We start from the raw sequence: 72089 nt of genomic DNA on the forward strand, positions 1-72089 counted from the left end.
CTCAAGTGTATAGGGTCGATTCACTCAATTCTCCTCTAATCATGCTTTTCAAGATTTGTTTTTCATCTAACAATCAACAATTATTCAATGCATGCATACATTTATCATGAGGACTTATTCATAGGTTGTAATGGGGCTAGGGTCAAGGTAGGGATGCATATGGTCAAGTGAGCTTGAAATTTTTATCTTTGATTAGCCTAAGCTCTCACTAAACAAATATAACAACCTATGCAATTCTAATACACAACCCCATGATTCCCACTTTTTCACATACTCATGCATTCTCTTTAATTCACATTCTATATGCATTGATTTTTATTGAACTTTACTTTGGGACATTTTTGTCCCCTTTTTATTGTATTCTTTTTCTATATATTTTTCTTTTTTTTTCTATTTTTTTCTTTATATATATATATATATATATATTTTTTTTTTCTACATTTTTTTTTGAAAAATATATACAAACATATCAATGCATATGGTTTTACATATAGTGCATGAATATGTACCCAATTCCCAATATTTTCAACAAAAATAAAAATTACACTTTTACCTCAACCAATGCTCCAAGTTTCCCATTACCCAAATGATATACACCCTCACTAGCCTAAGCTAATCAAAGATCCAAATTAAGGACATTTATTGTTTTTCGCTTAAGGGTAGTGATGTGCTACAATTAAGACCAAAAGGGATTAAATAGGCTCAAAATTGGCTAACAATGGTTGATGAAAGGTAGGCTATTTGGGTAAGTGAGCTAAATGAAATGATGGCCTCAATCATATAAATGCATGTATACATGGAATAATGGACATAAAGAATTAAACAAATCAAAGATTACAATCATAGAAAGAGAACAATGCACACAAGAATGGAAATAAGTGGTTATAAGATGTAACCACGCAATTGGGCTCAAAACTCACATGCTTGTGTTCTTAGCTCAAAAACCATGTTCCAAAATAAATTCTTCAAGCAAGTTCAACAAATTTTTTTTTCAAATTGGTAGGGTGCCCTAAAAACAGTTTCTTGGAAAAGAAATCATCACCCTAACCAAATAGTCCTAACATAAAAAGAAGTGGTAAAATATGTACAATTTCTAACTAGCATACAACCTATCATGCAATGCAACAACTAACTAACAAGGACAAAAATTAAGAATTGGTGTTGAAAAAGGAAGTTGTTACCCATGGAGATCGGTCGGACGACCTCCCCACACTTAAAAATTTGTACCGTCCTCGGTGCATGCAAAGAAGAGTAAGGTGGACGGGTTGCTACAATTGATGAGCTCCTTCAAAAGGTTGTGCGGATGAACTTGTTTGTTGTCCCATTTAGAAGCCTTTCCATTCCTTTCCTTCTTGGTGGCCAACCTAAAAGGAAAGAGAAAGAAGGATAATTAAGCCTACATCAAAGACATCAAAGCAAGTAGAACATAGGCGGGGGCTAATGCCACATAAGAGTAAGGTTCTCACTACATGTTATCTACGCATGTAAGTGAGAAAGCAATATAGGCAAAGGGCATATCAACTAATACTTGATGCAAGAACAAGTTAAAGCATGAAGAGCATATTGAGCATCAAGCTTAATCAATAATTGACACAAACAAGATTAGTGGTAAGCGTGAGAGCATTTGGTCCCATCCTAACTCAATGATGATGAAGTATAAAGACAAGAGATCATGAGTCAGGAAGGACTAAAGCACTAATCTTGTGTGTAGAGCAAATATTACAATTAATGTCAAACAAGTCACAAAGCACCAAGATTAACCAAGAAATCCTCAACAATTGAATATAAGAATCCAACACCATTATTAAAACAAGAACTTAGAAAAGAAAATAAGAACAATTTATAAAAAAACAAAATTAAAATGCAATGGGTGATAATATGCAAATGCAACATATAGAAGAAAATGAAAATAAAAAAAATAAAAAGTGGAATTTTGAAAAGAAAAGAAGAAGTGAAAGAAAGTAAGAAAGGAAGAAAGAAGAAGAAAGAAGAAGGTAGAAAGAAAGAGGAAGAAAACAAAGTAGAAAACAGGGGAAGCAGCGCGCGGAACCGACGCGTACGCGCACAGCACGCGTGCGCGTGGGTGGGCAAGCGGGACAAGTGACGCGTACGTGCATAGCACGCATACGCGTGGATGTGAAGATGGCGACCGGCGCGGACGCGTCATGTACGCTTGCGCGTGGGTGGCGGCACAGAATAGGCATAACTTTGCCACGACTCTCTGGTTTTTGTACCAGGAGTGTGATATGCACCACCGGCGCGCGCGCACAGCGCGCTTGCGCGCGGATGCCCAGTTTTTTTTTTTTTTGAACAAGGCACTCTCATAATCTACAAGCATTCTAAAAAAATCAAAATTAAATTCAACAACAAATCTTTGTGGTTTTTGAAAAATTTTCAAATACACTAAAAACAAAACTTATACTACAAGTAAAATGCAATTCAACAATAACTAGACTAATCAAAGCATGAATTCAACAAACAACCTATCAATAAAAGCAAAATGCATAAGAGTATAGAAAATAAGAAGAACTACCTACAATGGCAACTCCAATCACTTATTAACCAAATCTAAAAGAGAGTGGAAAGAGTTTACCATGGTGGGGTGTTTTCCACCTAGCACTTTTAGTTTAAGTCCTTAAGTTGGACATTTGGGAAGCTCCTTGTTATGGTGGCTTGTGCTTGAATTCATCTTGGAACCTCCACCAATGCTTGGTTTTCCATTGTGCTCCAAAATTTCTAATGAATTGCAATAAGTCTTGATGGAATCCTTCACAAGTTAAGGCTTCCCAAAATTGATTCTCATATATACCTGGATCCCAAATCTTGTTTCTACACCCATCTTCAAGTTGATCAAGACAATTCCGTTTGGGTGGCAAGTGATCCAAATTCTCAAGTAAACACCAAAGCACCTTCCTAGACCCCTTTAGTTGAGAATTATACCAACCGTTGCACTTAGACTTTAAGCTTCCAACCATAAGGAACCTTGATTGGCATTTCTATCCACTACTCAATTTCCTTTGTTGTTAACCCCACAAAGAGCTCTAAGTTGCCCATCATTTTCAATCAAACCATATTCAAGTGGGAAAGTAAAGATTAGAGATAATAATTTTACCCACTTGAATATTGTGTTGGATGGTGACTTAGGAAGGGATGTCTCCAATGGTCTTGTAAGTTCTATTCCCTTGTGCTCTTCTTTGAATACCTCCACCTCTTGGCAAGCTTCTTCCATGTTCACCTCTTGACAAGACTCTTCATGTTCAATTACTTCCTCACCAACCTCTTCTAGCTCTTCTCCATTCTTCATATCACAACTTAGAGGTATTGTGGAACTTGTCTCAACATCCACCTCAATTTCAAGAGGAGAAGATTCCTCAAATACCAAAGGATCATGTGTTGGTGTGGGATCATCTTTAAGAGAAAGATTTGTCACTTGCGCACCTTTTTCCAATTCTTCATCATTCATTATATGCTTAGGAGGTTGCGCACCCTCCTCAACACCAAATTCAAGCTCATTGGAAGAAGGTTCAACAACTTCCACAAAATCATCAATAATGTCACTTAGTGTGGAAGTGCCCTCAAGTTTGAAATCCACCTCATGTTCAACTTCCTCTAACTCTTCAACCACTTCTTCTTCTTCAACAATCTCTTCCTCCTCCACTTGTTGCAAGACATACCCCATCTCCTTGTCCTCATGTTGAGATTCTAAAATCTCCTTCATGCTCCTTTCATCGGTTGAATTCTCACATTCATCCGTGGAGATGCTTTGCTTGTTGCATGAGTCCCATGAGTCCAAGTTGGCTTTAATTTTTGCAAGGTTATCCTCAATAGCTTCATGATTCTTTTGGGCTTCCTCTTGCTCCTTTTGACGGATTATTGCTTAAAGCCGATCCATTGCTTCATTGAGATGATCCATTGACTCTTGGATGGATGGATATGGGTGATCTTCCATGGAGGGTTGTAGTGGAGAGGGAAATTCATTATGTGGTTGAAAGTTATCATACATGGGAGGTGATTCATCTATGTGATAGTATGGAGGTGGTGGTTCTTGAGGGTATTGGTGGTGGAATTGGGGTGGTTCTTCATATGGTTCATATAGTTCACAAGGTGGTTGGTAAGGTGGATATGGGTTGGGGTCATATGGAGGTGGATGGTAGTATGGGGCTTGTGAGTATGGTTATTGAGGGCTATGTTGAGGAGGGGGTTCATATGCATGTGATGGTTGTGGTTGACAATCACAATAAGGGTCATCACATACATTAGATTGGTATGCATTAGGATTAGGACTATACCCATAAGAATCCAGAGGAGGTTGTTGCCATGAAGGTTGTTCATATGCTTGGGGCTCCTCACACCTTTGATCTCCAAATCCTTGATGCACATCCTCATTGAAGCTTCCATTTCCTACAACATAGTTTGAACCACACTCATAGCCAAAGTGATGAGAATTCATGGTGAAAGAGAAAATAAAAACAAAAGCTAACAAGAAATAAAGAAAACTAAGTCCTAAAACTAGCAAAAACCAACAAGCAAACCAAAAATCAAGTTATTCACAATATATACAATAGCCAACAATATAACACCATTGCAACTCCCCGGCAACGGCGCCATTAATTTGATAGCGAAAATTGTTGTGGGTAAGGAATTCCACAAAATATTTACATTGCAAGTATAGCTCCAAACCAACAAACAACTCTCGCATCAAATTAAATTTTTGGTTGTCACAAAGAACAAACCCCAATTAAGAAATAACCGGAGTATTTTAGACTCCGGGTCGTCTCACAAGGAGTTGCAATGAAGTGCTCAATTATTGGCTATGAAGATGCAAGGGGGTTTTGATTTTGTGTTTGGGCAAGAAAATAAATGGCAAGAAAAGTAAATGAACAATTAACTAATAAAATAAAGGAAAATAACTCTTGGCTAGACATAGGTAATTGAGATCACCATCCTTGTCTACAAATCATACATTGACAATTATGAGAGGCCAACCTATTAAGTCTACTTCCAAAGCCTTAAGTACGTAATATCTACTCCTAGGCTTGAAGTACGTCAAATAGGTTTGATCACATCAACCCATAAGTCCCAACCTACCTACTAATTAGATTAGTAGTGGGTTGGCGTCAATGAGTATCAAATTGATTACCAAGAGTTCTCAAATCACTAATTCAATGAGACCCAATGACTCAAGGACACTCAATTCCCTTAGCCTAGGCCAAGAGCAAAGAGAACTACTCAAAAACTAGTGTAAACATTTCATCAAACACTTAGAGTGCAAGAAAAGTAAACATCACAAAATGCTAGAATTAATGAAATCCATAACTATCATAAGCAAGAAATCCATAATAGCAAGCAAGATCAACATAAAAGAAGCATAGAAACATGAAATTGCATTAAAAGGAAATCAGATCCAACAATGTTCATCAACATAAAAGAGAGTAAAATAAGAAATTAACAAGAGAAACTAAGAATATTAAGATAATAGAACACTAAAACATAAAGAGAATTGAAATCAAAACAAGAATTGAGAGATGAAATTGAGAGTGATTAAACCTAAACTACCCTAAATTCTAGAGAGAAGGGAGAGCTTCTCTCTCAAGAATTCTACCCTAAAACATGATGAAAACTACACTATGACTACTTGGTTCATTCCCCCTTCAATCCTTGGGTTCAATAGCATTAGAAATGGGTTGGATTGGACCCAAAATGAGCTAGAAATTGCTGGGGGCGATTTCATTAAAGTGGACCCACGTGCTCCATCAGCGCGCATGCGTACATGGCGCGTGCGTGCCCCTGAAAACGAAACAACATATGGTAAATTTTATATCATTTCGAAGCCCCGTATGTTATCTTTCCAACGCAACTAGAACTACCTCATTTGAACCTCTGTAACTCAAGTTATAGTCATTTGAGTGCGAAGAGGTCAGGCTTGACAGCTTTACGGTTCCTTCATTTCTTCATGAGTTCTCCCACTTTGCATGCTTTTCTCCTCACTCCTTCCATCCAATACTTTCCTTATGAACATGAAATCACTCAACAAATACATCAAGGCATCGAATGGAATTAAAGTGAATTAAAATCACCAATTTTAGGGCCTAAAAAGCATGTTCTCACTTTTAAGCACAAATCAAGGGAGAATTGCAAAACCATACTATTTCATTGAATAAATGTGAAAAAAGGTGATAAAATCCCCCAAAATAAACACAAGATAAACCACAAAATCGGGGTTTATCACCCGGCAACGGCGCCATTTTGACGTTAGGATTTTTGTTAGTAAAGAATTTTATAAAAATAGTTGCGTTGTAGATATAGTTTCTAAACCAACAGAAATCCCTTCATACAAACGTTTTGGTTGTCACAAGTAACAAACCCCTAAATAAATTGATAACCGAAGTATTTAAACCTCGGGTCGTCTTCTCAAGGAACTGCAGGGAAGTATGTTCTTATTATTGGTTATGAAGATTGTAAATCGGGGTTGTGAAGATGAGGAACAAGTAATTTAAATTGCAATTGAAATAGGTAAAAGACTGTAAAATAAATAAATAACTGTAAAAATATACTTTTGGCAAGGTGTGAGAAATTAGAAGTCCTATCCTAGTTACCCTTATCAATGATGATGAAAATTGAATCTTGATTCCACTTAGTTAACCTTTGCTAGAGCAAGGGAATGTCAAGTGACTAATTAGTTAGATCCTCAAATCCTAGTTAATCCCTAAGGAAATATTGGGATTATTGAAGTTCAATTCAATTAGCAAAGATAACAATTATCAGTCATGTTGAATTTGATAATTCCTGAGTTACTGATTTCTTAACCAAGACCAAAAGGGAAAAGTAAATCTACTGGAATAAAAATGTCTTCAGATTGGAAGCAACAGTAATATAAATAAAAGAGAGCAATAATAAACTGAAATACCTCGAATAACATTAATCAAAAGAATAATCTGTAACATAGAAGAATTCATAAATTAAATTGAGAAAATAAATAAAAGGAATATTGAACCTGAGATGAAGAAGAAATAATCCTAAATCCTAAAACTAAATCCTAAGAGAGAGGAGAGAACCTCTCTCTCTAAAGACTACATCTACTCCTAAATGTGTGAATATGAAAAGCATGATTATGAATGGAGGCATTCCCCCACATTATAGCCTCTAATCTGTGTGTTCTGAGCTGAAAACTGGGTTAAAAGCAGCCCAGAAATCGCTCCCTGCAAATTCTGTTATGTTCAGGTCACGGGCAAGTGACGCGGAGGCGTCGTCCACGCGTCCGCGCGGATTGAAGTTCGCAGATGCGACGCGGACGCGTCATTCACGTGTTCGCGTCGCCTAACTTCGGAGCAGCTATGAAAAATTATATATCAATTTGAAGCCCCAGGCGTTAGCTTTCCAACGCAACTGGAACCGCGTCGTTTGGACCTCTGTAGCTAAAGTTATAGCCGTTTGAGTGCAAAGAGGTCAGGCTGGACAGCTTAGCAGTTTCTCCAACTTCTTGTATTCCTTCCACTTTTGCATGCTTCCTTTCTATCCTCTGAGCCATTCCTGATCTGTAATCTCTAAAATCACTTAACACACATATCAAGGCATCTAATGGTGATAAAAGAGGATTAATATTAGCAATATAAAGGCCAAAGAAGCATGTTTTCAACCATAGCACAAAATCAGGAAGGAAAACATAAAGCATGCGATTAGTATGAATAAATAGGTAAAGAGTTGATAAAAACCACTCAATTAAGCATAAGATAAACCATAAAATAGTGGTTTATCAACCTCCCCACACTTAAATATTAGCATGTCCTCATGCTAAGCTCAAGAGAAGCTATAAAAGAAGTGAAGAGGAATGGTAGAATGTATGAAATGTAACCTATCTTATATGAATGCAACTACATGCAAAATGTTTCTACCTACTTGGTTAAAAGCAAACATGTTCTCCAAGAAAAATACAAACTAATTTCCACTAATTCAAATTATACAATAAAAGACAAGTAAACTTGTAAGAAGATAGCTCAAGAAAGCAGGGAACATAGAATTAAGCATTGAACCATTACTGGTAATGTATATCACTCTAATCTCTCAAGTGTCTAGGATTAATCACTCTATTCTTCTCTAATCATGCCTTCTAAACCTTGTTTTTCATCTAACCAATTAACAAATATTTAGCATACTAATGCAAACATCATGAGGTCTTTTCAAGGTTGTAATGGGGCTAAGGTAAGGGTGAGGATATATGTATGGCCAAGTGAGCTATAATATGAATCTTTAATTAGCCTAAGCTCTCACCTAATATACATATACTCTATATACTTTTAAATTCATGCCTAGCTACCCATAATTCTCACTTTTATATGATTCCCATACTCATGTACCAAAATTTTGATATTTCTTTACTTTTATCACATGTGTATTGATCTTTTTATTAACTTAGCATTGGGGTAATTTTGTCCCCTTATTTATTTACTTTTTTATTGAATATTTTTGGATTTTTATCTCTTTTTTTTTTGTAGAGAAATAAACATAACTTATCAATGCACATGGATTTTTATTATTTTTCTATTTTGGTTTTTTATGAGTAGGTTCCCAAATTCCCAATATTTAAATAAATTAGAAACATGATACATTCCCTTATTAACCCATGTTCCCACACTTAGTTGATGCACAATCTCTATCTTAAGCTAACCAAAGATTCAATTGGGGTTTTTAATTTGTTTTTCTGCTTAGGACTAGTGATGTGGTAAAATATAGAATAAATGGGATTAAAAAGGCTCAAGGTGGCAAACAAAGGTGATTGAAAGGGTAGGCTTATTTGGGATAAGTGAGTAAAAATCAAATAATGGCCTCAATCATATGCAAGCATGTAAATACACTAAATATTGGACATATAGAATGGAACAAAGCAAAGGTTGCAATCATAGTTAAAAAAACACACAAGAATAAAAATTTATGGTTAAATAATGCAACCATGTAAATAAGCTCAAAATCTCACAGGTTGTGTGTTCTTTGGCTCAAAAACCATATTCCAAATACAACTTCAAACAAGTTTTAACATAAAAATTTTTTCAATTTAATTTAGTGAAAATTTTCAAAGATAGGGTCTTAAAAGAATTTTATTACTTTAACCAAGTAGTAACTAGATGCATAAAATCAAACAAATATGCAAATGCAACAACTAATTTAACAAAAAAAATTAAACATTGGTGCTAAAATATGAAGTGACTAACCCATGGAAGTCGGTATCGACCTCCCCACACTTAAAGATTGTACTGTCCTCGGTGCATGCTAAGATGTGCAGGTGGACAGGCTATTCCAACTGGCGCTTTTCTCCGAAGATTTTGCAGATGGACTTGTCTGTCTTCCCATGTAAACGTCTTCCGGTTCTCTTCCTGGTGGCCATCCTGAAAGAAAAAGAGAAGAAAGGTAACCCAATAATAAAGATATGAAAATAAATGAAGTATGGTTGGGTTAATGCCAAATGATAAGGGTCTCATTTACATGGAAGCTTCAACATGTACGTGGGAAAACAATATAAGCACATGGCATACTAGTGGTGCAAAATTTGTAACAAAAGAGAGGAAAATATGGGTAATGCAAGATAGTATAAGTTCATATCAATGCAAGAGAAGTACAAGTATCATAAAAGATTAGCATTGATTTAAATAATGTTACCCAATCAGAATAAAACAAGTCATAAGCACTAAGATAATACCAGAAAAGATATAACAGTTGAATAAGAACATTTCAACACCAATGGTAAAATAATAAATTTAGAAAATAAAATAAAAATATACAAAATTAAAATGCAATGAATGAAAGTATGCAAATAAATAAAATAAAATAAAAGATAAGAAGAATGGGAAGGAAAAGAAATAAAGTAAGAAAGAAAGAAGAAAGAGGAAAAGATAGAAGAAATTAGGATTGGGGAAGAAAAGATAAGATAATTGGCTGATTTGGATAAGCTGTGCGGCGCAAGCGACGCGGAAGCATGGGGGACGCGGTCACGCGACTTGCACTTAAATTAATCGACGCGGTCGCGTCGGTCACGCGGACGCGTGACGCATTTTGTGCTACTGGCGCGAGGGCAGCCTCGCGCTCGCACAACTCTCTGTTCAAAATGCATTATTGGCAAATATCAGAGTGACGCGGTCGCGTGGTCGACGCAATCGCGTGAGTGGTCATGACAGGGATGTGACGCGGACGCGTGAGCCATGCGTCCGCGTGGTAAGGCTGGGCGTTCAGCACCAGTCCAGCACCACTCCAACATAACTTTCGGCTATGCACCCTTTTCACGTCGATTTTCATGTCACGCGGCCGCGTGGGTGACGCGGTCGCGTGCGAGGCGAAAGTTCCCACATGACGCGGACGCGTCGGCGACGCGGTCGCGTGGGTCAAATTATGCTAAAGGCGCGCCTCCAGCTATGCTCTCGCATGACTCTCTGTTCAATTCCTTTCTTCCCAACGCACTAGTGACGCGGACGTGTCAGTGACGTTGCCGCATCGCGTGCGTGTTATATATATATATATATATATATATATATATATATATATATATATATATATATGCAATTATGCAATTATGCAATATGCAATGCTAATGTAGATGCTATGAATAATTCCAGGTTCAATAAAATTAAAACAAAATAAAAACAAACAACATGAAATAAAATTGAAAAAGAAACAATCATACCAAGGTGGGTTGTCTCCCACCTAGCACTTTTAGTTAAAGTCCTTAAGTTGGACATTTGATGAGCTTCCTGTTATGGTGGCTTATGCTTGAACTCATCCAGGAATCTCCACCAATGTTTGTGATTCCAATATCCTCCGGGATCCCAAACTAGGCATGTAAAGCCCTTAAGAAGCTTCAAACAGATTCTTAGGCTCCCGGAGTGACAAATGTCAGAGCAGATTCCAGGATCCCAAATCTTGCTTTTACACCCATTTTGGTCGGAATCTGTATTTTTCCAGCCGGGTGATAAGTAATTTGAATTCTCACTGCAGCTACCAAACAACTTCCTAGACCCATTCAATTGAGCTTCACACCAACCTTTGTGTTTAAACTTAAAGCTTCCAACCATAATGAACCTTGCAGGACAATTCTTACCACTGACCATTTTTCTCTTACTCTTAATGCCACAAAGAGCTCTAAGTTGACCATCCGTCTCCAGTAGCCCATATTCAAGTAGAATTAGAAAGCTAAGGGATATGAATTTTACCCACTTGAATGTTGTGAAGGATGATGGCAACTTAGGGGGAGGGGTCTCCAATAACTTTGGCAAAGTGATTTCAAGCTCCACTCCCTTGTGCTTTTTGACAACTTCCACCTCTTTGCAAACTTCTTCAATATCAACCTCTTCTTCTTGGTAGCTTTCTTCCAATTCAATCTCTTCTTCATTGTTTACCAAGGGTATGGGAGGTTGTGCTTCTTCTTCTTTAATCTCCATGTCTAGTCCAACGGGAGAGGATTCAAATGTAGATAAGACTTCATCAATGATTGAATCCATCTCTTGATCATCTCCTTCAAAGTTTTCAACCATGATATGCCTTGGAGGTTGTACACCCTCCTCAACATCAATTTCAAACGTCTTTGAAGGAGGCTCTATAACTTGAGTTTCCCATGGAGGTTCCGCATCTCCTAAGTCTTCAACCACTTCTTCCTCCTCAATGGCAGGCGTAGCTTCTTCCAATTGTTTCAATATAAAATCGTGCTACTCACTGTCCACCAGAGTTTCTAATATCTCCTTCATGCTACGTTCTTTATTAGATTGCCCACATGAGGCCATGGGGGTTCCTTGAGTGTCTGAACGTCGGGAAGGTAATCGATTTATCGCTTGATCCAATTGGCGAAGGGTTGCTTGAAGTTTTGCACATGTTTCCGTGAGACGATCCCTTGATTCTTGTTGCGCTCGGCTATCATAAGTAGGATCATAGTGCTCTTGGATTGATGGATATGGAGATGGCAAATATTGAGGTGGTGGTTCTTGGGAGTAATTGGGTTGGAATTGGGGTGGTTCTATATATGGTTCATATGACTCATAAGGTGGTTGGTGTGGTGGATACGGGTTAGAATCATGTGATGATGTCTGGTAGTAGGGGGCTTGTGAGTATGGTGGTCCAAAGCTGTGTTGAGGAGGTGGTTCATAATCATATGGTGGGCCTTGTTGGTAACTACAAAGGGGTCCACTATAGTCATCATTTTGGTATGCATCACAGAATGGTTTTTGGTTATAGTGCATTGGAGGGGGTTGTTGCCAAGAGGGTTGATTAAATCCTTGTGGCTCCTCCCATCTTTGATTCTTCCGACCTTGATGCATGTTCCTGTTATAACTTTCACTCCTTTCAACAATATTAGAACCAAATTCAAAGCGAGAGGGGTGAGGATTTATAGTAGCTAATGGAAATAAAAAGAGAAAAACAAAGACAAATAAACAAGTAAAAAATAATATTTACAATAACCAATAATAAGGCACACGATTGCAGTTCCCTGGCAACGGCGCCATTTTGACGTTAGTATTTTTGTTAGTAAAGAATTTTATAAAAATAGTCGCGTTGTAGATATAGTTTCTAAACCAACAGAAATCCCTTCGTACAAAGGTTTTGGTTGTCACAAGTAACAAACTCCTAAATAAATTGATAACCGAAGTATTTAAACCTCGGGTTGTCTTCTCAAGGAACTGTAGGGAAGTATGTTCTTATTATTGGTTATGAAGATTGTAAATCGGGGTTGTGAAGATGAGGAACAAGTAACTTAAATTGCAATTAAAATAGGTAAAAGACTGTAAAATAAATAAATAACTGTAAAAACATACTTTTGGCAAGGTGTGAGAAATTGGAAGTCCTATCCTAGTTACCCTTATCAATGATGATGAAAATTGAATCTTGATTCCACTTAGTTAACCTTTGCTAGAGCAAGGGAAGGTCAAGTGACTAATTAGTTAGATCCTCAAATCCTAGTTAATCCCTAAGGAAAGATTGGGATTATTGAAGATAACGATTATCAGTCATGTTGAGTTTGATAATTCCTGAGTTACTGATTTCTTAACCAAGACCAAAAGGGAAAAGTAAATCTACTGGAATAAAAATGTCTTCAGATTGAAAGCAACAGTAATATAAATAAAAGAGAGCAATAATAAACTGAAATACCTCAAATAACATTAATCAAAAGAATAATCTGTAACATAGAAGAATTCATAAATTAAATTGAGAAAATAAATAAAAGGAATATTGAACCTGAGATGAAGAAGAAATAATCCTAAATCCTAAAACTAAATCCTAAAAGAGAGGAGAGAACCTCTCTCTCTAAAAACTACATCTACTCCTAAATTTGTGAATATGAAAAGCATGATTATGAATGGATGCATTCCCCCACTTTATAGCCTCTAATCTGTGTGTTCTAGGCTGAAAACTGGGTCAAAAGCAGCCCAGAAATCGCTCCCTGCGATTTCTGTTACGTTCAGGTCGCGGCCAAGTGACACGGAGGCGTCGTCCACGCATCCGCGCGGATTGAAGTTTGCAAATGCGACGCGGGCGCGTCATTCACGCGTTCGCATCACCTAACTTCGAGGCAGCTATGGTAAATTATATATCAATTCGAAGCCCCGGACGTTAGCATTCAAACACAACTGGAACCGCATCATTTGGACCTTTGTAGCTAAAGTTATAGCCGTTTGAGTGCGAAGAGGTCAGGCTGGACAGCTTAGCAGTTTCTCCAACTTCTTGTATTCCTTCCACTTTTGCATGCTTCCTTTCTATCCTCTGAGCCATTCCTGCCCTGTAATCTCTGAAATCACTTAACACACATATCAAGGCATCTAATGGTGATAAGAGAGGATTAATATTAGCAATATAAAGGCCAAAGAAGCATGTTTTTAATCATATTACAAAATCAGGAAGGAAACATAAAGCATGCGATTAGTATGAATAAATGGGTAAAGAGTTGATAAAAACCACTCAATTAAGCATAAGATAAACCATAAAATAGTGGTTTATCAAGCGGCTACCCATAACTTCTATGATCGCCCCTTTTATGATCGTCCTAATCAAGGATACTATTCACAAGGGGGCAATTTCAATCAAGGGTACCCTCAACAAGGAGGCAATTACAACCAAGGGAGTAACAACTTTAATAAAGGTTGGAGAGACAATTCCAATGAAGGTTGGCGGGACAATTATCAACAAGGAGGTAGAGACAATGGAGGAAACCAAAGATGGAGCAATAATAATTCACAAAATCGATATTCACAAAACCAACCACATTAACAACCAAACCAAGAAAGAAACTACCAACCCTACCTACCACCTCATAGGCAACCACCTCAACCTAACCAATTACAAGCACCTCAAATCACCTATCATTCCCCTTCCTCCAATCAAGATGAGACACTCCGATCCATACTCCAAGGGAAAAAAGAAATCCAAAACACACTTACCTTAAGCCTTACCAGGCTTAGTTCTACCCTCCAAGCCCTCATTGCTCGCATGGAGCCACCTTCCACCTCCACTCCTCAAGCTCCAAATTCTAGTGCCATACCTTCTCAACCTCTACCCAACGCCAAGGGTGGCATTAATGCCATTACCTTGAGGTCCGGAACTCAATTGAAAGAGAGAGGTCCAAAGGCACCTAACCTAATGATAGTTGCTCAAGAGGAGGATGGAGTTGAGATAGAAGAAATTGAAGAGGAGGATGAAGCACATGAGGTAGTTAAAGATGAAGTCCCTCAACCAAGGAGTGAAGCCTCTAGAGATGAGCAAGTCTTGGAGGAAGTGACTCAACCAATTCCATTTCTTACATTAGCAAGAAAGACTAAGAAGCGTGTAGAACTTGACCCCAAAATGGTGGAGATGTTCAAGAAAGTCGAGGTAACTATCCCTCTCTTTGATGCTATCCATCAAGTGCCTAAATATGCAAAGTTTCTTAAGGATTTGTGTTTGAGCAAAGATAGAATCCATGAGCTAGAAACTATTCCATTGGGGAGTTCTATTTCGGCTTTGATGGGAGCAATACCAAAAAAGTGTGGTGATCCGAGCCCTTGCTTAGTCTCTTGTACCATAGATGGAGTTTAATTCATTGATTGTATGTGCGATCTTGGTGCATGCGTTAGCATTATGCCTCTTTCCATTTATCATATATTGAAGCTCCCACTGTTGAAGCAGTCGGCGGCTAGGTTTGTTTTGGCGAACAAGAGCATAATAACTGTGACGGGTCTTTGGTGCACGAAATCACAATCACACTTTTGCAATTCCGGACAACTAACCAGCAAGTGCACTGGGTCGTCCAAGTAATACCTTACGTGAGTAAGGGTCGATCCCACGGAGATTGTCAGCTTGAAGCAAGCTATGGTTATCTTGTAACTCCTAGTCAGGATATCAATAATTCTTAGATTTAATTGTAAAAAGTAGAAGAACATGAAATAAATACTTGTTATGCAGTAATGGAGAATAGGTTGAGGTTTTGGAGATGCTCTGTCCTCTGAATCTCTGTTTTCCTACTGTCTTCTTCACACACGCAAGGTTCCTTCCATGGCAAGCTGTAGGTTGGTGGATCACCGTTATTAATGGCTACCATCCGTCCTCTCAGTGAAAATGGTCTAAATGCGCTCTCACCGCACGGCTAATCATCTGTCGGTTCTCACTCATGTTGGAATAGGATCCATTGATCCTTTTGCGTCTGTCACTACGCCCAGCATTCGTGAGTTTGAAGCTCGTCACAGTCATCCCTTCCCAAATCCTACTCGGAATACCACAAACAAGGTTTAGACTTTCCGGATCTCAGGAATGGCCGCCAATAATTCTAGCTTATACCACGAAGACTCTGATCTGAACCAGGAGGCTAAGAGATAAGCACTCAGTCTAAGGTAGAACGGAGGTGGTTGTCAGGCACAAGTTCATAGGTTGAGAATGGTGATGAGTGTCACGGATCATCACATTCATCAAGTTGAAGTGCGAGTGAATATCTTAGAATGGAAGCAAGCATGATTGAATGGAAAACAGTAGTAATTGTATTAATTCATCAAAACACAGCAGAGCTCCTCACCCCCAACCATGGGGTTTAGAGACTCATGCCGTAGAAGATATAATATGAAACGTGTAGAGTGTCATGAGGTACAAGATGAATCACTAAAAGTAGTTTTTATAATAAACTAGTGACCTAGGGTTACAGAAAATGAGTAAGCTAGAATAGTTAGTCTAGAAATCCACTTATGGGTCTCACTTGGTGTGTGCTTGGGCTGAGAATTGAAGTTTTCACGTGTAGAGACTTTTCTTGGAGTTAAACGCCAGCTTTTGTGTTAGTTTGGGCGTTTAACTCCAGCTTTCATGCCAGTTCTGAAGTTTTGACGCCAGAATTTCTATGCTGACTTGGAACGCCGGTTTGGGCCATAAAATCTCGGGTAAAGTATAGACTATTATATTGCTGGAAAGCCCAAGATGTCTACTTTCCAACGCAATTGAGAGCGCACCAATTGGGCGTCTGTAGCTCTAGAAAATCAACTTTGAGTGCAGGGAGGTCAGAATCCAACAGCATCTGCAGTCCTTTTTCAGCCTCTGAATCAGATTTTTGCTCAGGTCCTTCAATTTCAGTCAGAAAATACCTGAAATAACAGAAAAACACACAAACTCATAGTAAAGTCTAGGAATGTGATTTTTTAATAAAAAATAACTAAAATATACTAAAAACATACTAAAAACAATGCCAAAAAGCGTATAAATTATCCGCTCATCACAATACCAAACTTAAATTGTTGCTTGTCCCCAAGCAACTAAAAACAAAGTAGGATAAAAAGAACAGAATATACAATAAATTCCAAAAACATCTATGAAGATCAGTCTTAATTAGATGAGCGGGGCTATTAGCTTTTCACTTCTGAACAGTTTTGGCATCTCACTTTATCCTTTGAAGTTCAGAATGATTGGCATCTATAGGAACTCAGAATTCAGATAGTGTTATTGATTTTCCTAGTTCAGTATGTTGATTCTTGAACACAGCTACTTTATGAGTCTTGGCCGTGACCCTAAGCATTTTATTTTCCAGTATTACCACCAGATACATAAATGCCACAGACACATAATTGGGTGAACCTTTTCAGATTGTGACTCAGCTTTGCTAGAGTCCCCAATTAGAGGTGTCCAGAGCTCTTAAGCACACTCTTTTTGTTTTGGACCACGACTTTAACCGCTCAGTCTCAAGCTTCTCACTTGACACCTTCACGCCACAAGCACATGGTTAGGGACAGCTTGGTTTAGCCGCTTAGGCCAGGATTTTATTCCTGTAGGCCCTCCTATCCACTGATGCTCAAAACCTTAGATCCTTTTTATTTTACCCTTGCCTTTTGGTTTAAAGGGCTATTGGCTTTTTCTGCTTGCTTTTTCTTTTTCTTTCTCTTTTTTTTTCTTCTCTCTTTTTTTTTCTGCAAGCTTTGTATTCACTGCTTTTTCTTGCTTCAAGAATCATTTTTATGATTTTTCAGATTATCAATAACATTTCTCTTTTTCCATTATTCTTTCAAGAGCCAACAATTTTAACATTCATAAACAACAAATTCAAAAATATGCACTGTTCAAGCATTCATTCAAAAAGACAAAAAGCATTGCCACCACATAAAAATAATTAAACTATTTTAAAATTCAAAATTCACGTACTTCTTTTTCTTTTTCAGAAAACATTTTTCATTTTAAGAAAGGTGATGGATTCATAGGACATTCATAGCTTTAAGTCATAGACACTAAGACACTAATGATCATGTGATAAAGACACAAACATAGATAAAACATAAAGCATAATGTTCAAAAAATAGAAAAATAGGAGCAAGGAGATTAAAGAACGGGTCCACCTTAGTGATGGTGGCTTGTTCTTCCTCTTGAAGATCTTATGAAGTGCTTTAGCTCCTCTATGTCTCTTCCTTGCCTTTGTTGCTTCTCTCTCATGGCCTTTTGGTCCTCTCTAATTTCATGGAGGATAGTGGAATGCTCTTGTTGAGGTCCATGAGTGGGCTCTCTTATTTGCTCCATTCTTTTCTTAGTGATGGGCTTTTGAGGTGAATCTCTCCATTTCTCATGACTCGGAGGTGGAAGCTTTTGCCTTCCTTTTCCTCTTTCTAGAGGTTTCTCTGGCCTTAGGTGCCATAAATGGTTATAGAAACACAAAAAGCAAAAAGTAATGCTTTTTCCACACCAAACTTAGAAGGTTTGCTCGTCCTCGAGCAAAAGAAGAAAGAAGGGAGGAGAAGAAGAAGAGAATGGAGGAGATGGAGAGGTGTGAGTGGTTAAGAGGTGATGGGGAAGAGTATTTGGGGAAGGGTGTTATTGGAATGTGTGAAGAGGAGAGAGATTGAGTTGAGGTAGGTGGAGATCCTATGAGGTCCATAGATCCTGAGGTGCCAAGGATTTCTCATCCCTGCACCATTCTGGCGTGTAAACGCCCCTTTGAGTGCCAATCCTGGTGTTAAATGCCAGGTTGCTGCCCATTTCTGGCGTTTAACGCCAGCTTGGTGCCCTTTTCTGGCATTAAATGCCAGTCTGGTGCCCATATCTGGCGTTAAACGCCCAGAATGGTGCCAGACTGGGCGTTTAACGTCCATTCTGCTACCCTTACTGGCGTTTATACGCCAGTAAGCTCATCCTCCAAGGTGTGCTGTTTTTAATGCTGTTTTTGAATTTGCTTTGATTTTTGTAGTTGTTTTTGTGACTCCACATGATCATCAACCTAAAGAAGACATAAAATAACAATGGAAAATGGAAAATTAACATAGATAAATAAAAATTGGATTGCCTCCCAATAAGCGCTTCTTTATTGTCTTTAGTTGGACCTTGACTGAGCTTTATTTAAGCTTCAGTTTTGAGCATTCCTGCTCAAAATTGCTTTCAAGATAATGTTTGATTCTCTGTCCATTAACAATGAACTTTTTGTCAGAGTCAGTATCTTGAAGCTCAACATATCCATATGGTGACACACTTATAATCACATATGGTCCCCTCCACCGGAATTTTAATTTCCCCGGGAATAATCTGAGCCTAGAATTAAATAGTAGAACCTTCTGTCCTGGTTCAAAGACTCTAGATGACAGTTTCTTTTCATGCCACCTTTTTGCTTTTTTCTTATAAATTTTTGCATTTTCAAAAGCATTGAGTCTGAATTCCTCTAGCTCATTCAGTTGGAGCAATCTTTTCTCTCCAGCTAACTTAACATCCAGGTTTGAGAATCTGGTTGCCCAGTAGGCCTTATGTTCCAGTTCCACGGGCAGATGACAGGCCTTGCCATACACAAGCTGGTATGGAGAGGTTCCTATAGGAGTCTTGAATGCTGTTCTGTATGCCCACAGAGCATCATCCAAGCTTTTTGCCCAATCCTTTCTACGGGCAATTACAGTCCGTTCCAGGATTCTTTTTAGTTCTCTATTAGAGACTTTAGCCTACCCATTTGTCTGTGGGTGATATGGAGTTGCTACTTTGTGACTAATTCCATATCGAACAATAGCAGAGTATAGCTGTTTATTGCAGAAATGAGTGCCCCGTCACTGATTAATACTCTGGGGACGCCAAATCTGCTGAAGATGTGTTTCTGGAGGAATTTCAGCACGGTCTTAGTATCGTTAGTGGGTGTGGCAATTGCTTCTACCCATTTAGATACATAGTCTACTACAACCAAAATGTAAGTGTTTGAGTATGATGGTGGGAAAGGACCCATGAAGTCAATACCCCATACATCAAACAACTCAATCTCTAAGATCCCTTGTTGAGGCATGGCATAACCATGGGGCAAGTTGCCAGCTCTTTGGCAACTGTCACAGTTACGCACAAACTCTCGGGCATCTCTATAGAGAGTAGGCCAGTAGAAGCCACATTGGAGGACCTTAGTGGCTGTTCGCTCACCTCCGAAATGTCCTCCATATTGTGATCCATGGTAGTGCCATAGGATCTTTTGTGCCTCTTCTCTGGGTACGCATCTACGGATCATTCCGTCTGCACATCTCTTAAAGAGATATAGTTCATCCCATAAGTAGTACTTTGCATCGAAAATTAGTTTTTTCATTTGTACTCTGCTGTACTCCTTGGGTATGAACCTCACAGCTTTATAATTTGCAATTTCTGCAAACCATGGTGCTTCTTGAATGGCGAAGAGTTGCTCATCAGGAAAGGCCTCAGATATCTCAGTAGGAGGGAGGGATGCCCCTGCTACTGGTTCTATCCAGGACAGGTGATCAGCTACCTGGTTCTCTATCCCTTTTCTGTCTCTTATTTCTATATCAAACTCTTGCAGAAGTAACACCCATCTTATGAGTCTGGGTTTTGAATCCTGCTTTGTGAGTAGGTATTTAAGAGCATCATGGTCAGTATACACAATCACCTTTGAACCTACTAAATAGGATCGAAACTTGTCAATGGCATAAACCACTGCAAGCAACTTTTTTTCTGTGGTTGTGTAATTCTTCTGTGCATCATTTAAAACACGGCTAGCATAGTAAATGACGTGCAGAAGCTTGTTATGCCTCTGTCCCAATACTGCACCAATGGCATGGTCACTGGCATCACACATTAGTTTGAATGGTAATGTCCAATCTGGTGCAGAGATGACTGGTGCTGTGACCAGCTTAGCTTTCAGGATTTCAAATGCCTGTAGACACTCTGTGTCAAAGACAAATGGTATATCAGCAGCTAGCAGATTACTCAGAGGTTTTGCGATTTTTGAAAAATCCTTTATAAACCTCCTGTAGAATCCTGCATGTCCTAGAAAGCTTCTGATTGCCTTTACATTGGCAGGTGGTGGTAATTTTTCAATTACCTCTACCTTAGCTTGATCCACCTCTATTCCCTTGTTTGAAATTTTATGCCCAAGGACAATTCCTTCAGTCACCATAAAGTGACATTTTTCCCAGTTTAAAACTAGGTTGGTCTCTTGGCATCTTTTCAAAACAAGTGCTACATGGTCAAGACAGGAGCTGAATGAGTCTCTGAATACTGAAAAGTCATCCATGAAGATTTCCAAAAATTTCTCTACCATATCAAAGAAGATAGAAAGCATGCACCTCTGAAAGGTTGCAGGTGCATTGCACAGACCAAAAGGCATCCTTCTGTAGGCAAATACTCCAGATGGATATGTAAATGTTGTTTTCTCTTGGTCTTGAGGATCTACTGCAATTTGGTTGTAACCTGAATAGCCATCCAAAAAGCAGTAATAATCATGATCTGCTAGTCTATCTAGCATCTGGTCTATGAATGGTAAAGGAAAATGATCATTTCTGGTGGCTGTATTGAGCCTTCTGTAGTCAATACACATACGCCACCCTGTAACTATTCTTGTGGGAACCAGTTCATTCTTTTCGTTGTGAACCACTGTCATGCCTCCCTTTTTGGGTACAACTTGGACAAGGCTTACCCAGGGACTATCAGAAATAGGATAAATAATCTCAGCCTCTAGTAACTTAGTGACCGCTTTCTGCACCACCTCCTTCATGGCTGGATTTAGCCGCCTCTATGGTTGAACCATTAGCTTAGCATCATCCTCCAATAGGATCTTGTGCATGCATCTTGCTGGGCTAATGCCTTTAAGATCACTTATGGACCACCCAAGAGCTGTCTTGTGTGTCCTTAGCACTTGAATTAGTGCTCTCTCTTCCTGTGGATTTAAAGCAGAGCTTATGATTACAGGAAATGTGTTACCTTCTCCCAGAAATGCATATTTCAGAGATGGTGGTAGTGGTTTGAGCTCGGGTTTAGGAGGCTTATCCTCTTCCTGAGGAATTTTCAGAGGTTCTTTTATTTCCTCTGATTCCTCTAGATCAGGCTGAACATCTTTAAAGATGTCCTCTAGCTCTGATTCGAGACTTTCAGTCATATTGATCTCTTCCACCAAAGAGTCACTAATATCAGTGCTCATGCAGTCATTTGATGTGTCTGGATGCTGCATAGCTTTGACAGCATTTAACTTGAACTCATCCTCATTGACTCTCAGGGTCACTTCCCCTTTTTGTACATCAATAAGAGTTCGTCCAATTGTTAGGAAAGGTCTTCCTAGAATGAGAGTTGCACTATTGTGCTCCTCTATTTCCAGCACTACAAAGTCAGTGGAAAAGGCAAATGGCCCAACCTTGACAATCATGTCATCAATTATGCCTGATGGATATTTAATGGAGCCATCAGCAAGTTGAAGACATATCAGGGATGGTTTGACTTCTTCAGTCAAGCCAAGCTTTCTAATAGTGGATGCAGGTATTAGGTTGATACTTGCTCCAAGGTCACATAGAGCTGTCTTGGTACAAGCACCCTCTAATGTGCATGGTATCATAAAGCTTCCTGGATCTTGAAGCTTTTCTGGTAAGCTTTTCAGAGTGACTGCACTGCATTCTTCAGTGAGAAACACCTTTTCAGTTTCTCTCCAATCCTTCTTATGACTTAAGATCTCCTTCATGAACTTAGCATAAGAGGGTATTTGCTTAAGTGCCTCTGCAAATGGGATCTTTATCTCAAGAGTCCTGAGATAGTCTACAAAGTGGGCAAATTATTTATCCTGCTCCGCTTGGCGGAGTTTTTGAGGATAAGGCATATTGGCTTTATATTCTTCAACCTTAGTTGCTGTAGGTTTATTCCCTACAGAGGTGGTTGGAGAAGCCTTCTTAGAGGGGTTATTATCAGCACTTGTAGGTGTCTGATCTCTCATTGGCGTTTGAATGCCAGGATTGGGTGCTAGATGGGCATTTAACGCCAGCTTCCCACCCTTTTTTGGCGTTTGAACGCCAGAACTAGGCAAGGAATGGGCATTCAACGCCAACTTTTCTCCCTTTTCTGGCGTTTGAACGCCAGAAGTGGGCATCCACTGGGTGTTTGACGCCAATCTTTCACCCTTTTCTGGCATTTAAACGCCAGAATTATTCCTCTCTGGGCTCTTGCTGTTCTCATAGGGATTTTGGGCAGTGGTTTGGTCATCCTCTGTCAGTTGTTCCTTTCTTGGCTTTCTGCTACTTTGAGCTGATTTATTCAATGTCTTTTCGCTCCTTAGTTGGACAGCTTGGCATTCTTCTGTTATCTGTTTAGATAGCTGCTGTCTTGTCTGATTCAATTGTGCTTCCATATTCTTGTTAGCATTTTTAGTGTCTTGGAGCATCTCTTTAAATTCTGCTAATTGTTTTGTCATAAGGAGTAATTGCCGATTAAGTTCGACGATCTGTTCTTGAGGATTAGGATCAGTAGTTACTGCCCTAGCCTCTTTTTTTATGGAGGACTCACTGCTTGAGTACAGATGTTGATTTCTAGCAACCGTATCTATGAGTTCTTGAGCCTCTTCAATCATCTTCCTCATGTGTATAGATCCACTAGCTGAGTGGTCTAGAGACATCTGAGCTTTTTCTGTAAGCCCATAGTAGAAGATGTCTAACTGTACCCACTCTGAAAACATTTCAGAGGGGCATTTCCTTAGCATCCCTCTGTACCTCTCCCAGGCATTATAAAGGGATTCATGATCCTCTTGTTTAAAGCCTTGGATGTCCAGCCTTAGCTGAGTCATCCTTTTTGGAGGGTAAAATTGATTCAGAAATTTTTCTGATAACTGTCTCCATGTTTTTATGCTTGCTGTGGGTTGGTTATTTAACCACCTCTTAGCTTGATCTTTTACAGCAAATAGAAACAGTAATAATCTATAGACATTCTGATCCACTTCTTTATCACGTACTGTGTCAGCAATTTGTAAGAACTGTGCCAGAAACTCAGTAGGTTCTTCCTGTGGAAGACCGAAATACTGACAATTTTGTTGCACCATGATAATGAGCTGAGGATTTAGCTTAAAACTGCTTGCTTTGATGGGAGGTATACAGATGCTACTCCCATATGCAGCTGTAATGGGGTTAGCATATGACCCCAAAGTCCTTCTGGACTGTTCACTTCCACTTATGTCCATGATGGAGAAAAGGGAATTGATATAAATTGTAATTAAATTATATTTTTAATTTTTTTATTTTATTTAATTAAAAGTAACCAAAAAAATAAAACAAAATAAGTGGAAGATAAAATAAAACTTTCAAAAATTAGAAGAAAATGAAATAAAAGCAAATTGAAAACTAAATTAATTAATTAATTAAAAAGATTTTGGAAAAAGAATGCTTAGTTAATTTCGAAATATGAAAGAGAAAAGTAGTTAAGTGATTTTTTTTTTTGAAAAAGATTTTGAAATTAGCAATCAAAAAGATATGATTGAAAACTATTTTGAAAAAGATATGATTGAGAAGATATGATTGCAATTTATTGAAAAAGATGTGATTGAAAAGATATGATTGCAATTTATTGAAAAAGATATGATTGAAAAGATATGATTGAAGAAATTAAAAAGATTTGATTTTTGAAAAAGATTTGAAAAGATCAATTTTTGAAATTAGAATTTTGACTTGACTAAAAAAAAGATATGATTTTGAAAATCTTTGACTAATTTAATACAAAATTTTTAAATTTATGAGTAAAATAAGGAAAAGATATTTTTTTGAATTTTTGAATTTTAATGAGGAAAGAGAAAAACAACAAAATGACATTAAACTTAGAAATTTTAGATCAAAATAAAGAGAACAAACAAGAAAACTTTGAATGTCAAGATGAACACCAAGAATACTTTAAAGATCAAGATGAACACCAAGAATAAATTTTTGAAAAATTTTTAAGTAAATAAAAGCACAAGGGACACCAAACTTAAAATTTTTAGAAAATCAAACACAAATTTTCGAAAATTTAAAGAGAAACACAAAGAAGACACCAAACTTAGAATTTTTAAAGATCAAGAAAGAACTAAGAACATGCAAATTTGAAAAATTGAAAGAAAATAAAAGCATGCAATTGACACCAAACTTAAAATATGAAACTAAATCAAATAAAAGACTCAAATTTAGTGACTCTAAACCAACAAAAATAAATTATTCCTAACCTAAGCAACAAGATAAACCGTCAGTTGTCCAAACTCGAACAATCCCCGGCAACGGCGCTAAAAACTTGGTGCACGAAATCACAATCACACTTTTGCAATTCCGCACAACTAACCAGCAAGTGCACTGGGTCGTCCAAGTAATACCTTACGTGAGTAAGGGTCGATCCCACAGAGATTGTCGGCTTGAAGCAAGCTATGGTTATCTTGTAACTCTTAGTCAGGATATCAATAATTCTCAGATTTAATTGTAAAAAGTAGAAGAACATGAAATAAATACTTGTTATGCAGTAATGGAGAATAGGTTGAGGTTTGGGAGATGCTTTGTCCTCTGAATCTCTGTTTTCCTACTGTCTTCTTCACACACGCAAGGTTCCTTCCATGGCAAGATATATGTTGGTGGATCACCGTTGTCAATGGCTACCATCCGTCCTCTCAGTGAAAATGGTCCAAATGCGCTGTCACCGCACGGCTAATCATCTGTCGGTTCTCACTCATGTTGGAATAGGATCCATTGATCCTTTTGCGTCTGTCACTACGCCCAGCATTCGTGAGTTTGAAGCTCGTCACAGTCATCCCTTCCCAGATCCTACTCGGAATACCACAGACAAGGTTTAGACTTTCCGGATCTCAGGAATGGCCGCTAATAATTCTAACTTATACCACGAAGACTCTGATCTAAACCAAGAGGCTAAGAGATAAGCACTCAATCTAAGGTAGAACGAGGTGGTTGTCAGGCACGCGTTCATAGGTTGAGAATGGTGATAAGTGTCACGGATCATCACATTCATCAAGTTGAAGTGCGAATGAATATCTTAGAATGGAAGCAAGCGTGATTGAATGGAAAACAGTAGTAATTGCAGTAATTCATCAAAACACAGCAGAGCTCCTCACCCCCAACCATGGGGTTTAGAGACTCATGCCATAGAAGATACAATATGAAACGTGTAGAGTGTCATGAGGTACAAGATGAATCACTAAAAGTAGTTTTTATAATAAACTAGTGACCTAGGGTTACAGAAAATGAGTAAGCTAGAATAGTTAGTGTAGAAATCCACTTCCGGGGCCCACTTGGTGTGTTCTTGGGCTGAGCATTGAAGCTTTCATGTGTAGAGACTTTTCTTGGAGTTAAACGCCAGCTTTTGTGCCAGTTTGGGCGTTTAACTCCAGCTTTCATGCCAGTTCTGGCGTTTTGACGCCAGAATTTCTATGCTGACTTGGAACGCCGGTTTGGGCCATCAAATATCGAACAAAGTATGAACTATTATATATTGCTGGAAAGCCCAGGATGTCTAATTTCCAACGCAATTAAAAGCGCGCCAATTGGGCATCTGTAGCTCTAAAAAATCCACTTCGAGTGCAGGGAGGTCAGAATCCAACAGCATCTGCAGTCCTTTTTCAGCCTCTGAATAAGATTTTTGCTCAGGTCCCTCAATTTCAGCCAGAAAATACCTGAAATCACAGAAAAATACACAAACTCATAGTAAAGTCCAGGAATATGATTTTTGAATAAAAACTAATAAAAACATAATAAAAACTAACTAAAATATACTAAAAATATACTAAAAATAATGCCAAAAAAGCGTATAAATTATCCGCTCATCAGTCTTGCGGAAGATGTGTTGGTAAACATAAAGGATTTGGTATTTTCGATTGATTTTCATATCCTTGAGATGCCACCAAGTGAATCTGAAAGGACATCATCTATCCTACTTGGGAGGCCATTTTTAAAGACATCTAGATTCAAATTGGATGTCTATTCGGCACCTATTCTTTTGAAATCGACGGAAGAGTTGTTAGCTTTAGCCTTGATGAGGCCATGAGACACCCACCAGAGAATCATTCCATATTCCAATGTGACTTAATTGACAATGTTGTGGTCGAAGTGTATTGTTCAAATATTAATGAGAAGATTGAAGAATCAAGTGTGGGAAGCCCCCACGAATGTAAAGAAAACATCATACCCCATCCAAATCAATCGGAAGTTCAAGTGCCAAGTCAAGAGCAACATGTAGAGTTGAAACCACTACCGCCCCATCTAAAATATTCCTATCTTGATGAAGCTCACAAGTTCCCGGTAATTGTTGCAAGGGAACTCACTCCTCCACAAGAAGAGAAGTTGCTTAATATTTTGAGGAGGAACAAAAGAGCAATATGATGGAGCTTGGCGGATCTAGTGGGCATAAGCCCCCAAGTGTGTGAGCACCGAATCTTCTTAGAAGAAGGAGCTAGACCCGTTCGACAACCTCAAAGGCGATTGAATCCTACCATTCTATAGGTTGTCAAGAAGGAGGTAACCCGGTTACTAGAGGCGGGCATCATTTACCCTATTTCGGATAATGAATGGGTAAGTCCGGTCCAAGTTGTGCCAAAGAAGTCCGAGGTGACCACAATCAAGAATGAGAGTGGGGAGCTTATAGCTACGATGGTGCAAAAGTCTTGGAGGATATGTATCGACTACCGGCGTTTGAACATGATCACTAGGAAGGATCACTTTCTACCGTTTATCGATCTAATGCTAGATCGATTATCTGGTAAACCTTATTATTATTTTCTAGATGGCTATTCGAGGTATTTTCAAATCCACATTGTTTTAGAGGATCAAGAAAAAATAACATTCATATGCCCCTTTGGAACTTATGCCTACAAGCGTATGCCATTTGGCCTATGCAATGCACCGGGAACTTTCCAAAGGTGCATGATGAGCATATTTGCAGATTTTCTAGAGCAATGCATGGAGGTATTCATGGATGACTTCATGATTTATGGGGACTCTTTTGATCAATGCTTGGATAATCTTGCAAAAGTGTTGGAAAGATATACTAAATCGAACCTTGTCCTAAATTTTGAGAAATGTCATTTTATGGTTCGGCAAGGTATCATTTTAGGACATATTGTTTCCAAAGATGGTATTTCTGTGGATTCGGCAAAGATCAATGTTATATCTAACTCGCCTTACCCCTCCTCCGAGAGGGAAGTCCGTTCGTTCCTTGGACACGCAGGTTTTTACCGAAGATTTATAAAGGACTTTAGTAAGGTAGCATTGCCTCTATCTCGATTGTTGTAGAAAGATGTTGAATTTGATCTAAGCAAAGAATGCATGGAGACTTTTGACAAGCTCAAAGTGGCATTGACCCAAGCTCCCATCGTGCGAGGGCCGGATTGGAGTCGGCCGTTCGAAATAATGTGTAATGCTTCAAACTTTGCCGTGGGAGCCGCGCTAGCACAACGCGAAGGTAAGAATCCGTATGTCATAGCCTATGCATCAAAAACATTGGATGGAGACCAATTCAACTACACTACCACCGAGAAAGAACTATTGGCAATAGTTTTCGCTTTGGATGAATTCCGAGCATATCTACTTGGTTCCAAGGTGGTAGTGTACTCGGATCATGCGGCGTTAAAGTATTTGTTGGCTAAGAATGAATCCAAACCGAGATTCATTAGATGGGTTTTATTATTGCAAGAATTTGACTTGGAAATCAAAGATAGGAGTGGTTCGCAGAACCTAGTGGCGGATCACTTAAGTCACCTTGAACACACCAAAGGCGATACCACTCCTATTAATGATTCTTTCCCCCTTGAGGGCTTGCAAGCAATCTTGGAAGTCATTTTTTGGTATGCACCGATAGCCAATTACTTGATATCCCACACCTTTCCTCCTAATCTCTCCAAACATCAAAGGGATAAGCTAAAAAGCAAATCCAAATACTATGTATGGGATGACCCATACCTTTGGAGATGTGGAGCGGATCAAGTAATTCGGAGGTGCATTCCATAAACCGAATTCCATTCAATCTTGGAAGCTTGCCACTCCTCCGAAGGAGGAGGTCATTATGGACCTCAAAGAACGGCAAGAAAAATCCTAGATTGTGGATTTTGGTGGCTAACTCTTTTCAAGGACTCTTCTCTCTTTTGTAAATCTTATTCTCAGTGTATTAGATTTAGTAATATCTCCAAGAAGGATGAAATACCCCAACAAACCATGCTATTTTGTGAGATTTTTTATGTGTGGGGTATCGACTTCATGGGGACATTCCCAAATTCTAATAGTTTTCTATACCTTCTACTAGCCGTTGATTATGTGTCCAAATGGGTGGAAACGATACCCACCCAGATGGACGATACTAATGTGGTCCTTTCTTTTGTGAGAAACAACATAATTTGTAGATTTAGGTCGCCACGAGCAATGGTGAGCGACCAAGGCTCCCATTTTTGTAATAAGAGAATGCAAGGACTCATGAACAAATATGGCATCATACACAAAGTAGCTACAGCCAATCACCCCCAAAAGAACAGCCAAGCCGAAGTTTCCAATCGGGAGATTAAACGCATATTGGAAAAAATTGTGAAGTCTCATAAAAAAGATTGGAGTGCAAAGCTCACCGATGCACTATGGGCCTACCGAACGGCATACAAAATGCCAATTGGCATGAGCCCCTTTCGGTTAGTTTATGGAAAAACTTGCCACTTATCGGTGGAAATAGAGCATAAAGCATATTGGGCCATCAATGAGTGCAATTCAAGTTTGGGAGGGGCCGAAATTGAGAGAAAGCTACAACTAGTAGAATTGGAATGTTTGTGGTTAAAAGCTTATGAGAACTCAAGACTTTACAAGGAACGAATGAAAGCCGTGCATGATAAGACCATAAGAGGAAAAGAATTTAGAGCCGGCGACCTAGTCCTCCTCTACAATTCAAGATTGAAATTGATGCCCGAAAAGCTAAGGTCAAGGTGGGAAGGACCTTATATAGTAGAAAAGGCGGAGCCATACAGAGTCTATCACATGTGCCACCCTTCAAGCTCCGACATTTTCAAGGCTAATGGGCAACATCTAAAGTTCTATCTTGGTGAAAAGAAGAAAAGCAACAAGGAGATGGAGGTGTTCCTTTTGGAAGATGCACCTAATGGCAAAGAGAATTGAGCTAGTGACCGTCCAACATAAGGACATTAAACAAAAGTACTTGGTGGGAGACACTCCACCATGGTGAGATCTACTCTTTTTTTCCCTTTTGTATATACTCTTGAAATCTTACTTGATTTAGTGATTGTGTAGCTTTTCAGTTTGTTTAGATAGACTTTATTGTACTAGTTGTGATATTCATGAAGAATTGCATGGATTTTAAGTAGGTGGATTGAGAGTGTGGTAGAAAGCACCCCATTTTGAGTATTGTATGGAGTTTTAAGGTGCTTTTGTACCATTTGGCTTGCTTGCCTACTGAATTTGTGATAACAAGGCACTTCTTCATGTCTATGAAAAAAAAAAGAGGGGGGCGCGTGGGCGTGCTAGACGTGTCCGCGTCAATAGCCTTCGCAGCTCCTGGTATAAAAATCCAGAGAGTTATGCAAGCATTGGGCCAGCTCCTGGTAGACTTTTCCCGAGAGTTGCGCAAACATTGCACCTACACTGTGCTGGGAGCACAACCCCCTTCACGCGCAGGCATACATGATGCCTGGGCGTCCATCTGCCACATGCAAACTCCACGCGTGTGCGGAATATGCGCGCGCGCGTCGATCCTACTATAGCCAACTCCTGGTACTTCGACCAGAGAGTTGTGCGAGTTTCAGGCCCACATTGTGCCACTAGCACGACTACCTCCCACGTGTGCGCGCACCTAGTGCGTACGCGTCCAATCTTCTTCAGCTATCCATGCGTACGCGTGGGTGACGCCTCCGCATCCCTACTGTCTTCATGCCCATCCACGCGCACGCGTGGAGGGCGCGCGCGCGTCAATCTCGTGACGTAACTTACCTGCAGCGCGCCTCATTTTAAATCCCCCTGCCCCTCTTCTCTTATTTCGATCTTCTTCCTCTAGTCCCACTTTCCCTACCCCTTCAACCACCGCTATCACCCTCTCTCTGCCCCTTTCACCGGCGGCACTGATCACCGGCGGCCACCACCTCCGGCGGGTCCTTTCCTCTCTTCTCCCATTTCTCTTCCTCTCTCTTTTCAATTACATTCTCCATTACCTTCTTCTCCCTCACAAGGTACTCCCATCTTGCCTTTTTCTTTGTTTTGCCTCTTTCTTCTTCCTTCCTTAGTTGCATTTGTTTGTTTTTCTAATTAGTTAGCTTCATTCATGTTTACTTGCTTGTTTGCTTTTTTCTCTTTTATTTTTCCATTTTTCATGGGTGTCGGGAGTGGAGATTTCTATGGCATTAATGGGTCTATTTGTTTTATTTGATTTCCTTGCAATATGTGGTGCTCTATGATAATTGATATTGCCTTGTAAGATGCTACGTTGTCACATTTCCTCCATTTGTTTGTTGTTTAAGGGTTGCACACCAAGTGTTTGTTGAAAGGAACATATGAGTTTTATTTCAACTTTGCCTTAGTGCTTTCCACTTGATGTCCTTTCTCACTCACTTGCTTACTCCTATGTGCATTGAACCCATTATTCTTCACCTTGCTTCTTGTTATTGATGCTTGGTACATACCTCTCATGCTTTTCCTTGCATGCTAATACCACTCTTGCATCACATGCTAAGTGACATGCCATTACTCCTTATTGTTGTCTTGCTCACATGTTGCAGCTATCATGTCTCCAAGACACCTATCTTTTTGTGGCTCTCTTTATCACTTGCATGATATTTTTCATGTGTGTTTCTTTGAGTTTAATGAATGCTCTTTCCTTCTTTTTAGGATGGTTATCACAAAAGACAAAGGAAAGGCACCAAAGAAGCCGCCTACCAAGAAGGTGCCTCAAAGATCCACCACCAAAGCGCACCTAGCACCGACGGCTAATCCCCTCTTTAAAAAGGAGAGGAGCACCATTAAGATTAATGAACAAGAGAAGGACAACCCTGCAAGGGACTCTATTAAGTTTTCCAATCGGTATTGTGAGCTCATGTTCTCCTTCATGCCTGAAAGGAACTATCACCCGAAACCTCTTCTCAACCCTCCGGCCCACATTATTGAGTTTGTCATACCCCGCATTGAGCAGCGGCAGTGGGGGTTCCTCTTGAAAAGACCGCAGGAGGCTAATCTCTCATGGGTGGTGGAGTTTTACTCCAACTTCCACTCACCTTCTCTCATATCCGTATTTGTGCGCCAAAAGCAAGTTTCCGTCTCGGATGAGGCTATTCAAGGAGTACTTAGGACGGGACCATGGGTGGAGGGGATAGACGCCTACCAAGAGGCGTTGAGGCAGTGTTACGAATTCGATTTCAATGTCGATTGGGATGCCGTTCTCCGGGTAATTGCTAACCCGGGAGCTCTTTGGATTCAAGGGAGAATGCGATCCCGGCCCAAGGGCATTGACGCACGTTACCTCACTGTGGAAGCTCAGGCGTGGGCCTAAATTTTATCCCATTATGTGCTACCAAGCACCCATGGGTCATCTATCATCGCGGAGCTCGCCTTGTTGGTTTGGTGTATACTTACCGAAAAATCGGTCAATGTCCCTCTTCTCATCCGATAAGCCATGGGACATATCCATGCTAGGAGAAACCTACCCTTCACCGCCTTAGTAATCGAGTTAGTTGCTGCAGCCGGTGTTCCTCGGGAGACTAAGGATCGGAAGGCACTAATTCCGATGGATGGCAATATCATCCCATCCGGAAAATATATCAAGCCCCCGACGTACACTGGGAATCTTGACATAGCCAATCCCATGGGTAATCCCACCACGTCATCCACACCACCTAGATCATCCCCCCAACGCCTTGAGGATCTCCATAAGAAGGTGGACTGATATAAACGGTAGAACCAACGCCAGTTTGCTTACATAAAGAAGCTTTTGAGTTGTATGACCCCACCTATGGAGGAACCGTAGATTTCCACTTCTACCTCGAACGTGAGTGAAGATAGCTTAGATGGAGTGGATAACGGAAGCTACAAGGCCGATCACCCCTTGCGCCTCACCAATAGCACCGAAGACGGTGCAAACTCTTAAGTGTGGGGAGGTCGTTCGACCGGTCTCCATAGGTAACACCCAATAAACTTTGATTTTTATTTAGGTAATTAGGATAGATTGCATGGTTAGGTTTTGCTTTTTGAACACCTTTTGCATGTTAGTTATCTTTTGTTAGGCCTACTTGGCTAATGTAATGATTTCCTTCCCAAGAAACTATAATTTTTGGGCAACCCTACCAATTTGAAAAACTTATGATCTTGTTGCTAAACTTGCTTGAGGAATGTATTTTAGAACATGGTTTTAGAGTTAAGAACACAAGCAAGTGAGACTTGAGCCAATTGCGTGGTTACATGTTATAACCACTTATCTTCCTTCTTGTGTGCAAAGTTCTCCTTCTATGAGTGTAATCCTTGATTTGCTTGACTCTCTATGTCCATTATTGTGTGTATGAATGCATGTATGTGATTAAGGCCATCATTTCATTTAACCACTTACCCAAATAGACTTATCCTATGATGATTCTATATTTGACGATATATTTTGCTTTGATTTGAGTGGATTCTATCATATAAGCCCACGTTTATTCATCCAAATAGCATGCTTTTGTGTTTTCTCTCTAGACTGTGCTTAAATGTGAAAACATGCGTTTTTGTGCTTAAATTAGTTATTTTAATCCCACTTTTATGCCACTCGATGCCATGACAGGTTTGATGAGTGATTTTAGGTCCTAAAGGCAAGTTTGGCAAGGCAAAAGTGGAAAGAAGCATGTACACAGGGAGAAAACTTGAAGAAAACAAAGGAGAAGCACACATTGGAGTGTGCGTGCACACGACCTAGTATGCGTATGCACAAAAGCCACAGAACCATGTGTGCGTACGCACGACAACCTATGCGTACGCACAAGAAGAAAATTAGCATGTGTGCGGACGCACACACCTGTGCGTCCTCACACGTCCCAGCGCGTGACTCATTTAATGGAAATCGCTGGAGGCAATTTCTAGGCCTCCAAAGCCCAGTTTTTGGAATTTTTTATGCTGATTCTTCCTATATTAAGCAAGGCTGAAGAGAGAACTTTTGCGTGGTCTAGAAATTCGCAGATAAATCCTCGTTGCAGGTATAGCTTCTAAACCAACAAAAATCCTTTCTTACAAAAGTTTTGGTTGTCACTTAAGCAAACCCAATAAAATTGATAACCGAGTATTTAAACCTCGGGTTGTCTTCTCAAGGAATTGCAGGAAGGTATGACTTATTATTAGCTATGAAAAAGGTAGAATTTTGGGTTTTTAATGTATAAGATAAAAAGCAAGAATAGTAAATGGCAAGAAAGTATATTGTAAGAAATTAATTTAAATAAATAATAAAACTCTTGGTAAGGTATAAGAACTGGAAGTCCTATCCTAGTTATCCTTATCAACTGTGATGAGAATTGGATTTTTCTCCCACTTTGTTAACCTCTAACTATGAAGGTATGTTAAGTTGATGAATTAATTTTGATTCCTCAGGTCCTAGTCTTTCCTTGGGAAAGGCTAGAGTTATTGGAACTCGAATTAATTCTTGAAAAATTCCAATTTTCAATCAAAAATGAGTTTGATAACTCAAGTGTCTCCAATGACTCAACCAAAGCCAAAAGGAAAAATTCTAAATTAAATTAAAAGCATTCATAAATCTGAAACACATCAAATTACGTCTAAACATAAATTCAACTCTAACATGGAAAGGTTCATAAGTCAATTGAGCAACATAAATCAAATATAAATAAAAGTATTAGAGTAAATAAAAGTAGAAAATAAATATTGAAGGAACATAAAACCTGGAATGAAGAGATCATAGCTTAAACATAATAAAAATCCTAAATCCTAATCCTAAGAGAGAGGAGAGAACCGCTCTCTCTAAAAACTACATCTAAATCCTAAAATTGTGTATTATGAGCTTATTATTGTGAATGGATGTATTTTCCCACTTTATAGCCTCTAATCTGTGTTTTCTGGGCCGAGAACTGGGTCAGAAACAACCCAGAATTCGCTGGTTTCGAATTCAAACACGCTGGTGTTTTTACCACTGCGATGCGTCCGTGTAGACCACGCGTTCTCATCACTTATCGTCAAGGCAACTATAACAAATTATATATCAAATCAAAGCCCGGAACGTTAACTTTCCAACGCAACTGGAACCGCATCATTTGGATCTATGTAGCTAAAGTTATAGCTGTTTGAGTGCGAAGAGGTCAGGCTGACAGCTTTGCAGTTCCTTCAACTTCTTGTATTCCTTCCATTTTTGCATGCTTCCTTTCCATCCTCTAAGCCATTCCTGCCCTATAAACTCTGAAATCACTTAACACACATATCAAGGCATCTAATGGTAATAAGAGAGGATTAATATTAGCAATTTAAAGGCCCAGGAAACATGTTTTCAATCATAGCACAAAATTAGGAAGGAAAACGTAAAACCATGCAAATAGTATGAATAAGTGGGTAAAGAGTTGATAAAAATCACTCAATTGAGTACAAGATAAACCATAAAATAGTGGTTTATCAACATCCCCACACTTAAACATTAGCATGTTCTCATGCTAAGCTCAAGAGAAACTATAAAGGGGTGAAGAGGAATGGTAGAATGTATGAAATGCAACCTATCTATATGAATCCAACTACATGAAGAAAGCTTTTTCCTACTTGGTTTAAAAGTAAATAAATTCTCTAAGAATAAATATGAACTGGATTTCACTAATTCAAATCATAAAAATGAAGTACAAATAGGCTTGTAGAATAAAATAGCTCATGAAAGCCGGGAACAAAGAATCGAGCATCGAACCCTCACTGGGAGTGTATGCACTCTAATCACTCAAGTGTTTTAGGTTCGATTCTCTCAATTCTCTACTAACCTTGCTTTCTAAGGCTTGCTCTTCATCTAACAATCACATAAATTTAATGCACAGATACACATATCAAGAGGTCTTTTAAGGGCTGTAATGGGGTTAGGGTCAAGGTAGGATTGTATTTGGCCAAGTGGACTAAAATCTGAATCCTTAATTAACTTAAACTTTCCACCTAACTTTAGACAATCCATGTAATCATAATACCACATCTAACTATCCATTAACCATGTTTTCCACATATTCATGCATTCTAATTTCAAGTACAGTACATATGCATTGCTTTCACCACTTACTTTGGGGCATTTTGTCCCCTTTTTGCTTAATTGCTCTTTTTTTTCTTTTCTTTTTCTCACTTCTTTTTTTATTTTATATATATATATTTTTTTTCTTTTCTTTTATTTTTCTCAATGCATATGATTAAATTATTGGATGCATGAATCATGTCCTAAACATTTTTTTTCACATTTTCAGAAAATTCTAACATACTCATTTCTCAAACCAAATGTTTCCAAATTCAATTTCTCCACACTTAAATCATAAGCACTCCCACTAGTCTAAGCTAACCAAGGATTCAAATTAAGGGCATTATTGTCTTTCGCTTAGAGTTAATGATGTGCTAAAGTAAAGAACAAAGGGGTATAATAGGCTCAACATTGGTTTGCAAAGAATAATGAAAGGGTAAGGCCATATGGGTATGTAAGCTCAGTGAAACAAAGGCCTCAATCATGTAAGTGTATGCATACATCAAATAATGGAAATATAGAATTAAGCAAGACAAAGATCACAATTTTAGAGAGAAAAATACACACTAAAACAGAATTTTGGTTGATAAAATGCAACCAATCAAATAGGCTCAAAAATCTCACTGGTTTTTGTATGTTCGAGCTCTAAACCATGTTCCAGTATAATATTTCTTCAAACAAGTTTAACATTAAATTTTATTCAAATTAGTGAAATACTTTAAAAAAGTTTCTTGAAAGAGAAAATATTACTTTAACCAAGTGGTAAAATATGCACAAAATCAAATAATCATGCAATCAAACATGCAAATGCAATAACTAACAAGGAAAATAAACCATTGGTGTTGAGATAGAAGAGTAACTAACCCATGGAGATCGGTATCGACCTCCCCACACTTAAAGATTGCACCGTCCTCGGTGCATGCTGAGATGTGCAGGTGGATAGGTTGTTCCAACTGATACTTTTCTTCAAGGATTGTACAGATGAACTTGTTTGTCTCCTCTTATAGAAGTTTCTCCCTTTTTCCGTCTTCGGTGGCCAGCCTGAAAAAAGAGAAAAAGAAGAACAGTAACCCAGAAATAAAGATAAAATAAAATATGATTGGGTTAATACCAGATAATGAGGATTTCAATTACATGGTAGCTACAACATGCAAATGAAAAAACAGTAGAAGTACATGGCAAATCAAGAGTGCAAAAATTTGCAAAAATAGGGAAGAGAGTGTAGGTAAGGAGAGATAATATAAATTCATGTCAATGTAAAAGTAATATAGGTATAAAAGATTGGCATTGATATAAATGATATTACCTAACTAGAATAAAACAAGTCACTAAGCACCTAAAATAATTCAAGGGAAGATGCAACAGTTAAATAAGAAAATCAACACCAAAGGAAAAATAATGAATTTAGAAAAGAAAAGAGAAAATATGCACTAAATTAAAATGTAATGAATGAAATATGCAAATAAATTAAGTAAAATAGAATGAAGGTGAAAAGGAATAAGAAGTGAAAGAAATAAAGTAAGAAACAAAGAAGAAAAGATAGAAGAAATTAGGATTAGAAAAGAAAAGAGAAGATAATTGGCGCTGATTTGGATGAGTTGTGCGGCGCAGGCGAGGCAGACACGTGAGTGATGCGATCGCGTGGTGCGCGATAAGGTCAGGTGACACGGACGCGTGGGTCATGCGATCGCGTGGCCTGATTTATGCGATTGGCGCGAGTGCAGCCTCGCGTTCGTGCAACTCTCTGTTCGAAACTCTTTTCACCAGATTTTTGGGTGACGTGGTCGCGTGGTTGACGCGATCGCGTGGATGGCCATTTTTTGGAAAACGACGCGGCCGCGTGGGGAACACGTTCGCATGGGAGGGCTTGGGCTTCCAGCACGAGTCCAGCCCCACTTCAGCACAACTTTCGGCCATGCACCCTTTCTTACGTCGATTTTCAGGTCACGCGTCCACGTGGGTGACGCGGACGCATGGGAGGCATTTTTTCCACATGACGCGGACGCGTCAGTGACGCGGTCGCGTGGATCAATTTGTGCCAAAGGCACGCCTCCAGCCACGCTCTCGTGTGACTCTCTGTTCAATTCTCTTTTCTTCAAAATGCACTGGTGACGCGGACGCATCACGTGCGATTTCTTTTATTAATGCAGTATGCAGAATGCAATGCTAATATGAATGTTATGCAAAACTCTAGGTTCAATACAATAAAATAAAATAAAACTCGAAAACAAATAAAACTAAATAAAAATGAAAAAGGAATGATCATACCATGGTGGGTTGTCTCCCACCTAACACTTTTAGTTAAAGTCCTTAAGTTGGACATTTGGTGAGCTCCTTGTCATGGCGGCTTGTGCTTGAATTCATCAAGAAATCTCCACCAATGTTCGGAATTCCAGTAGCCTCCGGGATCCCAAACTAGGCGCAGAAAGCCTTCAAGTAAGTTGAAGCAAGTGACAAGGCCCCAAGAGTGTTGATTGGTAGAATAAATTCCGGAGTCCCAAGTCTTCCTTTTGCACCCATCTTCTTGTTGATCATTATTATTCCATCCGGGTAGCAAGCAATCTGAATTCTCACTAAAGCGGCCAAACAACTTCCTAGACCCATTCAGTTGAGCTCTACACCAACCTTAGCGTTTAAACTTTGAGCACACAACCATGTTGAACCTTGCTTGACAACTCCAACCACTAACCATCTTCCTCTTACTCTTAATGCCACAAAGAGCTCTAAGTTGACCATCTGTCTCCAGTAGCCCATATTCAAGTGGAATTAGAAAGCTAAGGGATATGAATTTTACCCACTTGAATGTTGTGAAGGATGATGGCAACTTAGGGGGAGGTATTGTTAACGAATTTGCAAGCTCCACTCCCTTGTGCTCTTCTCTGACAACTTCCACCTCTTTGCAAGTTTCTTCAATATCAGCCTCTTCCTCTTGGTAGCTTTCTTCCAATTCAATCTCTTCTTCATTGCTCACCAAGGGCATGGGAGGTTGTGCTTCTTCTTCTTTAATCTCCATCTCTTGACCAACCTCTTCCAAGTCTTCAACTATGATATGCCTTGGAGGTTGTACACCCTCCTCAACATCAAATGCAACCGTCTTGGAAGGAGGTTCTATGTCTTGACTTTTCCATCGAGGTTCAGCATCTCCCAAGTCTTCAACCACTTCTTCTTCTTCAATAATTCTGGCTTCCTCCACTTGTTCCAGTACAAATTCATGTTCCTTACTATCCACCGAAGTTTCTAATATCTCCTTCATGCTACGTTCTTCATTAGATTGTCCACATGAAGCCATGGGGGTTCCTTGAGTGTCCGAACGTCGAGAAGCTAATTGATTTATCGCTTGCTCCAATTGATAAAGGGTTGCATGAAATTGATCGAAGCTATTAACAATTCATCGAAGCGCTATCCCCGGCAACAGCGCCATTTTGAAGAGAGAACTTTTGCGTGGTCTAAAAATTTGCAGATAAATCCTCATTGCAGGTATAGCTTCTAAACCAACAAAAATCCTTTCTTACAAAAGTTTTGGTTGTCACTTAAGCAAACCCAATAAAATTGATAACCGAGTATTTAAACCTCGGGTCGTCTTCTCAAGGAATTGCAGGGAGGTATGACTTATTATTACTATGAAAAAGGTAGAATTTTGGGTTTTTAATGTATAAGATAGAAAGCAAGAATAGTAAATGGCAAGAAAGTAAATTGTAAGGAATTAATTTAAATAAATAATAAAAATCTTGGTAAGGTATAAGAACTGGAAGTCCTATCCTAGTTATCCTTATCAATTGTGATGAGAATTGGAGTTTTCTCCCACTTTGTTAACCTCTAACTATGAAGGTAAGTTAAGTGGATGAATTAATTTTGATTCCTCAGGTCCTAGTCTTTCCTTGGGAAAGGCTAGAGTTATTGGAACTCGAATTAATTCTTGAAGAATTCTAATTTTCAATCAACAATGAGTTTGATAACTCAAGTGTCTCCAATGACTCAACCAAAGCCAAAAAAAAATTCTAAATTAAATTAAAAGCATTCATAAATCTGAAACACATCAAATTACGTCTAAACATAAATTCAACTCTAATATAGAAAGGTTCATAAGTCAATTGGGCAACATAAATTAAATACAAATAAAAGTATTAGAGTAAATAAAAGTAGAAAATAAATATTGAAGGAACATAGAACCTGGAATGAAGAGATCATAGCTTAAACATAATAAAAATCCTAAATCCTAATCCTAAGAGAGAGGAGAGAACCTCTCTCTCTAAAAACTACATCTAAATCCTAAAATTATGTATTATGAGCTTATTATTGTGAATGGATGCATTCTCCCACTTTATAGCCTCTAATCTGTGTTTTCTGGACCGAGAACTGGGTCAGAAACAACCCAGAATTCGCTGGTTTCGAATTCAAACATGCTGGTTTTTTCACCACTGCGATGCATCCGCGTAGACCACGCATTCGCGTCACTTATCGTCAAGGCAACTATGACAAATTATATATCAAATCGAAGCCTCGGACGTTAGCTTTTCAACGCAACTAAAACCGCATCATTTTGACCTCTGTAGCTAAAGTTATAGCCGTTTGAGTGCGATGAGGTTGGCTGACAGCTTTGCAGTTCCTTCAACTTCTTGTATTCCTTCCATTTTTGCATGTTTCCTTTCCATCCTCTAAGCCATTCCTGCCCTATGAACTCTGAAATCACTTAACACACATATCAAGGCATCTAATGATAATAAGAGGGGATTAATATTAGCAATTTAAAGGCCCAGGAAACATGTTTTCAATCATAGCACAAAATTAGGAAGAAAAATGTAAAACCATGCAAATAGTATGAAATAAGTGGGTAAAAAGTTGATAAAAATCACTCAATTGAGCACAAGATAAACCATAAAATAGTGGTTTATCAAAGGCCTCACTCCATTTGAAGGGGGAGCAATTAGGGTTAGATTTTAGTCATGTAGTTCATTTTCTAGAGAGAGAAGCTCCCCCTTCTCTCTAGAACCTAGAGTTTTTAGTTTAATTTCTTGCAATTTCTACTTTTAATTCTTGCTTTTATTTACTTTTTCTTGCCATTTATTATTATTGCATCTTTGTTCTTTCCTTCTATTTTGTTATTTCATTTCTTTTGTTCTTTTATGTTTATGAACACTCTTGTCATTTTGATTTTTAATTAATGCAATTTATGTTTCATGTCACTTATTGCTTTATTGAGTTGATATCTTTGATTTTCTTGCTTTTGGTAGTTGTAGAGTTTATATTTCTTTTTATTTTACCATGTTTTATTTTCACACCCATCAAGTGTTTGACAAAATGCTTGGTTGGATTTTTGCATAGCTTTTATCACTCTTGGTTGAGAAATTGTGTGGTTTGGGTGAACTTGAGTTGTGGATGTCCATTCCACATTGTGTGAGGGTTGTTAATTAATTTGGTTTCCACTAATGCTAGTCTTTCACTAAGTTAATTAGTGAGTTGATTAGGACTTGTGAATTGAAATTAATTATGCCTAGTTGACTTATCCTCGATGTAGGGTTGACTAATTGGGATTAATTCTCACACAATTACCATGTTTGTGGTCCACAACTAGGAGAGGGATCCTTAATTATCCACTTCTTGCCAAGAGACCTTCCTAGCATTTAATCCCCTTTTCTTGTTTTAATTGCTTTGACTCTTAATTTCTTGCATGCTAAGTTACCTTTGTGCACTTTAATTTCTTGCCATTTTAATTCCTTGCTCTTTCTTACATCCAACCCCCATGCTATCTCTCATAGCCAATAATATAGCATTTCATTGCAATTTCTAGGGAGAACGACCCGAGGTTTAATTACTCTCGGTTATTTTAATTTGAATTTGACATTCGATTAAGAGAATTTATTGTTGGTTTAGACTATGCTACTAACGAATTGATTCTTGATTCTAAACTGGCAAAAATTCTCTTATCACCCTACAACAACCTTTGTTAAGCCAAACTGAGCCTACGATTAACCCGCTTGTTCTTAATTTTAAGCACAATACAAGCCAAAGGCGGAAAACTAAAAATGTCCTTATTTGAATCCTTGATTAGCTTAGGCTAGTGTGTGTGTGTCATTCAAGTGTGGGAAGGGGGGACATTAGTTGAGATAAGAGCGTGTTTTTGGAAAATATTGGGGAGCGGGTATATACTCATGTGTCTATTAAATATGTAAACCATATGCATTGGTACTTTTGTATATAAATACGTCAAAAAAGAGAAAAGAAAGAGAAAAACAAAAAGAAAAGAAAAATGAATAATGAAAAAAAAATATAGAAGAAAGAAAAAAAAGGGAAAAAAGAAAGAAAGAAAAAGGGGACAAAATGCCCCAAAGTAAGATTCAATAACCATCAATGAATATGTGTAGTGACCAAAGGTGAACACGTGAGTATAGAGAAAAGTGAGGAATGGGTAGTTAGGTTAAGTACTCGAATGTATAGGTTGTATATAGGTTAGGTGGGACGCTTAGGTTAATCAAAGATTCAAATTCTAGCCCACTTATTCGTATATATACCCCTACCTTGACCCTAGCACCATTACAACCTAAGAAAAGACCTCATGATATGTGTATGCATGCATGGAATAACTGTTGATTGTTAGAGGAAGAACAAATTTTGGAAAGTATAAAATAGAGGAGAATCGAGTGATCAACCCTATACACCGAGCGAATAGAGTGCAAACATTTCTGGTGAGGGTTCGAAGCTCAATTCCTTGTTCCCGGCTCTCACGAGCGTTCTTCATGCAAGATTAGGCACTTCACTTTGATGATTGAATTGGTAGAGTTCACGTATCATCTTATCATTTTGCCCTATGTACTCATGTATGTTCTTGGAAGATTGATTTGCTTTGACCAATTAGATAATAGCATTCATTTTAGTTGCATTCATATAGGTAGATTGCATCTCATGAATCTCATCCTTTTGTGAATCTTTGATCTTTGGTATTCCTTCAAGCATGAGGACATGGTTGGTCTAAGTGTAGGGAGGTTGATAAACCCCGTTTTTAGGGTTTATCTTGTATGGATTTTGAGGGCTTTATCAATGATCTTTCACACTTATTCATATAAAATTGCATGATTTTGTGTTCCTTTCCCAACTTTGCTTCATGAATGAAAACATGCCTCTTTCGCATTAAAATAGATACATTTGAATCCTCCTCTATTATCATTCGATGTCGTGATCCATTTATCGAGTGATTTCAGAAGTCATAGGACAAGGATGGCTTAGAAGGGAGAAAGGGAGCATGCATAAATGGAAGGAACATCAAAAATGGAGCTATGGAGTTTTGAGCAGCGACGCGTACGCATGCTTTGCGCGTACGTGTAGATGTGCACCACCAAGATCGGCGTGAAGAAGCCAAAGCCAGAGCCGGCGCATCTTTATGGCTACGCCAGATCCCCAGGGATGCGCACGCACGCCTGACGTGTGTGCATGGATTGTACAAGCTCCAGGGACGCGTACGCGTGCTGTGCGCGTACGCGTCGACGCCGCACGTGACTTTTAAAGAGAAAATGTAACTAGCGATTTCAGAGCAGTTACAGACCCTGTTTGGAGCAGAATTCTAAAGGGAAAAGGCATAAGAAGACCAAGGATTGAAGGGATCCACATGTATTGACTCATTTTTAGATATTTTTAGTTGGAAGTTACATTTGGTAGAGAGAAAAACTCCAACTTCTCTCTAGCTTCTCTCTAGGGTTTAGCTTCTCAAATTTGGGATTCTCTTATTGAATTTGGTGAGATCTATTGTCAATTCACTTCTACTTTGCTTCCAATTGTAGTTCTAGATTCTCATACTCTCAATTTAGTTCTTGTTGTTCAAGTTACTTGTGGATCTTAGCTTTTGGATGTTGTTGCTTCTATTTCCATTGATACATTGAGGTAATTCAAGTTCTTAGCCTTCAATTGTTTGATTGTTGCTAATATCTTATAGTGGACATCTTTGAATTCAATTTTATTCTCAATTTTACAATGCCTCTCATCATTTCTCTCCAAGTGTTTGAGAAAATGCCAACTTTAACTATGGAGTAGACTTTTCTTACTTGGCTTAGAAGTTGAGACATTGGAGACACTTGAATTATTAATGTCTTTTGTTGATTATCAATTGGAAATTGCTAATTGATTTACATGTCACTAAAGCTAGACTTCCCTAGGGTTAGGCTAGGACTTGTGAATCCAAATTGATTACTTTCACTTGACTTTCCTTTATACTATAGGTTAACTAAGTAAAGCGATAACTAATTGTGATTACAATTGATAGAAATAATGATGATAGGAAGTCCAATTCTCACTTCTAGCCAAGGCTTTTATATCATTTGATTTTTGTTCACACTATTAGCTTGTTCTTTTCTTATATGAAACTCCAAACACCAATACACTCTCTAACCAACAATATGAATCTTGGCACACTCCTAGGAAGAACGACTCGAGACTCATACTCTCGGTTATTGATTTTAGATTGTTTAATGTGGAATTGTGTGTCGGTTTAGACTATACTACGATTGGGTTTATTGATAAATTCTATACCGGCATAAAATCACTCATCAGTGTTTCAAGACTCCATCTTTCGACAAGGGTTCCTATTAATATATTCAAAACGCTTTATTAAAGAAGCATAATAGAATCCTGCTCATCTTAAATAAGGTTCAAGCCTATACTACCTAATCTCCTTGCTTGGATCCGGCGGATCTGATATGAAAACATCAACCAATGTACCATGCAGACTAAGAAGACATGTTGGCTGAAACAAAAAAGAATGCTAAAAACAAAATTCAAAATAATGTTAACAAGATTAAATAATAATAAAATTAATACTAAGAAGAATACTAATAACAACAATGATGAAAAATAATCACATAAACTAAAAAACTTATAATTTTTTCTTAGTAACATTTTTTTTATACATACAAAAACTAACCTTGTGAAGTAAATGTGCAGAAATATGAAATTCATCAAACCGATTAAGATTTTCTTCAACGTTAATTCTACTACAGCTCATCATTTTAATAAAAAAATTTACCACAACGTTCAATTTTTTTCCCTCTTTCTCTCTTACTTCATGAGTTTTACTTTGTGAGCTGCATTAACGAATTGGCCCCCTACCCCCTTTTATATTGAAACCCACCCATTGATGACAAGTCATTTTGTGCATATCTTCTATACTTTTTCATACAAGAAATTAATGATTAGTGCTTAAATATTGAATATTTTTGTGCTTAAATACTATATTTATTTGATCTTTTGCTTTTATAAACTTTGTAGAAAATAAGTGGAAAAAGAAGCAAAAAAGCACAAAATAAGCTCAAAAGGAGAAAAGGAGAATTTTGGGGCACACTTTGAAGTTTGAGCATGCTTTGGAGCCTTAGGTCACGCTTTTAAAAGCGTGACCCATGATTAAATCAATGAAGTGTGCTCTGTTTCTCACAAAAGAGCATTCTCTAAAAGAACGCTACGTTCATTTCTAAAGAGCACCTGTGATAATGGAGTGGAAAATTTTGGTTGGTGACACGTACGTGTGTGTGACGCGTATGCGTCGATGTGAAATTTTTGAAGAACCACACATATGCATGTCTGACACGTACGCGTGGAAGTGGCATTTCGGAAGACCACGCGTACACGTAGAAGTGACGCGTACGCATGGAATGGTAATTATGAAGGGGCCACGCGTACGCAGAGGTAACGCATACGCGTGGGAAGCGTTCTCCAAATGAACGCTACGTTCTCAAAGTGAACGCAACCAAGGGACACGCAAGCGTGTATCACGCGTACACGTCACAAGGGCAAATTCTGAAGGTCACGCGTACGCGTGGGTGACGCGTGCGCATTGGTGTAAAAACACTCCATTCTCCAAATGAATGCTACGCTCTCCTGGATGAAAATTCTGATTCAATTAAACTTCATTCCAAGCCCATTTGAACTTCAAAGCATGCAGAGCCCATTGACATCACTCAAAGGCACAAGAAACAGCTAGAATAGGAATTTTGCATTTAGTTGTAATTTGTTTTCAATTTCATTTCGATTTGTAATTTAGGAATGCCTATAAAAAGGCTTTAGTTTCACAGGTGAGTGAGGATTCATAGAAGGCTGCATTAGGAGGAGTAGTAGTAGTAGGAGTAGGAGTAGGAGTAGAATAGAAGGCTCTTCCGCTCTTGTAAACACGTTTACCTTTTTGCACTTTTCATTTCAGTATTGAATTCAATTTAGCTTACACAATTTGAATTTCTTCAATTCTCTTATGCAACTTTCCTTTCTGCAAATTTTATAATTCAGTTTACAGTGAGCTTGATTTATATTTCTGCAATTTAGATTTCTTGCAATTGTTCTTAGAGCGATGACCAATTGAACCCCAACTCATTAGGGGGAAGAGCTCTGTTGTGATTCATATGAATTGAATTAAATTATTCTTCCTCTCAATTCATCTGGATAGCTAAGAAATAACTTCTATTTTGATTGAGATCCATTCACTCCGAAAGAGAATTTGAATATGTTGAATTTCCATGTGAGCTTCGGAAGGGGAATTATGGAAATTAGAACTAAGGCTCTGTTTCTCACAACTCTCTTTATCAACACCATTCGGGAGGAATTGAGATCTTGAGAGTCTGTGTGGCTTATGAATGAGAGACATGTACTTAACCTCTTCTCATGATAGTTAGATCAAGGAATTGGCAATATTGATTGTGATTAGAGAGATTGGATTGCCAAGGAATTGGGATCCAATCAATTTCAATCTGCCATAGATCTATTCATATGATTGAGAAAGAAATTGAGACCCATTTGATTCATTGTGGATTATGATATCTCCGATCCCTGATGAGTTTTTCTTCTGTTATTTCTCATTTCTATTGCTTTGAGCTTCATTTAATATTCTTTCGTTTTACATTCAGCACTTTAAATTCCTTGCCATTTATATTCTGTCAGTTCAATTTCACTCAATTCACCATTGTAAGCTTGACTAGACATATCACCTCACTAAAGTTGTTTGATCCATCAATCCTCGTGGGATCGACCTCACTCATGTGAGTTTTACTACTTGATGCGACCCGGTATACTTGCCAGTGGTAATTACGTCAAATTAATTTTTTCACATCAAGTTTTTGGCACCGTTGCCGGGGATTGATATAGACCGACAATGATTAAGTGGGTGATAAGTCTAGATTAAGCATTTTCTTTATTTTTGTCATTTAAGTTCTTTTAATTTTCTATTTTCTCTTGATACTAAGGTGTTTGTGTTTTTTCCTTACTAAGAAATTCTCATCTGAGACATGAATTTCAATTTTCATTGGTTATTGTGCTTTACAAAATTCAAATGAAGTTCACTTCATCCTTTGATCAAACAAATTTCATGGGATATTGCCCACCATCACCAAATGACTATTCTAATGGTGGCTGGGAATATCACCAAGAAATGACAAATTATGAGCAATCCAACCAGTGAGGATATGCTCCAGGGCCACAAGATAATCAAGACAATTCCATGAGATATTGCCTAACACCACAAAATGATTTATGTCATTATGCTAATGGTGGATGGGAGTATCAACAAGGAATGAGAGAGTATGAACAGTCAAGTGAAATGAGCTACCTCCCAAAGCCACAAAGTAACTCATATTGTTATGATACTTACTCAAATTATGGCCGGGAAGGAAATTTCAATGATACATATTCTATTCATCAAGAGACATCATCATTTGATCGTGCTGATAATGTATTCATGCAAGATTGCCCCCAATGCCACAGAATGATCCACACTGTGATGAATTCAACAATAAGTTATGGGTGGGAGGATCAAAATCAGAGAGCATTCAATAGTCCATACTCTACCTATCAAGAGCCATCATCACTTGAGAGTACCTTCAATGCATTCATGCAAAATTGTCCAACCTCACCTCACAGTTTTTCATTTGAAAATCTGTCATCACTTGACTATGCCTCAACACAAAGTTTCCTCCAAGATCCATACAACTCATTTCACCAACACAAAATTCATCACACTACACAGAAAAATCATTTCAACATTCACAAAATCCATTCCACAATTCACAAAATTCATTTCATACCCCTCAAAACAATTTTACTACAACCACAAAATTACTCTCAACTTTCATCTCTTGAGCTAGCAGTTGAGGATCACCTTCAAAAGTCCATAGAATTTCATGAAAGAACTAGAGAATTCTTGGAAAGACAAGAACAATCTTAGAAAGAACAAGAAATCCTTTGCAAGAAGATAGATGGGCACTTAGAAAAAATAAGGAGAAACTTAGGATTGCCAAGCATTGAGGATGAAGACCAATTTATGGGTGAGGAAGTGGAAGAACAAGAAAAAGAGGTCCCTGTGTCAAGTGAAATTTCAATAAAGAATGAGGTTGTGGAGGTATTTGAACCTAAGATTTCATATCCACAAAGGCTAATTGAAGTGATAGAAGAACATGAAAATTCCCTCCTAAAGGACTCAATGGAAAATCATGAAGAAGAACGGGAGGAAGACAACCAAGAAAATCCACATTCAATTGAAGCAGAAAGTTGCATAGAGGAAGAGCCCATTGAACTACCAATTCAAGAGGCTTTTGATGAAGAGAACACTCCAACCAACACACAACCACCAAGTCTTGATATCTAAGAAGTGAAGGCAACTAACAAGAGCACCGAGAAGAGGATTGTGACCAAGATACCAAGGACAACATTCAAGAAAAGGTCAACTGCAAACAATCTAACCCCTGCCCCAACAAGCAAAGCAAATCAAGCAAATAACAAAAGAAAGCTTGCTGGGAAGATACCAAGAAGGGGGACACTAACTGACTCTTCTCTCTCCTTGAGGTCATTTTTCTTAACAAACTGGAAGAAGAGGAAGAAAACTGAGAACAACATGTCAAGCTAATGACACTAAAAGAGCGCTTGTTGGGAGGCAACCCAACCTTGGGTAACATTTCATTTCTCTGCTTTATTTATTTTATCTCTTTGCTTTATTTATTTTCACTAATTTGGCACGTGATTGCATTCTAAGTTTGGTGTTTCCATGTAACCATTTGGTTTTCAAGTTTTCTGGACACTTGCACCATTCTAAAATGAAAGTGTCACACTAAGTTTCTAAGTATGGTGTGCCACTTAATTTTCTATGCAATGAATCCAGCAACACCACTTATTTGTATAATCATAATACCTTTGCAGTGTTATCTTTCTTTTGGTGTGACATTTTTTTCTTTCTCTTGGTTTTAGTCATTCTTTTATTTTTGATACTTTCTTTTATTTTGCTCCTTAACTGTTTTTGTTAATACCTCACCAAGAAATCCTTACTCGTGAAAATTCTTTGCTTGGTGATTATGTTATTAGCATAGAACAATTTCCTTTATTTAGTTTTAGTTCAAATAAATTGACGTGTGATTGCATTCTAAGTTTGGTGTTGCTATGCAACACAATTTATTTCCAATCTTTACTGGATACTTGCATCAATTCCAAGTGAAAGTGTCACACTAAGTTTGGTGTGCCACTTATCTTTCATGCGATGTATCATGCACACCCTCTTATTTTTGCAATCACAAATGTCTCTGTTTTCTGTGCCTTCATTTTTATTTTTTTTTTATTTTGCTTGCTTAAACACATGTACTACTGACATTTTATTGTGTAAGACACTCATGATCCATCTTAGACCCCATCACCACTGTTCTAATTGTTGCTTGAGGATGAGCAAGCATTCTAAGTTTGGTATGGGAAGGGGAAGAATAGGAGGAAAATGACAACAATAGTGAAGATGAACTACAAGGTGGTAACGTTCCTTTTTCCTCTTACTTATTTCCAGTACTTTAAATTGCATGATTGTCTTCTATTTTCTATGTATACATGTGTGTTATGAATAAGCATAGCTTGATTACTAAATTGTAACATATTGCTGTGACATTATGACTACCAACTTAAATTTTGTGAGTTCAAAGAAATTAAGTATCATGATCATAAACAAACAAGGAATTAAAGAAGAACTTAGCATGGGCATACAAGTATTGGAAGGCTAGTATGATTAATTATTGTTCAATTGCATTGGAATTTAATTAATTGAAGTTTTCATCTAGGACATTTTATGAAATCTTTGGAAATTATGAAAACCTTGAAAAAGCAAATGCAAATAAAGCAAGAAAAGAAAAGGGAAAGAATGAGAAAGTTGAAGGCTCTGAGTGCCAATGACAATTCAATCGTTAAGTACTTGTGGTGTTTATGTATCAGGCAAAAAGCTTGAAAACAAAATACTTAGAGTCAAGGCTAGGCTCAAGTGCAAAAGCACTCCCTCAAAGCTCAAGGCACTGAGCATCAATAATTAGAGAGTAAAGAAAAGAAACAAATGAGCTTAAAGAAGTCCTCTAATTAAATCCTTGTGGTGCTTATGTATCAAGTGGTAATACTTGAAAATAAAGCATTTAGAGTCGTAGCTTTGTTTTCAACTCATGGGGAAAAGCACCCAAAAGGAGAAGCTAATAAGAGAATGAAAAGCTTGCTTCAAGGAAGAAATATAAGGAAAAGATTTCATGAAATGAACTAGATAGAAGCATCAATCATTTACATTTCTGTTGTGATTGTAACATGCATAGAAAACTAGCCAACTATGAACATCAACTTGCTATTCTTCTCACCTTGGTTTGTCAAAACTTACTGCATGATTCTTTTCGTGCTTGGGGACAAGCAAGGTTTAAGTTTGGTGTTGTGATGACAAGTCATTTTGTGCATATCTTCTATGCTTTTTCATACAAGAAATTAATGATTAGTGCTTAAATATTGAATGTTTTTGTGCTTAAATAGTACATTTCTTTGATCTTTTGATTTTATAAACTTGTAGAAAATAAGTGGAAAAAGAAGCAAAAAAGCACAAAATAAGCTCAAAAGGAGAAAAGGAGAATTTTGGGGCACACTTTGAAGTTTGAGCACGCTTTGGAGCCTTAGGCCATACTTTTAAAAGCGTGGCCCATGATTAAATCAAGGAAGTGTGCTCTATTTCTCACAAAAGAGAATTCTCCAAAAGAATACTATGTTCATTACCAAAGAGCGCCTGGGATAATGGAGTGGGAAATTTTGGTTGGTGACACGTACCCGTGTGTGACGCGTACGCGTCGATTTGACATTTCGGAAGAACCACGCGTACGCATGGCTGACGCGTACGCGTGGAAGTGGCATTTTGGAAGACCACGCATACGCATGGGTGACGCGTACGCGTGGAATGGTAATTGTGAAGGGGCAACGCGTACACGTGGGAAGCGTTCTCAAAATGAACGCTACGTTCTCAAAGTGAAAGCTACCAAGGGACGCGCAAGCGTGTATCACGTGTACGCATCACAAGGGAAAATTCTGAAGGTCACGCGTACGTGTGGATGTGTCAAAATTCAAAAATGGCGCGAACACGTGGGTGACGCGTGCACGTGGGTGTAAAAATGCTCTGTTTTCCAAATGAACGCTACGCTCTCCTGGATACAAATTCTGATTCAATTAAACTTCATTCCAAGCCCATTTGAACTTCAAAGCAAGCAGAGCCCATTGACATCACTCAAAGGCACAAGAAACAGTTAGAATAGGAATTTTGCATTTAGTTGTAATTTGTTTTCAACTTTATTTCGATTTGTAATTTAGGAATACCTATAAAAAGGCTTTAGTTTCACAGGCGAGTGAGGATTCATAGAAGGCTGCATTAGGAGGAGTAGTAGGAGTAGGAGTAGGAGTAGGAGTAGAAGTAGAATAGAAGGCTCTTGTGAACACTTTTACCTTTCTACACTTTTCATTTCAATATTGAATTCAATTTAGGTTATGCAAAATTCAATTTCTGCAATTTTCTTCTGCAAATTTCCTTTCTGCAAATTTTATAATTCAATTTACAGTGAGCTTGATTTATATTTCTGCAATTTAGATTTCTTGTAGTTGTTCTTAGAGCGATGACTGATGCACGGAAACTTGCCTCTCAACAAATTTCCTTCGGCAAGTATACCGAATTGTCGTCAAGTAAAAACTCACAATAGAGTGAGGTCAAATCCCACAGGAATTGATTGGTCAAGCAACTTTAATTAGAGAAATGTTCTAGTTGAGCGAAGCAGAATTTGGTTTGAGAGTTGCAGGAAATTAAATGGCGGAAAAGTAAATAGCAGAAAATGTAAATGCTGAAAGTAAAGAGCTGAAAATAAATGACGGAAAGTAAATTACAGAATCTTAAATGGGAGTGGGGAAGATGCTCATAAAAGTAAATTACAGAAATTAAAGAGAATGGGTAAGATCAGAAATGGGGAGTTCATTGGGTTTATGAGATGTTGCATTCTCCGGATCAAGTTCATTTTTACCTCTTCCTCAAATAATGCGTTCATTGATCTCCTTGGCAATCTTAAGTGATCAAATTACAATTCCTTGTAATTCAATCTCTCAAATCTTGATCAATAGCCAATTCCTTGGTCAATTGCTCATGAGAAGAGATGAAGTATGGTCACTGATTATACCACATGCATTCCCAAATCAAGTGTTGGTAGAATTATAGTCACCATATCCTTCCAACCCCAATTTGGTCCAACATGAGAAAGCGTTTCTAGCATGATCTCTTCATTCCTCTTCCAAGGTTCAGAAGAGATCCAAGTATGAACAACTTCTTTTCCAAGATAACTATCCAATTGGATGAAGATTGAAAGCTTTCTAGTAAAATCAAGAGAAAAGATAGAAGAAGAATAATGAAAACTAATATTGATCCATCAAATTACAACAGAGCTCCCTAACCCAATGAAAGAAGTTTAGTTATTCATAGCTCTGGAAACGGAAAACAAAGATGGAAGATACATTATGAAAAATAAAACTAGAAGTGCCGAGAAAGTAAAATTATACAGAGGATAGTTCTCCAGCTTCCTATCTCCCCCAAAAAGCTTCCTTCTAATTCAAAACTACCCCTATATATACTACTCTTCTGATCTTCTAGTTAGTTCTTCAAGTCTTGGATATGGGCTTTTGGATCTTGAGTTTGAAGCAGTTATCCTCTTCAGTGGGCTTAGCTTTACTTGCAGAGAGAAAGTGTGAAGTAGGCAGGGTATTTAGCTCAGGACGTTAGTGGCGTTAACGTTAAGTGAGAGTGTGGGTTCGAGAACGTTAGTGACAATCACCTTTTTCACTAACGTTACTAACCCAGGGATGATCCTCGTTAACTTCAACGTTAGTGGCACCAACGTGACCACTAACGTTGCCTCTTGGTCCTTCGCACACGTTATTGGGACTCACCTTTTCCAATAACGTTGAGAGTCTACTCTTCCCCCTACGTTAGAGTCCACGTTAACTTAGTTAACGTGGCTCTTAACGTAGGCTTGCCAATCCTTCGAGAACGTTAGTGACACTTACCTTTGTCACTAACGTTCCAAGATGCCCCTACTTCCCACGTTAGAATCCACGTTAACTAAGTTAACGTGGCTTCTAACATGGTGATGATAGCCATCTCCAACATTAGTGACAAAGGTGAGTGTCACTAACGTTGGCTCATCATCCTTTCCTCCAGGTTAGCTTCCACATTAACTAAGTTAACATGGGAGTTAACGTGGCTCATAGTGGCTCATTGTGGCACATTCCAACGTTAGTGACAAAGGTGAGTGTCACTAACGTTGGCGATTATTTGCTTTCTCCACGTTAGCTTCCACGTTAACTAAGTTAACATGGGAGTTAACATGGCTCGAAAGTGGCTTAGTCCAACGTTAGTGACAAAGGTGAGTGTCACTAACGTTGGCCATTCTTTTGCTTCCCAACGTTAGAGTCCATGTTAACTAAGTTAACGTGGCCCTTAACGTGGCCAATATGAGCTTGGTCTAACGTTAGTGACAAAGGTGAGTGTCACTAACGTTGGTTCCACTTTCTTCTTCCACGTTAGAGTTCACGTTAACTTAGTTAACGTGACTCTTAATGTGGGCTATGATGGCTTGGAGGATGTTATTGGCGATTACTTTTCTCATTAATGTTGCAAGCTAGCTCCCATTCCACGTTAGTGGTCACGTTAGTTAGACTAACGTGGCTGCTAACGTGGTTCTCTCTTGCTTCCTTTGTCCTGAAATCAAGCAATAAAGTGCATCAAAGTTCTAATCCTCATCATGAGACATGCATCATCCAATTTGTCATTTAATTAATTCAAAATTCTCATGAAATCATGTAAAATGCACCATGCTTTCTTGAATCAAGATGTAAGTGAAATTTTACCCAAAACTTGCTTATTTTCTAAGAAAATGCATGAAACTACCCTAAAACAGTAAAAAAAAAGGTCAGTGAAACTGGCCAAAATGCCCTGGCATCACAACACCAAACTTAAAGCTTGCTTGTCCCTAAGCAAGTTCTGGAACAAGAGAATGATGAATGAAATGCCAAGAGAAACGAGTCATTATTGTGGAAGTCATGTCCTTGGTTTTATGGTGGTTTCATGCATAGCAACTTAGGTTCATTCCTTCACTGGCTTTCAGACCTTTATCATGTCCTGGAATACCCACTTGACTGCACCTTATGAAACTTTTATTCATTGATCCTTTTTGTCATTTCAGGGCTCGTTTGTGTTCTCAGACTAGGTGCTCTGTGAGGGGGCGACTCTTTAAGATAAGCTTTCAGCCAGCACTCCCGAACTAGTTGGTTCAAGGTGCTAGGTGTTAAGACACCCCTAAGGACTTACTCCCTCAAGTCTCTTTCCCCTATACATACACACCACAGGCACATGGTTTGTTATTTTCTTTCTTGAGACCTTGGTGTCCAGCACCTCTTTGGGTTACTAAGCGTTTTGTAGCAAAGGTTACTCTTGATAGTGGACTTTCAGCTGATAATCCCGAGTTAGTTAACCCAAGATACCAAGTGATAAGGCACCCCTAAGAGCTTATTCATCCAAGTAAATCCCTTACACAGGAACACCACAGACACTTGCCTCAAGATTCAAACCCTTGGTGCCTAGCCTTATTTCTTGCTCTTTTTCTTTTATTCTTTAACTTTCATTTTTTTTCTTTCCCTTTTTCTTATTCGGATCTTATTATTTAGCTAGTCTCATGGGGTGTGTTTCAAGCATATAATTCAGGACAGATAGTTGCCTTCCCACCTTATTGGTGAACCAACTTAGCTACTCTATTACCACACCACAAAATTAGGGACTTACTCCACAATATGAACTCCCCTCTGGTCTTTGATAACACACATTCTCTTTTTATTTGATTAAAAAGGAGACAAGCAAAATAATAAGCAAGATGGAATCGAAAACAGGCAATTTGACTAGTAATCATAGACCTAAGCAAGGAGAATACTAGAAACAGAATTGAAAATCCTAAACTACCATGGAAGCATGTTCTATTTCATACATGATTTTCCTTATTTAAAAACTTGAAAAAGATGGGACAATGAGGGAACTCCACCACTTTTTACTCATGGGGTTGCTCCTGCTCTCCTTCTTGTTTGTCCTCTTTGTGTCCACTTGTGCTTCCTCGTATTCGTGCTAGTCTGGCTCTTTTCCAGTCTTCAAGTGCCTTCTTTACCGATTCATGACTCTTCTCCACCCTTACTCTTTCTTCTCGTGCTAACTCATCCTTCACTTCGTCATATTTTCTGATTCCCGGATGTACCATAGGTAGCTGTCCAACTAAGTATCCAAGCCTTGCTAGCATGTTTACATGATTTTCACTTTCACTCATGTAAACCCCTTCAGAGAATGCCCTGTGCTCGTCAAAGAGTTCTGCTTGTTCTATTTGTTTTCGATGCATCTCATGTATGTGTGCACCTTGATGTGCTTGGATGTTGATTAGCTTCTGGATAGATTCTTGTTGTTCATTTTGCCTTTGTTCTATCCTGTGGAAGGATTCACCCCATTGTTTTCCTTGTTCTAATTGCTGCTCCATCAGTTGCTTCTGTCACTCCCCTTGTTGATTCATCCATCTCGAGAGTGATTCCTCTTGACTGCCCATCATCTGTAAGTGAATCTCCTTCTGTGCCTCTTGATTCTCCCAATATTGCCTAAATAAGCCATCAATGGCTTCTTGTAATTGGTGCATATTCAAGGTGGCTGTGGCTTACTCCTCTGGGTTTTGCCCTTCTACAGTTTGCTGGGCTGCCCTCTTTCTTACCCTTCGTTGAGGTAGGGGAGATGTAACAGCATGCATATGCCGAACAGTAATAGGGATACCCTCTTTTATCCACTCGGGGTCCTCATCTTCAAACACCACTCCAGCTTTGTCACATAGTCGGAAAATAGTGCTGGGGTAGCCTAACTTTCCTCTAGAATCGCTTTTCTCGGCTCTCTTCCTAATGCCTTCGGCTATGAGTTCATGAACCTTGATCTCTCCTCCTTTGAGTATGCAGTGCACCATTGTGGCTCTCTTGAGATTTACCTCTGAATTATTTCTGGCGGGGAGGATGGATCTCCTTACGATTTCGAACCACCCCTTTGCTTCAGGAGTGAGATCTCCTCTCTTAATGAACTTGGGTTTCCTTTCAGAATCTCGTACCCAGTCAGCGCCTGGTACACAAATATCTTGCACAATCTGGTCATAATTGGGGTTGTTATCAATTCTTGAATGGTAGCTTTCTTCTGCAAATGGCATAGACCTAGCTTTAATGCCCTCATGACACTCATGGGACTGAAATCCACGGTTTTTCCTCTTACAAAACTTGTATAGGACTCATCTGCTTTATCATATCGGACCGCATTTGCATAGAACTCTCTTGCAAGATTTGCATTTACCCTAATGACCGGATCAGTGAGGAGCTCCCATCTTCTCTTTTCTACCTTCTTCGTGATTTCGGGACACTCAGTTTTTCTGACTTGAAAGCCCAGCTCATAGATGATCTCCTTATCAACCATCCATCCGTACTATAATGCATGGTGAAAGGTTCTAAATTTTTTTTATCGAAAGGGCGTTGCTCCATAGGCTCCTTTCCCTTTCTTCTTTTAGAGCTTGATGAAGTCATGAGTGATTTTGGTTATGTGAAGGTGTTGGGTTTCAAAAATGATAGATGTGAAGAGTGAGAGTGGAATGTGAAGGTAGGGTACGGAACAGGGATCATTTATATAGAGAGGTGGTGAGTGAATGAAAGGTGTGGATTAATGAAGTGGTTATTTGATGGACGGTTGGGGTTTTGCATGGAATGAGCACAAGGATCACCAACTTTATGATGGGGTTGGTTCAGTTTCCAAGTTTGTTCTTCTTCCAATGTTGCATGGCAACCATTCCCAATGCAATCCCCTTGAAGACACGTGTGTAGTATCATCCTTTTGTGTTATCCGAACCCTTCAATTGCCCCATCAATGCTCCTACAAAATAAAAGAAATGTGATCAAAAACACACTTGTAGAAAGTGACGGCAAAATTAAAAGGCTAATTACTTTTTAAAGTTTTTGTTTTTAACTACTAAGTGCTATTCATGAGTGCAAACCAACTGACTAACTCAACATCCATGTATGCAACATTGGCAACACCAAACTTAGTTTGGTGCCATATGGTGTAAAAGATTTGTTCAAGGCCCCTAAGAGTGACATGATGTGGGTTACATTTATGTTCTCTTAATGTGCCTTGAACACCAAACTTATTCCTCACTATATGTTGCACACAATTATTCATTCAAGTGCATATCAAGTTGATTTGAAATTCATGAACCTTGCATTATTAACTATTTTTAAAAGCATGTAAAACATGGGTTGCCTCCCATGAAGCGCTTCTTTAGCGTCACTAGCTTGACGTTCTGCCTTTATCAGGGTGGTTGGTAGTGCTTCAAGTCTTCCCCCTTGCAGTAAATCTATCTCCATTGGCTTCATCAAGGATCTCCACATGTTCTAAGGAGAGAACTCTGTTGATGGTAAAAACTTTAGGTAGCTGAGATGGGATGGTGGGGAGATCGGGGGGAATGGCTGGGACGTAGGCTGAGATTACTTTATCCCCTGGAGAGAAGTCCTCTGTAGGGATCTTCTTGTTCCTCCACTTCATTGGTACCTTCTTCTTTGTTCCTTTTGAAGTTGCCTTGCTCTTTGTGACCTTTTCTTCCAAGGAGATTTTTTTGCTGGTCTCATATAACTCTGGTTGTTTAGGTTCCTCCTGATTTTCCTTTAGCTATGACAACTGCTGATTGCCTTTTTCATCAACCAAGGGGATTCCCAGATGTGCTGGTTGTGCTTCAGTACTTGTTTCTTCCTTCAGTATCTCACTGTGATCTTTCCTTGGTTCTTTGTTCTCTTGATCTGTTTCTTGTGATGGTTTGAAAACATTGAAGGTGAGTTGTTCGTCATGGATCCTTAAAATTAGCTCCCCTCGCTCCACATCTATAAGTGCTCTGGCTGTAGCTAGGAATGGTCTTCCCAATATGATTGGGTGCAGGTGACTTTCTTCCATGTCCAAGATGACAAAGTCTGTGGGAAGGAAGTATTTCCCAACCTTCACCAGTACATTTTCAACCACTCCTACTGCTTGTTTTTTAGTTTTATCAGCCAGCCTGATAACTACATCTGTGGGTATGATCTCATTGATCTGCAGCCTCTTCACAAGGGATAAAGGCATTAAGTTGATGCTTGCTCCCAAATCGCAGAGTCCTTTATCAAACATTGTTTCTCCTATGGCACAGGGATGTGAAAACTCCCTGGGTCCTTCCCTTTTGTAGGTAACTCTGGTTGAATAAAAGCACTGCACTCCTTATTCATCACTATTGTTTGTCCTCCCTTGAGTGAGCTTTTCCTAAGCAGCAACTCCTTCATATACTTAATGTATGAGGGCGTTTGTTGGAGGGCCTTGATGAATGGTATGTTTACATGAAGAGATGCAAATATGTCAAGAAACCTTGAGTATATTCTCTTCTCTACACCACCATTGAGCAATTGGGGAAAAGGTGCATAGAGTCTTATCAGCTCCTTTTGTGAAATCTTGGGTGCTTGGTGCTCCTCTTCCTGTTTCTCTGCTGATGTATCGCCAAGTTATTCTGATGGTTTGTTCGGTTTGTCCTCGGTCTCCGTAGCGACCATCTTGCAATCTTCCCATCTTACTTTCTTTGCTTCACCTCTCGGATTTTTCTCTGTGTCACTTGGGAAGCTGTCTGTATATTTGGGAATCTGCTCAGAGAGGTATCCCACTTGAAATTCCAGCCTCTTGATGGTGTCTCCCTGATTCTTGATATTGGCTCGCACCTCCTCCTGGAACACCTTATTATCTTGAATCTCTTTGCATATGCCTTCAAGTAGAGTCTCGATTCTAGAGAGTCTATCTTCAGATGATGGTGAGTTGAGAGTGGATGGATGAGAAGGGCTATGTTGATTTTGGTATGGATGTTGAGAGGTGTTGTTAGGGTGATGTTGATATGATCTTTGTGTGGAATGTTGGTGAGCTGCATGGTTGTTGGGGTTGTGACGTCTCTGATCTTGGCCTTGATCCTGTTGATTTCCCCACCCAAAGTTTGGATGATTCCTCCAACTAGGGTTGTAGGTCTTGGAGTATGGATCATGGGTCTGCCTGGGTGAGTTTCCAATGTAGTTGGCTTGTTCTTGCTCATCCTCTGCCTCTGCATTCACTCCCTCTTGGGTTGCTGATGAGGTGGTGATTGCTGCTACTTGGTTCCTCTCCATCTTCTTGGTGAGGTCAGCCAGGTGCTTAGTAATAAGCTTGTTTTGGGTCAGCAGTGCATCTACATTGTTTAGCTCCATCACTCCTCTAGTGTTGCCTCTTTCGGAAGAATAGAAGTAGTCATTCTCTGCTACAGTCTCAATAACATCTATGACCTCCTCAATGGTCTTCTTCTTGTTCAGAGATCCCCCAGATGAGTGGTCTACTGCCTTCTTTGATTCATAAGAAAGGCCTTCGTAGAAAATGTGCAGCTGCACCCATTCATTGAACATATCTGGTGGACACCTTCTTGTTAGGTCCTTAAATCTCCCCCATGCTTCATATAGAGTCTCACCATCTTGCTGCCTGAAGGTTTGCACCTCAGCTCTCAGCCTGTTGATCCGTTGAGGAGGATAGAATCTTGCCAAGAATTTGTTCACCATATCTTCCCAGGTTGCTAAACTCTCCTTTGGGAAGGATTCCAGCCATTTAGATGCCTTGTCCTTGAGTGAAAAAGGGAACAGAAGTAGTCTATAGGTGTCAGGATGAACACCATTAGACTTCACAGTATCACATATCCTCAGGAAGGTGGTCAGATGTTGATTGGGGTCTTCTTGGACACTCCCCCCGAATGAACAATTGTTCTGAACAAGGGTGATGAGCTGTGGCTTTAGTTCAAAGTTGTTGGCATGTATGGTTGGCCTTTGGATGCTGCTTCTACAGTTTCCTGGGTTTGGGTTGATGTAAGAACCCAGAACCCTTCTCTCTTGCCCAGCCTGATGTGCTGGACCTTCTCGGCCATGGTTGTGAGCCTCTTCTTCATGATGGTTCTCCATATTCTCCTCCATGTCTGGTTCAAAGTATTCCTCCTCTTCCTCCGCACCAACTACTCGTTTTCCTCTTGCTTCCCTCCTTAATCTAAGGAAGGTCCTCTCAGGTTCAGAATCAAATGAAGTTGAAGCCCCGCTTCTTCTCCCTGTCATACAACCAACAAGGCACATGCAAGGAAATAGATGCAGAAACTATTCTTGTTAGAAATGCTGTTAGTGTGAGTGATGCAATATATCGAACAGTTAGTGGGTTAGTGAACTGAATTGTAAATAACGAAGAAAGAGGAGTAGGGGGTAAAGGGAAGAAAATAACTAAAACTAAAAGTAAATTACTCAAACAGAAATTTAAATCAAACAAAAGAAAAATGCTCAATCTAGTTATCCTCCAATCTAATCAATGTTGATACAAAATCAATCCCCGACAACGGCGCCATAAACTTGATGCACAGAAACTTGTCTCTCAACAAATTTCCTTCGGCAAGTATACCGAATTGTCGTCAAGTAAAAACTCAAAATAGAGTGAGGTCGAATCCCACAGGGATTGATTGGTCAAGCAACTTTAATTAGAGGAATGTTCTAGTTGAGCGAAGCAGAATTTGGTTTGAGAGTTGCAGGAAATTAAATGGCGGGAAAGTAAATAGCAGAAAATGTAAATGCTGAAAGTAAATAGCTGAAAATAAATGACGGAAAGTAAATTGCAGAATCTTAAATGGGAGTGGGGAAGATGCTCATAAAAGTAAATTGCAGAAATTAAAGAGAATGGGTAAGATCAGAAATGGGGAGTTCATTGGGTTTAGGAGATGTTGCATTCTCCGGATCAAGTTCATTTTCACCTCTTCCTCAATCAATGTGTTCATTGATCTCCTTGGCAATCTTAAGTAATCAAATTACAATTCCTTGTAATTCAATCTCTCAAATCTTGATCAATAGCCAATTCCTTAGTCAATTGCTCATGAGAAGAGATGAAGTATGGTCACTGATTATACCACATGCATTCCCAAATCAAGTGTTGGTAGAATTATAGTCACCATATCCTTCCAACCCCAATTTGGTCCAACATGAGAAAGCGTTTCTAGCATGATCTCTTCATTCCTCTTCCAAGGTTCAGAAGAGATCCAAGTATGAACAGCTTCTTTTCCAAGATAACTATCCAATTGGATGAAGATTGAAAGCTTTCTAGTAAAATCAAGAGAAAAGATAGAAGAAGAATAATGAAAACTAATATTGATCCATCAAATCACAACAGAGCTCCCTAACCCAATGAAAGGGGTTTAGTTGTTCATAGCTCTGGAAATGGAAAACAAAGATGAAAGATACATTATGAAAAATAAAACTAGAAGTGCCGAGAAAGTAAATTATACAGAGGATAGTTCTCCAGCTTCCTATCTCCCCCAAAAAGCTTCCTTCTAATTCAAAACTACCCCTATATATACTACTCTTCTGATCTTCTAGTTGGTTCTTCAAGTCTTGGATATGGGCTTTTGGATCTTGAGTTTGAAGCAGTTATCCTCTTCAGTGAGCTTAGCTTTACTTGCAGAGAGAAAGTGTAAAGTAGGCAGGGTATTTAGCTGAGGACGTTAGTGGCGTTAACGTTAAGTGAGAGTGTGGCTTCGAGAACGTTAGTGACAATCACCTTTTTCACTAATGTTCCTAACCCAGGGATGATCCTCGTTAACTTCAACATTAGTGGCACCAACGTGACCACTAACGTTGCCTCTTGGTCCTTCGTACATGCTATTGGGACTCACCTTTTCCAATAACGTTGAAAGTCTACTCTTCCCCCTACGTTAGAGTCCACGTTAACTTAGTTAACGTGGCTCTTAACGTAGGCTTGCCAATCCTTCGAGAACGTTACTGACACTTACCTTTGTCACTAACATTCCAAGATGCCCCTACTTCCCATGTTAGAATCCATGTTAACTAAGTTAACGTGGCTTCTAACGTGGTGATGATAGCCACCTCCAACGTTAGTGACAAAGGTGAGTGTCACTAATGTTGGCTCATCATCCTTTCCTCCATGTTAGCTTCCACATTAACTAAGTTAACGTGGGAGTTAACGTGGCTCATAGTGGCTCATTGTGGCTCATTCCAGCGTTAGTGACAAAGGTGAGTGTAACTAACGTTGGCGATTATTTGCTTTCTCCACGTTAGCTTCCACATTAACTAAGTTAACATGGGAGTTAACGTGGCTCAAAGTGGCTTAGTCCAACATTAGTGACAAAGGTGAGTGTCACTAACGTTGGCCATTCTTTTGCTTTCCAACGTTAGAGTCCACGTTAACTAAGTTAACGTGGCCCTTAACGTGGCCAATATGAGCTTGGTCCAACGTTAGTGACAAAGGTGAGTGTCACTAACGTTGGCTCCACTTTCTTCTTCCACGTTAGAGTTCACGTTAACTTAGTTAACGTGACTCTTAACGTGGGCTATGATGGCTTGGAGGACGTTATTGGCGATTATTTTTCTCATTAACGGTTCAAGCTAGCTCCCATTCCACGTTAGTGGTCACGTTAGTTAGACTAACGTGGCTGCTAACGTGGTTCTCTCTTGCTTCCTTTGTCCTGAAATCAAGCAATAAAGTGCATCAAAGTTCTAATCCTCATCATGAGACATGCATCATCCAATTTGTCATTTAATTAATGCAAAATTCTCATGAAATCATGTAAAATGCACCATGATTGCTTGAATCAAGATGTAAGTGAAATTTTACCCAAAACTTGCTTATTTCCTAAGAAAATGCATGAAACTACCCTAAAACAGTAAAGAAAAGGTCAGTGAAACTGGCCAAAATGCCCTGGCATCAATGACCAATTGAACCCCAACTCATTAGGGGGAAGAGCTCTGTTGTGATTCATATGAATTGAATTAAATTCTTCTTCCTCTCAATTCATATGGATAGCTAAGAAATAACTTCTATTTTGATCGAGATCCATTCACTCCGGAAGAGAGTTTGAATCTGTTGAAGTTCCATGTGAGCTTCGGAAGGGAAATCATGGAAATTAGAACTGAAGCTCTATTTCTCACAACTCTCTTGATCAACACCATTCGGGAGGAATTGAGATCTTGAGAGTCTGTGTAGCTTATGGATGAGAGACATGTACTTAACCTCTTCTCATGACAATTAGATCAAGGAATTGGCAATATTGATTGTGATTAGAGAGATTGGATTGCCAAGGAATTGGGATCCAATCAATTTCAATCTGCCATAGATCTATTCATATGATTGAGAAGGAAGTTGAGACCCATTTGATTCATTATGGATTATGATATCTCCGATCCCTGATGAGTCTTTCTTTCTGTTATTTCTCATTTCTATTACTTTGAGCTTCATTTAATATTCTGTCACTTTACATTTAGCACTTTAAATTCCTTGCCATTTACATTCTGTCAGTTCAATTTCACTCAATTCACCACTGTTAGCTTGACTAGACATATCACCTCACCAAAGTTGCTTGATCCATCAATTCTCGTGGGATCGACCTCACTCACGTGAGTTTTACTACTTGATGCGACTCGGTATACTTGCCGATGGTAATTATGTGAAATTAATTTTTCCGCATCAAGTTTTTGCAAAAAACTTGATGAGAAAAAATCGATTCTACACAAACTCATCGGCAAGTGTACCGGGTCGCATCAAGTAGTAAAACTCACAAAAGTGAGGTCGATCCCACAGGGATTGATGGATCAAGCAATTTTAGTTGGGTGATGAATTTAGTTAAGCAGACAGTTGATAATTTGAGTGAAATTTAATTAACAGAAAGTAAATTGCAAGAAAGATAGAGCGTAGAATGTAAATTGACAGAAAAGTAAATGGCAGGAAGCTTAAATGGCTGAAACTTAAAGTGCAAGAAATTAAAAAAGTTGAAACTTAAATTGCAAGAAAGATAAATAACTAAATATTAAAGTGTAAGAAATTTAAATTGCAAAATCTAAATTGCCAGGAAACTTAAATTGCATGAGTAATAAAGGGATTTGGGTGTTGGGAAATCAAAACAGAATTGAACAATGTGAATTGTAGTAAAATCAGACAGATCTAAACTGAAGAAATTCAAAGAAAGTGATTCATCAGGGATTGGAGATACTGTAATCCATCATGAATCAAATTTGTCTCAACTCCTTTCTCAATCATATGAGTAGATCTATGGCGGATTGAAATTGATTGGATCCCAATTCTTTGGCAATCCAATCTCTCCAATCACAATCAATCTTGCCAATTCCTTGATCTAATTGTCATGAGAAGAGGTTAAGTGCATATCTCTCATCCATAAGCCACACTAACTCTCAAGATCTTAATTCTTCCCGAATAGTATTGATCAAGAGAGTAGTGAAGGATAGAGCTCCAATTCTAATGCAAGTGATTCCCCTTCCGAGGCTAACACAAGCATTCACTGAATTAAACCCCCTTCCAGAGTGAGTAATTCAAAATCAAAACAGAAGATACCCAATTGCTACACAAATAAATAGAGAAGAAGAAGAATTTCATTAATTCATTGAAATTACAATAGAGCTCCTCCCCCTAATGAAATTGGGGTTTAGTTCACCATTGCTCTAGTACCAAAACAGAAAAGAAAATTTGCAGAAGAGGAAGAACAGAAAGAAATTAAAAATCCGATCTGCTAGCTAAAATAAAACTCTAAAACTCTATAAAAGAAGAACTAAAAAGAAGAAGTAAAAAGATCCTAATGAAATCAAATTTTCCTCTATTTATACACTTTCCAATTTAGTCATCAAGTACTTGGAGTGGGCTTTTTGGCCTTTGATGAAGTGGGTCAAAAAAGGTACATGGTTCCAGCTTCAGGAGAACGTAGCGTTCTCAAAGAGAGCGCAACGCTCATTCACCGACGCGTATGCGTCCCTTTTGCGTGCACGTCTATACTATCTTCAGCCTCAGCCATGCTTGCGCGTCTCATGCATGCGTGCGCGTTCCTGGTAGCGTTCCTTAATCGAGCGCTAGATTCGCGCCATGAGCTCTTCCCACGCGTGTGCGTCCTCTGTGCGTGCGCGTGGATGGAAAATCATCAATTCCCAGCTTCCACGTAATCCACGCGTTTGCGTGCTTGTTCCAATTTGCTCTATCGACGTGTGCGCGTCATGTACGCGGGCGCGACAATGTCAAAACTTCAATCCCAAATTTGAATTTTGTCGCAGGCGCTCATTCAGATAACGTAGCGCTCTCTTTGCAAATGAGTGCTAATCACATCCACGCATGCGCATCAGGTACGCGTACACGTGGGTCCTCTAGCATTCTTGCCCTACTGATGAGCGGATAATTTATACGCTTTTTGGCATTGTTTTTAGGTAGTTTTCAGTATGTTTTAGTTACTTTTTATTATATTTTATTAGTTTTTAAAAAAAATACATTTCTGGACTTTACTATGAGTTTGTGTGTTTTTCTGTGATTTCAGGTATTTTCTAGCTGAAATTGAGGGACCTGAGCAAAAATCTGATTCAGAGGCTGTAAAAGGACTACAGATGTTGTTGGATTCTGACCTCCCTGCACTCGAAATGGATTTTCTGGAGCTACAGAAACCCAATTGGCCCACTCTCAATTGCTCTGGAAAGTAGACATCCTGGGCTTTCCAGAAATATATAATAGTCCATACTTTGCCCGAGTTTTGATAACGCAAACTGGCGTTTGAACGCCCACTTTCTATTCTATTCTGGCGTTAAACGTCAGAACTGGCATAAAAGCTGGAGTTAAACGCCCAAACTAGCACCAAAGCTGGCGTTTAACTCCAAGAAGAGTCTCTACACGTGAAAGCTTCAATGCTCAGCCCAAGCACACACCAAGTGGGCCCCGGAAGTGGATTTCTGCACTATCTGCACTTAGTTACTTATTTTCTGTAACCCTAGCTACTAGTTTAGTATAAAAACTACTTTTAGTGATTTATTTTATATCTTTGATCAGTTCTATGCTATCATAGATCATATTGTACACGTTTGGAGGCTGGCCTCACGGCCATTCCTAGACCTTTCACTTATGTATTTTCAACGGTGGAGTTTCTACACCCCATAGATTAAGGTGTGGAGCTCTACTGTTCCTCATGACATAATGCAAAGTACTATTGTTTTTCTATTCAACTCAAGCTTATTCTTATTCTAAGATATTTATTCGCACACAAGAACATGATGAATTTGATGATCATGTGACACTCATCACCATTCTCACTTATGAACGCGTGCCTGACAAACACTTCCGTTCTACATGAAAACAAGCTTGAATGCATATCTCTTGGATTCCTGGTACATGCGTTTGATTGTCTCTCCTGACAACAGAGCCGTCAATTCCTTGAGATCAGAGTCTTCGTGGTATAAGCTAGAATCAATTGGCAGCATTCTTGAGATCCAGAAAGTCTAAACCTTGTCTGTGGTATTCCGAGTAGGATCTGGGATGGGATGACTGTGATGAGCTTCAAACTCGTGAGTGTTGGGCGTAGTGACAGACGCAAAAGGATCAATAGATCCTATTCCAACATGAGTGAGACCCAACAGATGATTAGCCGTGCGGTGACAGCGCATTTGGACCATTTTCACTGAGACGGACGGTAGCCATTGACAACGGTGATCCCCCAACATACAGCTTGCCATGGAAAGGAGTATGAATGATTGAATGAAGACAATAGGAAAGCAGAGATTCAGAAGCAACAAGCATCTCCATACGCTTATCTGAAATCCCACCAATGAATTACATAAGTATTTCTATCTTATTTTATATTTTATTTATATTTTACGTATCTAAACCTCATAACCATTTGAATCTTCCTGACTGAGATTTACAAGATGATCATAGCTTGCTTCAAGCCGACAATCTCTGTGGGATCGACCCTTACTCACGTAAGGTTTATTACTTGGATGACCCTGTGCACTTGCTGGTCAGTTACACGGAATTGTGAAGAAGTCTTGAGATCACGTTCTCTCACACCAAGTTTTTAGCGCTATAGCCAGGGAATGAATAATCACGATTCCGGCGTACCAAGTTTTTGGCGCCGTTGCCGGGGATTGTTCAAGTTTGGACAACTGACGGTTCATCTTGTTACTCAGATTAGGTAATTTTATTTTATTTTTAAAGCTTTTTATTTTCGAAAAATTTTCAAAAAATTATTCTGTCTTCAGAATTTTTAAGAACAAATTCTAGAGTTTCATGATGATTTGTTGAAGTCTGGCTGGTTGTGAAACGATGTCTAAACTTTTGGACCGAGGTTTCAACTTATCATCACAAGAGCTTGTTGATTTCTATCAATCTTGCTGTTGAATGTAATGATCTGCTAAAGCTTGGCTGGCCATTGGCCATGTCTAGTATTTTGGACCGGAGCTTTCACTGAAAGCTTCGCTGGCCAGTAAGCCAGGTCTAATTCCTGGACTGGAGTTTTAGACTAACATTGCATGATTCTTGGAATTCTCATTAAAAATTTTGAATTCCTTATTTTCTCTTTTTCCAATTAATTTTTGAAAAATTAAAAAAAAATAAATAAAATCATAAAAATAAAAAATAATGTGTGTTTCTTATTTGAGTCTAGTGTCTATTTCTAAGTTTGGTGTCCTGCATATTTTTAATTTTCTTGCATTTTTCGAATATATGCATTATGGTCTTGAATGATCTTCAAGTCATTCTTGATGATTTTATTGGGTCTGATCTTTAAATTCTCTTGTTTTGCATCTTTTGTTATTTTTTATATGCATTTTCAATTTGTTAGTGTCTCCAATATGAAAATTTCTAAGTTTTGTGTCTTGCATGCATTGTTTATCTGATCTTAGTTCTTCATGATTAGTTTCATTTTGTTGTTTTTTATCATAAAAAATTCAAAAAAAATTTCAAAATTTTGTCATTTCAAGTCAATAATATAGAGAATTGAAGATTTAGAACATTCAGCGAGGAATTACAGAGAAAAGCTGGGCGTTCAAAATGCCCAGTGAAGAAGGAAAACTGGCGTTTAAACGCCAGCCAGGGTACCTGGCTGGGCGTTAAACGCCGAAAAGGGTAGAACTCTGGGCGTTTAACACCAGGATAGCATCAAGGAGGTAATTTTGTTTTCAATTCAAATCTTTTTCAATTTTGAAAGTTTTAAAACTAATTTTTCAAAATCTTATCTTTTTCATATCTTCTCAATCATATCATTAATTTAAATTTTTTTAATTTATTTTTCAATCATATCTTCTCTACCACATCTGTTCCAAAATAATTTTCAATCATATCTTTTTGATTATTGATTTCAAAATGTTTTTTCAAAATCACCTAACAACTTCCTCACTTCTAATTTTTGAAAAACCACTAACCATTTTTCAAAATTCTTTAACTAATTGTTTTAAATTTTAATTTTATTTTTCTTTTAAAAATTTTCGAAAATTTCCTCTCTCACCTTCTTCTATTTAAGGACTAACAATCTTCCTCAATTAGCAATTCGGACTCTCTCCTTCTTCATAAGTTCGAATTCTCCTCTCTACCTCATCCTTCTATTCTTCTTTTCCTCTGACACATTAAGGAATCTTTATACTGTGACATACAGGATTCCTTACTTTCTTTGTTTTCTTCTCTATCATATGAGCAGGAATAAAGATAAAGGCATTCTTGTTGAAGCTGATCCTAAACCTGAAAGGACTCTAAAGAGAAAGCTAAGAGCAGCTAAAGCACAAAACTCTGATGAGGACCTGACAGAAATTTTCAAAAAGGAAGCAGACAAAACAGCTATGGCCGAACCCAACAACAACAATGCAAGGAAGGTGCTTGGTGATTTCACTACACCAAATTCCAATTTCTATGGAAGAAGCATCTCAATTCCTGCCATTCGAGCAAAGAACTTTGAGCTTAAGCCTCAATTAGTTTCTCTAATGCAATAGAATTGCAAGTTTCATGGACTTCCATTGGAAGATCCTCATCAGTTCTTAGCTGAATTCTTGCAAATCTGTGACATTGTCAAGACCAATGGAGTTGATCCCGAGGTCTACAGGCTTATGCTTTTCCCTTTTGTTGTAAGAGACAGAGCTAGAACATGGCTGGATTCACAACCTAAGGAAAGCCTGAACTCTTGGGAAAAGCTGGTCAGTGCTTTCCTGGCCAAATTCTTTCCACCTTAAAAGATGAGCAAGCTTAGAATGGAAATCCAAACCTTCAGACAGAAAGAAGGTGAGTCCCTCTATGAAGCTTGGGAAAGATATAAGCAATTGATCAAAAGGTGTCCTACTGACATGCTTCCAGAATAGAGCATCATATGTATATTCTATGATGGTCTGTCTGAGTTGTCAAAAATGCCATTGGACCATTCTGCAGGAGGATCTCTTCATCTGAAAACCCCTGCAGAAGCTCAGGAACTCATTGAAATGGTTGCAAATAACCAGTTCATGTACACCTCTGAGAGGAATCCTATGAACAATGGAACGCCTCAGAAGAAGGGAGTTCTTGAAATTGATACTCTGAATTCCATATTGGCTCAGAACAAAATATTGACTCAGCAAGTCAATATGATTTCTCAAAGTCTGAATGGATTGCAAGCTGCATCCAACAGTACTAAAGAAGCATCTTCTGAAGAAGAAGCTTATGATCCTGAGAACCTTGCAATGGCAGAGGTGAATTACATGGGAGAACCCTATGAAAACACCTATAATCCTTCATGGAGAAATCATCCAAATTTCTCATGGAAGGACCAACAGAAGCCTCAACAAGGCTTCAATAATAATGGTGGAAGAAATAGGTTTAGAAATAGCAAGCCTTTTCCATCATCTTCTCAGCAACAGACAGAGAATTCTGAACAAAGCCATTCTGGCCTGGCAACCACAGTCTCTGATCTATCTACGACAACACTAAGTTTTATGAATGAAACAAGGTCCTCCATTAGAAATTTGGAGGCACAGGTGGGTCAGCTGAGTAAGAAGATTACTGAAACTCCTCCTAGTATTCTCCCAAGCAATACAGAAGAAAATCCCATGAGAGAGTGCAAGGCCATAACCATGACCAACATGGCCGAACCTGGAGAGAGTGAGGAGGACGTAAGTCCCAGTGAGAAAAGCCTCATGGGACATCCTCTGGACAGAAAAGAGTTTCCCTTTGAGGAACCAAAGGAATCTGAGGCTCATACAGAGACCATAGAGATTCCATTGAACTTCCTTCTGCCATTCGTGAGCTTTGATGAATATTCTTCCTCTGAAGAGGATGAAGACATCACTGAAGAGCAAGTTGCTAAATATCTAAGAGCAATCATGAAGCTAAATGTCAAGTTATTTGGTACTGAGACTTGGGAGGATGAACCCCCCTTGTTCACCAATGAACTGAATGCATTAATGAGGCAGGCATTACCTCAGAAGAAATCGGATACCGGAAAATTTTTCATACCTTGTACCATAGGCACCATGACCTTTGAGAAGGCTCTGTGTGACCTGGGGTCAGGGATAAACCTCATGCCACTCTCTGTAATGGAGAAACTGAGAATCTTTGAGGTACAAGCTGCAAGAATCTCACTAGAGATGGCAGACAAATCAATGAAACAAGCTTATGGACTAGTAGAGGACGTGCTAGTGAAGGTTGAAGGCCTTTACATCCCTGCTGATTTCATATTCCTAAACACTGGGAAGGATGAGGATGAATCCATCATCCTTGGTAGACTAATAAACCACTATTTTATGATTTATCTTGTACTCAATTGAGTAGTTTTTATCAACTCTTTACCTACTTATTCATACTATTTGCATGTTTTACATTTTCCTTCCTGGTTTTGTGCTATGATTGAAAACATGCTTCTATGGTCTTAATTTGCTAATATTAACCCTCTCTTATTACCATTAGATGTCTTGATATGTGTGTTAAGTGCTTTCAGAGATTATAGGACAGGAATGGCTTGGAGGATGGAAAAGAAGCATGCAAAAGTGGAAGGAATACAAGAAGTTGGAGAAATTGCTAAGCTGTCCAGCCTGACCTCTTCGCACTCAAACAGCTATAACTTTAGCTACAGAGGTCCAAACGATGCGGTTCTAGTTGCATTGGAAAGCTAATGTCCGGGGCTTCGATTTGATATATAATATGCTATAGTTGCCCTGACTCTAGGTGACGCGACCGCGTGCTCTATGCGGCCGCATCGCAGTGACGGAAATCAGCATGTTTGAATTCTTCTCCAGCGATTTCTGGGCTATTTCTGACCCAGTTTGCGGCTCAGAAAACACAGATTAGAGGCTATAAAGTAGGAGAATGCATCCATTCATCATCACGCTCTCATAATTCACTTTTCATGTTTTAGATGTAGTTTTAGAGAGAGAGAGGTTCTCTCCTCTCTCTTAGGATTAGGATTTAGGACTTCTCTTAGTTTTAGGAGTGACTCTCAATCCCAGGTTTAATGTTCTTTTTTGTTTAATTTTGTTTCCATTTTTATTCACCTTAGTACTTTAATTGATATTTATCTTTTGAATAATTGGCTTATGGCTTTCATGTTATGATTTTCTTTATTAATGCAATTGAGGTATTTTCAGATTTGTGATTTATATTTAGTTTTTTTTTCATTCTTGGTTTTGGTTAAGAAATCAGTAACTCAGGAGTTATCCAATTTAACAGCATAATTGATAATTGTTATCTTGTCAATTGAATTGAACTTCAATAATCCCAATCTTTTCTTAGGAAATAAATAGGATTCGAAGATTAAACTAATTAATCCCTTGACTTTCCTTTACTTTAGTAAAGGTTGACTAAGTGGAATTAAGATTCAGTTTTCATCATCATTGATAAGGATAACTAGACTGGACTTCCAATTTCTTATACCTTGCCAAGAGATTTTATTATTATTGTTTTATTTTACTTGTCATATAACATATTCCCACCTTACTTCCAAAACCCTCAATTTACAATCTTCATAACCAATAATAAGAACATACTTCCCTGCAATTCCTTGAGAAGACGACCCGAGGTTTGAATACTCGGTTATCAATTT

At 38.7% G+C, this 72089-nt stretch overlaps 1 protein-coding gene and 1 non-coding gene across 2 annotated transcripts; one reads left to right on the forward strand and one right to left on the reverse strand.

Moving 5' to 3' along the window:
* Positions 1-14457: 14457 nt before the first annotated feature.
* On the forward strand, positions 14458-29795 carry LOC112757237 (uncharacterized). Its single transcript, XM_025805843.2, has 3 exons — positions 14458-14814; positions 27939-28244; positions 28806-29795. The coding sequence occupies exons 1-3, from the start codon at positions 14458-14460 to the stop codon at positions 29793-29795; spliced, it is 1653 nt and encodes a 550-aa protein (XP_025661628.2).
* A 39469-nt stretch (positions 29796-69264) lies between these two features.
* Positions 69265-69372, reverse strand: LOC112760581 (small nucleolar RNA R71). Its single transcript, XR_003181014.1, has one exon. It is a non-coding gene; the product is annotated as a small nucleolar RNA R71 (small nucleolar RNA).
* Positions 69373-72089: the final 2717 nt, after the last annotated feature.

This window comes from Arachis hypogaea, chromosome 16 (assembly GCF_003086295.3).
Source record: "Arachis hypogaea cultivar Tifrunner chromosome 16, arahy.Tifrunner.gnm2.J5K5, whole genome shotgun sequence".
Lineage (NCBI taxonomy): Eukaryota > Viridiplantae > Streptophyta > Magnoliopsida > Fabales > Fabaceae > Arachis > Arachis hypogaea.

Excerpts from the sequence above, each read along its gene's own strand:
- LOC112757237 (XM_025805843.2), top strand. The coding sequence starts at position 14,458 with ATGGAGCCACCTTCCACCTCCACTCCTCAAGCTCCAAATTCTAGTGCC. Across the intron at positions 14,815-27,938 it reads TAGAACTTGACCCCAAAATG|AAAGATGTTGAATTTGATCT; the intron begins GTGGAGATGTTC and ends CGATTGTTGTAG. Across the intron at positions 28,245-28,805 it reads CATATCTACTTGGTTCCAAG|TGTATTAGATTTAGTAATAT; the intron begins GTGGTAGTGTAC and ends TCTTATTCTCAG.